At 56.3% G+C, this 69556-nt stretch overlaps 3 long non-coding RNA genes across 5 annotated transcripts; 2 read left to right on the top strand and 1 right to left on the bottom strand.

Annotated features, from left to right (window-relative positions):
* Window positions 1-27948: 27948 nt before the first annotated feature.
* On the top strand, window positions 27949-36353 carry LOC132021110 (uncharacterized). The gene is made up of 3 exons (XR_009405249.1): window positions 27949-28248; window positions 31595-31684; window positions 35116-36353. It is a non-coding gene; the product is annotated as an uncharacterized LOC132021110 (long non-coding RNA).
* A 3190-nt stretch (window positions 36354-39543) lies between these two features.
* Window positions 39544-49306, top strand: LOC132021109 (uncharacterized). Of its 3 annotated transcripts, none has more exons than XR_009405246.1 (3): window positions 39544-40627; window positions 45988-46087; window positions 48920-49306. It is a non-coding gene; the product is annotated as an uncharacterized LOC132021109 (long non-coding RNA). The 3 variants fall into 3 exon arrangements; XR_009405248.1 differs by lacking the exon at window positions 48920-49306 and adding an exon at window positions 46704-46838; XR_009405247.1 differs by lacking the exon at window positions 48920-49306 and adding an exon at window positions 46529-46656.
* Window positions 47670-48902, bottom strand: LOC132021108 (uncharacterized). The gene is made up of 3 exons (XR_009405245.1): window positions 48644-48902; window positions 48372-48541; window positions 47670-48171 (listed from the first exon to the last, which is right to left on the bottom strand). It is a non-coding gene; the product is annotated as an uncharacterized LOC132021108 (long non-coding RNA).
* Window positions 49307-69556: the final 20250 nt, after the last annotated feature.

Here is a 69556-nt window from a genome sequence, read left to right as displayed (position 1 = left end):
GCAGCGGAAGAAACGGAGCCACGGGGAGTTTGCCTAAGCACAGCCACAGTGTAAGGCAGGCGGAGTTGGAAAGTGGGTCCCCCTGACCTCGAGGTTCACACTCTTCTCACCTTGCAGCACACCCCTGCACAGCGTCTTGCCGCTGTCCCGCCGCTCAGCCTGGCGCGCAGCGCACGTTAGGGGCACCGCGAGCCCGCTGAGCCGTCAGCTGCAGTGGGGACCGGAGCCTGGCGGTTTCCAGGGGGCACAGGCGAGTCCTGCAGATGGACAACTCGTGTCAGGGCAGAGGAAACTTCATCGTAAAGGCAGGGCCCTGGTTCCACTTCTGAGCCCGGACAGTGCACAGGCGCAGGCACAGGGTGAAGCTGGGATTGCTCGCAGGGTGAGGGAAGCAAGTCCTCTCTCCTCCCATGCACAGAGTCCTGAAGGACCTCGCGGTGCCCGGGGCAAGCAGGCCCTACGGTACGATCAGCGGGGCTAGAGGTGTGCCCACATTACGGAGGGTGGGGATGGGGTTTTGGGGGCTCCGGAGGTGGAGTGCTGAAAAGAAAGAAAGGTTGTACCTGGGCCCAGGAATAAGGAAAGGCTTCATCCAAAAAAAGTCTTGAGCAATGAAACGGACTTAAAAAGAGGTGATTTTGACAGTTCGCAGAGATGCCGGGAGGCAGGAGCGGGAAGCGGCACGGAGCCGGGGACCGCGCGCGGGGGACTCCCGCACCCCGCTGGGAAGGTCACGGCGAGGAGGCCCCGGGCGGGGCTGCGCCGGGTGCGCGCGGTGGGCGGGGCCTCCAGGAGCTCCGCCCCGGGCCCGTCCCCGGGGGCAGCCGCCTTCGCCCTGGAGCGGTGGTTTTCCGGGCCGCGGCCGAAGCGAAGCGGTCCCTGCGCCCCGCTGGAGACGAGACGACCCGACGTTCTGACCCAGCGGGAAGTGCTGGCGCAGGTGGTCTCGAATGCGTGTTCCTCTTCGCCTCTGATGTCTGGGAGGGGAATTCAGCAGCCGGGACTCCCGTCTGGAGCTCTGACCCCAACTTCTCCATCCAGGCGCTAGAGAGGCGCCCGCAGCCGAGTCTCGGGTCCCGGGGGCCGCGCACCCTCTCTCCCTTTCCCTCTCTGCGCCCCAGCCCGCGCTCTGTGCCCGCGCATGTCCCTGTCCCGACCCGGGCGGGCCGTCTCCCTGCGCTGGGTCGGAGAATCACAAGCCTCCCTCCCCTCTGAGACCGCTTCTGTTTTAAGATTGCGCATCGCGAGGCGTCCAGTAAGTGTTACGGAATGAATGCGTGAGCCTGTGATGCCCCCGTGCCTCCCCGAGCCAGGCAGAGCGCCCCCTCCTCTCAACGCCCCCTCTCCTCATGACTAAGACCAGGTGGCCGCACCCCCTCAGTCCCGCTGGGGGCCGTTACTGCTTCTCTGCCCGTAGACCCTGGGTTCAAGGTGGCCACCTCTCCGGTGTGCCTCAGGGATCCTCAGGCATTCCTGTCCCCATGCTGGGTGAGACCTGGGTGGAGGAAGAATCTGGAACACTGCTGAGGAGAGGCTCTTCCTACAGATCTGGGCGGGGCTGGGGGTGGGGTGGGGGAGTTGGGGGCTTGCTCTGAGTCCCCAGCTTCTCTGTGTTCCTGGCCTGGGCGACCCGCTTCCTGCCCTCTGGATGGGAGTAGGTAGGCACTGCTGGAAACTGTGACTGGGAAAGTGCCTTGTCTCTCAGGCTCTGGAAAGCAGCTTCTTTGACTTCTTCTTCTTTGACTTTCTTGGAAAATGGCCCCAATTTTCTGGAAGAGGGAAGGAGGATCTGGTTCTCCGAACATTCCCGCTTCTTCTTCTCGCAGGTGCTCCTCGCTCAGTTGCACACGAAGGCTGGAGCATCTGTGACCCACACTGGCCGAGGCCCGGGCTTGAGTGGTCCCCCGACAGGCATCCCAGCCCTGGCTCAGCTCCCGGCAGCCATGCCACACGCACGGGACACTCAGCATGGCTGTCCCTTCCTCCGGCTGCTGCTCGCCGGCCCTGGGTTCTGGGTGGCCCTGGCTACTCTCTCATGCCTGTCCTCTGCCTCCTTGACCCCTGCCCCCACTCATAGGCAGGTCAGGAAGGCCTGTGAGGCCCCGGGGCTCCCTGAGGAGCTCTCTGAGGCTGTAAATGGAATCCCACATCCCGGGGCTGCTCTGTCCCAGGACCCAGCTCCCTTTGCCACCTCTCTTTTATCTCCCCTGTGCCTTTTCTCTGGGTGGCCTCTCTGGCCAAGCCCTGCTGAGCAGGGAAGGACCCATAGGTCAAGGGCAGGAGGAAGCTGGGGCCTTGCTACCTCTGGGCAGTGACTCTCCAGGCTCTGGGACCACGTGTGACTAAGAGGGATGAGTGCCAGTGGATTCATTCATGCTCAGAAAGTGCAGGTGCTCTGGTCCTTTTCTGGAGGTGGTGGGACCCTCTTTCCGTCTTTCCGTCCAGCAGTGCCCCTGGCCGTCGTGTACTTCGGGCTTCCCCCCAGGGTGTCCCCATTCTAGAGAGCCGTCTGGGGGTCTCACGGAACCCCGGTCGGCAGGTGTCTCGGGGACTGTGGTACTCTTCACCTGAGCCCTTTGTGCAAACACTGCCCCTGGCAGGCCATGCCCCCCGAGGAGCTGCCCCGGTACCCGGGCTCCGTCACGATTCCCCAGCAAGCCTCGGGCCCCCACTTCTGCAGCCGGCTGCACTCGGGCTGAGCTGGCCTTGTCACACGGTTGCATGACCCTCATGGGCTGCGTTCATGTTTTCTGACCTTGAATCTCGCACCGAGTGCCATGCCACACGCACGGGACACTCAGCATGGCTGTCCCTTCCTCCGGCTGCTGCTCGCCGGCCCTGTCACCAGCCTGGACTCTGGGCGGTGACAGGGCTCCCGTTAGTCCGCCCGCCAGCTTTAAGGCATCCTCGGTCGGCCCAGCTCGCTGCCTCTGCTTGGGGAGCTGAGTCCCCGGGTGTCTCTCACACTGTCCTATCACCTCCTCTCCTGCCCCCTCCTGCCTTTCCCATCACACAGGGCCGCCCCAGCTCCTCACATATACCCAGAACTGCTGCAGTTTCCAGAAGAATCCTGGGGCTCGAGGAACCCACCCAGCAGGCAGTCTCCCCCTCCCCACCGCTGGCCACTTTCTGGCCTCCCTGGGCCCTTCCCTCCACATGTACCACCCGCTCTCCGGAACCCCTGCTCTTCCCTGTCCAAGGGGAAGGCCTCACTCACCCCCACCTCGGTGACCCCGGGACAGCTCTGTTCCCCCTGCCTCAGCAGCTCTCCCCACCTCCGGTAGGGTCAGCAGATTTTCTCCTTTGCCTTTTGGGTCCGGCTCCGGGCCACATGATCCCAAGCTCCGTCACAGCTCCCCAACTCTTGGTTCGCCTGCAACCTGTGACCTTGTTCTCTAAGGCCTTAAGATTTTCTCATTTGCCCCAGAGTTACCTAAAGGGCTGAAGGGCAGTGGGCGGGCCCCCCACCCCCAAGGACCAGGGCACTATCTGGTCACCCAAGGTTCCTCAAGGGAGAGTCATGAAAAATTTCTGATTTTCACATGGTCACAGAACAAAAGGAACCCCAATTGCCTCACACCGTAGCCCACTAATGTAGCGGATGATTATAATGTATCTTAGGAAAAATATTGGACCTCCAGGGGTGAAGTTCGAGCATGCATTGGCGGGGGGGCATGCCGGGGGCCTGCTGTCACCGGGTGTGCCAAATCCCGTGCCTGCCCTTTCCCCCACCCACCCCAGTTCCCTCAATGCTGAGACTCATTGAAAGTTGCAACTGGTTTTTCTCTTGGAGTCTGTGGAGAAGGGGCAGAGTTTTGCCTTCTGAGCACAGAGGCTCGAGCCAGAGTAATCGCCCTCATTAAATAAGTACAATTCATTGAGCACCTGCTCTGTGCTGTGCACCCTGCTAGGTAGGTCTGAGGGGACCCAAGTGAACGGGGAAGACACACAGACCGCCCTTACCCTCTTTGACGTCCGTTCAAATCCCAGTTCTTGCATTTACTGTGCAAGCTCGGGCAGATCATTGAATCTTTCTGAGCTTCCGTTCTGTTAGCCATCCAGGGAGGCTGGGCATTCCTGCCTCGCTGCTCTTGCCTGCAGTATAGTACATGCTCAATAAATGGCTGCTGTTCCTCTTCCGGGCTACGGGATGTCTTCTTTCTTCTCACGTGGAAATTACCCAGGAAGCTCCTGAACTTTGGCTCTGGACTCAGCCGGCTGTCCTGAGTTTTTGAGTCATGAAGGATTCTGGGGGAATTGGCCAATGGGTTCCAGGTCTTTGCCAGGCTGTGCAGAGTGACCCAGGGCTGGAGCTGTCACTATGTCCTGTTCTAATTTCTGTTTCTCTGTGTGCTTTGTAATTGGGCCACTCTTTCAGTCAGCTAGAGTCGTTAATGACCTTGAGAAAGGATCCCAGCCCTGAATATAGAATGCTACTCTTTTGAAGTCACCCACTTTTCTTTGTGGGTCTCAACGTGTGTGTGTTTTCCCTCATGGGCATGCCTTCCCTTCCGCTTTGATGCCGCCTCTGTAACAACAGGGTTTGAAATTATTAATTCTCAGTGCACAGTGAGGTACAGTTTTATTGCACAGAAAGGGGGAAAATATAATTGCTGTCTCGAGTAATCATTTTTGGAAGGCTGCGAGCATAACCTTTCATTAACATTTCATCTGCAGCCAAGGTGGGTAACTGGTAGAATAAAAATGTTGTTGTCCCCTATGCATGGACAGATTTCGGACCAGTGTGTGCTTTACAGTTGTTTGCAATTATTTCTAAAATTAAAGATGTTTAACCCATTAGCCCATAAGAAAGTGGAGGAGAGGCTTATGGAGACAAGCTCTTTATGGAGTGGCTTAAAGGTGCAAATCCCAGGCACCCACCTCAGCCTTTCCACTGGGGGAGCCGCATCACCCACCTCTGCAATGGGATTTGGGCATGGGGTCTGGCTCCCTGGTCAAAGCCAAGCACCCAGGCCACGGGGACAGACGTTCACAGCTCACTGGGTTGAAGGACACGGTAGGACATGCTGTGGGCTTTGATGTTCTCTGGAGCGAAGGCACTTGCAGTGTTCAGAGTGTCTCTAGGGAGCGGGCCAAAGGCTGATTCCTGGGCTGGGAACCCGGACTGCTTTTGGGGCAGGAGGGCAGCCTCTGGGGAGGTGGGGGCAGGATCTTTGGTGACTAACAGCAATCCTTCCCAGGCCTGGAGAGTCTGGCTAGTTGGGGACCCAGGGCTGGCTCCTGGGAGTAGGGGTGACTACAGTCCCCACTTCACATGACCTCACATGATTTCACAGACATGAGCCCATCTGGCCACAAGAACAGCCCCCTGAGATCTGTGGGAAGGGGGTGACGTCAGCAGTTACCCCACTGGCCAGTTGACTTTTATCTCATGGAAGCCTCTGAAGCCAGGGCTTTCGGCTCAAGTTATTGATTCCCGAGGTCCCCTGGTCTTAGGTGAGCTGGGATTGGTCAGTGGCCTGGCCAGGTGGAGGCAACTGCATCCTGGCAGGGGTGTGGGCTGCTCAGCGTTGGGTGACCCGGCTCTTGCCCGCCAGGCCTCCCTTTCCTGTTTGTGTCTGCAGGGGTCCTGATTCCTAACCCAGGACGCGCCCACGGGAAGGGGATGCTCGCCAAACTGTATAACCATCACTGGGAGTTTTAAGAATAGCCCTGCTCAACCCCGGAGTTGCTGTGTTTCTGATTCTTGGGCTTATTGTGTTTTCTGGGAAAAATAAATAAAAAACATTGGCTAGTAGATTTATTGCCCTGTAGCATTAGTGACAAAGGGGGTTGGTTGTCTTAGTTATTAATCATCTGGAGATTTCTAGATGTGCTCCCATTTGTGCCCAAGGGGTGCGTCTTGGCAGAGGTTCTGTCTTCGGGAGAAAGGCCACAGGGTAGGTAAGCCCTGAGACTGGGCTGGGAGCCGTGGGGGAGGCTGGAGAGGCACGGGGACTTGAGGAGCAGCCGTGAGATTCGGTGTTTCCTTTTCTCACGACGTGGAGCAGGGAGGAGGAAGATGGCAGCACAGAGCTGATGGTGGCCGCCTGTGCCTGGTGCTCTCTGGTGGTCTCGTGGGACCGGCTGGCTGGGGGTCCCATTCGGCACGTGGGGAAATGGAAGTCCTCAGAGACAAAAACAGCACCCAGGGGCCGGGTGAGTGCACGGAGCAGGGTTTGAACCCAGGTCTTTCCTCGTCAGCACAGGGGGGAGCCGACCCAGTAGAACAAGGTGGGCTCCCGGCGGCTCCTTCTGCCGTCTTCCTCCATTCGTTCTCTGGTTCTGTGGCTCTGCTCCTGCCGGATCCACGCCCACTAAGAAAACCCCTTCTGAAGGCGCTTCAACATGGACTGCATTTCGTTTATTTTCCCCTTTACTGATGGCATTTCCAGAACAGTATAAAGTATTGCTTACACAAAGCTCGAGTTTTCTTCCCCAATCCCATGTGCCAGCAGTGACCACAGCTGATGACACGGTGTGCGGAGCACCAGACGTTGCTTCTAGGCGAGTAGGAACCTTTAAAGATACCGGTGGATAATATTCAAGATTTTCTATTAAGTCAGTGACTGTAAGGAGATCTACAGCATGAAAAGTGTTGCAGACACTCAGTGCAGCACGTAGCCTGAGTCCATCCATAATGGGTGGACCCAGTTCTGACATCATGTTGTGGGTAAATGTGCAAATAAACCAAAGAACCACAATATATCTTATACTTTTGTGAACTGTGTTTTGTGGATAACTTCAATTTTCCCAAAAGGCTGATATATTTCAATAATTGACTACATCAGTGTTAATTTTGAGTTGGCAGAGGTAGCCTAACCAACTACCATTATGTTTTGGTACTAAGGGATATACCTCTCAATAAAGTCATTGAAATGCAAAAAAAAAAAAAAAAAAAAAAAAAAAAAGATACCTGTGGATAGCGACATACAGAGAACTTTCTATTTCTACAGAACGAGTACATATGAGCAGACTTCTTAGAGCAACGCTTATAAAAGCCAAAGCCTGGCTCTGAAGTCCCCGAGTAGGGCTCAGTCGGATCTATGATACAGCCTTCAGCAGCATTATCGGGTGTTTGTTAGAAAAAGAGCCGTCCACGTACAGCCATGACAGGTGCTTACATGACATTAAATAAAGAAAAGTGAAGGACACATTGTGCACTGTGTGGACACACTTGATTTCCGTGGCGGCTTCACACGGATGCACGCCGGACTCGCGCCGCCCCTGGAGGTGCAGCCCCGAATTCCCTGTGCAGCTTCGACAGCAGCGTTGGTGGCTGATGTCTCAGGCCTAAGCTCCCTGTGACCTTGGGACGCCTCCGGAGAGCCACGGCCGCCCCGGAGGAAGTTGCGTGCGGCCCTGTGCAGGGGAAGTCCTATAGTAAGTGCTCCGGCACGGTGGGGGGAGGGGCTGCGGGCAGGGGAGACCGGGATGACCCCAAATTTGAACTGAAGACTTCCTGGGGGGGCAGCACCTCAGAACTGTTCAAATAATTGCACGGAGTCCCTTCATTTCTACAGGGGAGAAACCCAGGCCCAGAGAGGGAAAGCGATGTGTCCAAGGTCACACAGCAAGGTCATGGTGGGGCTCAGCAGGCTCCCCAGGACCCTCTGGGCGGGACTCCGGAGCCTGTGCTGGGTGGGAGTGGACCGGGGCTGCACCCGCCTTCCCGCGTGCCTGTTTTCTTCTCCTTAGGGTCATCTCCACTGCCCTTTTCCTCTCTCTTCCTCCTCCTACTGCCGGCAACCCCCTCAGTTTGGTCTACATACCCCCCGTCAGAGCAGAGGAACTTGGGGCAACTTGGTGAGCCCCCGGGTGAGGATCTGGTTTGGTGCGTTCCCCTTGGACACCTTGGACGTTCCCGTGTGTGCTGGGTGCATGTGTGCGGTGATGGTGCATGAGTGTGCACGTGTGTGTGAGCACACGCGCGCTGTGTGCTGGAGGAGACAGGGGTGACCCCCAGCCACAGGAGTGTTTGAACTGCCCCAGACGCAGGGAAAGCCCTAGGCTGCCGTGTCCCCATTCTGCTGGCTGCCAGCGGGAGACGTGTGTCCCCAGAGCCCGTCCCTCCCCGCCGAGCCTGGGACTCCGGGTTCAGAGCGGCAAGCTCTCAGAAATAGTAAACCACCGTTTTCTCGCCGGCTGTTCGCCCTTATTAATTCAGGTAGCAATTACCCATTCCGAATATTTGGCGACTAATTGGTTTTTCCTGTGGCGAAGGCAGAATGAGGAATGTTTCGCTCTGACCCGATCCACTTTCTCGGTTTCCCGAGGGAGGGGGCTCGGGGCACGGAAGCAGTGAAGAGGCAGAGGGGGAGAGAAACCTGCCTGCCGCCTGGGGTGCCCCTTTAGCTGTTAGATCTCTGCTGCGAGTCTGTACCATGATAAAAATAACGCGCCCGATTCTGGTTTTGTTCTTGCTTTCATGTCGCCTGGCCTGTTTCCCCTGTGGGTGCTGCGCCTGGCATTTTGCCTGATGGTGTAGGGCTGGTGTCAGAGCGAAAGTTCCAGGCGGCTTGCTGAGCTGGGGTCCCCCCCCCACCTTGGAAGCTGTGCCCTCTGAATGCACCAGGTGACCCTGGACCCTGAGTGCAGGGGCAGCGTGCTTGGTGATAGGACAGGCATAGGCTAGGGGGGTTGGGAGGCCAAGGGGTGCACAGTTCAGGGGGACAGGTTGGAAGAGACAGCCAGAGGTCCTCTCTGCCTGAGCTCAGCAGTGAGTTGACCTGGAGATGGTTCTTAGCCTTGAAGCTCCTTAGTCAACATCAGGCCTTGATTCACCTTTTTAAAAAAGCTCTCGAACCTTTTGTTCCTGGGGCACTAGCTGTCATGGCCGCTCCTGTTCAGAGAGGCACCTCTCAGAAAGGGTTCTGGGAGGCAGGACAAGGTTTGCAACTCAGGTCAGAGCTGCCTCTGGAATTGGAACGCCCGACGGGCATGAGTCTGTTCTGAGGAAGTGGTAAATAGGTAAGTTGAGCAAATATTTCTCTACCTTTTCTGGGGCCTGGTGAGTGTGTGTACTGGGGGGACTCGGGCTGTGGGGAGCTGGACCCAGATCAGGGCCCTGCAGCCCAGCTTACCAGAATGGGGCAGTGGTGGGGGCTTCCTCGGAGCTCTCTGTGTGCCTGCTGCCCGCAGGGACACACAGGGCTCCGTGAGACCCTGGCCGTCTGTCCAGCACTGTCGCGGTCTGTGTCCCTGCAGGGCTTTCTCTGCCTGTCTCTGGTTTCAAATGAACATTTCTGACCAGGGTTGGAAGGCCTCCGGGCCACCTTCTTCCTGTGTATGGGGGGAGGGGGCTGGTCTGGGCCTGGCCTGCCACCGGACTTCCTCGTCCTCTGTGGCCACCTGGGGCGGGCAGCAGCCCTTAGAGACGGGTGCCCTCTGGCCGACCACATCCCCCAGCCACCCAGCTGCAGAGGCCTCCTTCAGCCTCGCCAGGCCCCTGACCGCTATGCACGTGCCTGTCTGTCTGTCTGTCCGACACAGCTGGGCCAGCCTTGCTGATGCAGGAATTTGTCTCTGGTCCCTCGCGCAGTCCCATAACTTACTGTAGTTCAAGGCCACAGACCTTGTCTTCTGGTGTCTTCCGGGGTTTCCCCGGAGGGCCGCGGCTTGTGCTCTGTGCTAGAGGGTGGCCGCTGCCTGGGGACACATTCGGGCCAGTTTCTCAAGGTTCCTGTTCCCACTGGCCCAGGGAGGGTGCCAGGGCCTTGGAGTTGGGCCCAGCTCAGAGTCCTGGTTCTTCCAGTTAGGTGTGACCTGGGGCCACTTCCGTCCTCTGTTCCCGCATGACGCCCGTCTTTGCTGTAGGCTGTGTGCGCAGTTGGCACCTGAAGGAGCCAGACCCTTGGGGTTCCCTGGGGGTGGCCTCCCCAGCACAGCTCACGTGCAGCCTGGACAAGTGGCCTTGGGGTCTCCCTTTAATGCTGCAGGAACCTGTGGGGGAACAGAGCATTGCTGCTTCCTCCCTGGAACCAAGAACACCCCTGTCCTCCCCAGCTGGAATTTGGGTCAGGTCCCCCCCCCCTCCCGACCAAGACGGGTTCCCAGTGACCCGAGGGGCTGCGTATAAATCAGCTCCTGCTCTGGAATGACCAGGCTGGGGTGTGAGGTGGCATTGGGACCCAGTCCAGCCACCCCGATGGCTACACTCTGGTTTCCTCTAGGGTGTGAAGCTTCAGACACAATCCCTTCAGCTGTTTTGGGAAATGCAAAAACACCAGGTGCAGGCCTGTTGGTCGAGTTTCCACTGACTTTACCTGGGGCTTTTCTGCCCAGCCTCCCCCACCCACCCCCTGCAGCCGAGACTTCACTGTTCCCAGGTCACAGGCACCTGAGAAACGCGCTGGTCTGCGAGGCCGGGCGGCTCCCCATTGGGCGGATGCTGCCGCCGCAAAGACTGTTCACCCCCAAACGCAGGGCCACACGGCAGTTTTGGAGGCAAGGGTCCTTGGGTCCTCGGTCCAGATCCCTCTCGTTACATCGGTGGCCTTGGGAAATCCTCTGAGCGTGGAGACCATCATGCTGGTGGGATGACGAGGCGCGCCGAGGTACACGGCGCGCGGGACACAGGGCTGGAGAAGTGACAGCTGATAGTGAGAACACCAGCCCCCCATGGGTGGCTTAGTATGTCCCAGCTCTGTGGGGTGCTTGCAATTGTCACCCCCGTGGATGGCACAGCAGTCTTACAGCATAGAAAGTGTGATTCCCCATTTTCCTGATGGAGAAACTGAGGCAGGGAGGCGTGAAATAAGGTGCCCAAGGTCACCGAACTTGTAAGAGGCAGAAGGCCACATCTGTACCCAGGCAGCCGGACACCGGGGCCTGCGCTGTCCCCAGTCCTCGTCCCGTCCAGGATGTCCCCACCGTCGGAGGCTGCCGGCCAGCATCCCTCCCCAGGCTGTGCATGCCTTGGCCCAGGGCCCTCAACAGCTGTCTCTTGAGGTCCCCAGTGGGGTGTAGCCTGCTGGCATGACCGGCCCAGGCCCCCGTGCTGTGGTTGGCTAAAGCCCCTCTCTAGAGTTTTGCCTTTTCTAGAATGTCAGAGAGTTGGAATCATGTGGTATATGGTCATTCCAGATTGGATTAATTTACCTAGAAATACCCATGTAGGTACCCATGTAGGACTTGTAGCTCGTTTCTTTTCAGCGCTGAGTAATATTCTGTTGTCTGGGTGTTTTGCCGTTTAGCCACTTGCCCGCTGAAGGGCATGTTGGGAGCATCCGTTTTGGCAATTAGGAATAAAGCTGCCGTACACATCCATGTGCAGGTTTTCATGGGGAGGTAAGTTTTCAGCTCCTTGGGGGAAGCACCGAGGAGCACGACTGCTGGCTCGTATGGCAACAGTGCGTTTAGTTTTATACGAAATCACCAAACTGTCTTCCGAAGGGGCTGCCCCATTCTGCGTTGCCGCCAGTGACGTGGGACGTTCCTGCGGCTCCCCGTTCTCGCCAGCACTTGGTGTTGGCAGGGTTCTGCGTTTTGGCCATGCCGACTGGGGTGTCGTGGTATCTCCTTGTGGTTTTGGTGGGTGTTAGCTTTCCTTCTTAGCCTCACCCAGATCCCCCTGACGTTTCTTTCTATGCTTTGTTTATTCAACGAAAGTTTCTGGAGGAACTTGTCCTTGTAAGTGCGTGGGTTCACCACGTGCTCATTGCCTGTTAGAAGCCGCGCTGTGCCTCATGCGCACGTGTGCTCCGTGTGTGCTCCGTGTGTGCCATGTAATTCCGGGACGTGGGAGTGAAACGCTCTGAAGAAGGACTCTGGTGGAGCTACTGGGAAAGGCTGGGGACACTCATCACTGTGACATTTGGCTACTCCTTGAGGGTCTTGGCAGGGACCCCTCCTGCCTGTTCTTGGCTTGTTCTCAGCCTAGCAAATTGCCGAGCCAGGGTGGACCCGCAAGGTATGTTTGTGGAATGCATAAGAGGAAATCAAAGAAGGGTTCCTGGAGGAGGTGGCCGTCAAGCCGCGGGAGAGGAGGGGAAAGGCCGGCACCAGGCTCGGGGACATGGAAATGCACGCAGCTTGCAAACTGGAATCAAGCAAGAGATCTGGTTGGGTTTTGTTTTGTCACAAGCTGTGTGTTTGGGGCAAGTGCGTTCCTGGAGGAAAGTAGTAAAGACCGATCTGTTTGTTCAATAAACATTTACTTGCCATCTCACCCTGTATGAGGCTCAGTGAAGGCTAACACAAGGCTGTGGGCAGTGCTGGGGGGCTGGTCGGGGAGCCGGCGGGGACCCCATGATGTCCTGGGCCCTGGGGGGTACTCAGGCAGGGAGGCAAGCGTTAGGAGGAGGGCATTGGGACAGGGTCAGAACACAGGGCGCCCTGGGACTGTGGCTTCACAGGGGAGCGGGCATCAGAGAGGGAAGGGCAGGCAGAGCAAGGAAGCTGTTCCCGCTCTCAGCTGGGGGTGCAGGAGCCTTGACGTGGCGCCTGGTCAGGCCACGTGGAGACCGGAGGGTGTAGGATGTTTTTGGGGCAGCGGTGCCCGTGTCGCATGAACTAGGAGTCCCTGGTGGAAGTGCAGACCCTTGGCTTCATCCGTGGTGGAGAACACAGAGCTGTTGGCTCAGCGGGGCCCGGGACATGTTCATTCTGTGGCTGTGATTTTGTCACCCCAGGAAATCCCGCGGCGGCCGGCCCTCCCACACGGCAGACATGCCTCTCTCAGGGCCAGGAGCCTCGGAAGCCAGAAACCTCGCTCAAGTCGTTGCTGCTTCTGCGGGAGCCCAGGAGGCTCACGACCAACCGCCTGGTCTCGCGGGCCCTGGGGGACATGCTGGGGGGGTACGTGGGCAGGGGCGTCCCATCGGGGCCGAGTTCCCTCCTTGGTCAGGTGACGATCCGTCGGCTCGTCACTCATGTCATCTGTCCCACGTTGGCGTGTCTTCCCTGTCCCAGGAGCAGTTCTGGACGGCTCCGCCGCTTTCAAACACGAGACTCTGGCCTTGCAAGTGGGAGAAGACAAAGGAGGGAACGAGACGGAACGAAGAAGAGTGGTGCTCAGTTATCCGGACTGCCCCGTGCCTTCCGCCTGTTCTGATGGCTACTCTGCGGGCTGCGGAAGGATTGGGGTTTACGCTGCCGTGCTCCTTCCGCTGGGAAAAGCCTCACATCTCTACAGATGCTGAAGGTACCAAATCCGCGCTTGATTTGCTCAAGGAAATGTCGTGCTTCTCAGCGGGCGCGGCATTGAGCGAGCATCGTGTGGGTGCCGGGTCCGCACGGCCGAGGGCTGCCGGTGACTTTTGGTGCCCATGAACGCGGGTCCCGGGGCTGCTGGCTTTGGGGTCTGACCCCAGGGAGTGCTCAGGCCCCCGGGAAGCCAGACCTTGGGTCCCTGGAGGCAGCCACCACACCCTTGGAGGCCTTCCAGGAGCCAAAGTGTCCGTGAGCCCCCATCTTTGGGGTGTTGGGCAGAAGGGGAAGCCACTGGAATTACATCTGCTTCCTGTTCCTTCAGGGAGAAGAATCCCCTGGTGGAGGGTTCAAAGCCAGGGCCTGCCTCTGGCTTGGGGTCCGTGGTGCGGGTCTGTCCCCACAGTAGGAATCTGCTCGTGGGTGGGTGACCCTCCCGGCTGAGAGGAAAGCAAACTGAGTGAGGGCGACCCCAGCAGCAGACCCCCCCTCCTCTCCACGGAGGGCGGACCCACGCTGCCTTGCTCTCCACTGAAACAGGATTTCTGAGAGTTGGGGTCATTTTTGGGTTTTGGACTCAAGCCGTTGATTCTTCTCTCCAGTGATCTTCCTTTTCTCCCCAGCTTGAACTTCCCTGGGAACACGAGTCCGATGTAGCGTCTGCTGTGTGTGTGTGTGTGTGTGTGTGTGTGTGTGTGTATGAGGGCACGACTTTCTTTAAATAGTAATTATTCAGTAAAACCAAAGAGAAGTCTTCTGTAAGGGTATTTGCCACTTAAACGATCATGAATGAGGTTGTAAAGTGTTGTATTCCTAGGTCCTTACATCGCTCCCTGCACGCCTGGCTAGAGAGCTGGGCCTGGTCACCTAGTTGACGCCATCTTGTCCCCACGGGTGGCTTCTCTCCCAGACATAGCCGTCAGCCCCTCCCCTCTCCCCTCTCTCCCGGCGTGGCTTTCCCAGGCCCATTCATGTTGGTTCTGCTGCAGGGTCCAGAGCCCCCTGGCCCGTGGCGGATCTTGGCCAGTGAGGTCCTCTGGTTGGAGGGAGGAGTGAGCGTTTGGGGGAATAGCCGAGGGCTTACCCTCTCGGTGGTGCGTGAGTGTGGGAGCTGTGAGGCTCCCGAAGGCCAGTGGGGAAGATGAGGCAGGGTTGGGGCTGGGGTGCGAGTGCCCACGGGAGAGCCCCGGGTCACTGCGTGTGGCCTCAGGAAGGGTGCAGGGGCCACGTGGCCGTGGTGTACCCTCTGGCCAGCCCAGGGCTTTGGACGAACCGAGGCTGCTGGAGAACAAGGTGCTCGGGGGGTGAGCACCGGAGCTGGTTTCCAGGCCGGGACTCTGCCCGCTGTGCCAGTGGGAGAGGTGGGGGCCGGGTTGGGCTCACGCGGGTGGCAGAAGCCATGGTCACGACTGAGTCGGCGGCAGCGGCAGGGAAGGGCGGTGTGGGCTAGCTTCCCCATGGGTCGGGGCTGGCCTCAGAGCCTCAGATGGAAGGTGGGGGGCAGATCCGTGGGTGACCAGGGGGTGACCTGGGGGGAGTGGTCTAGGCCAGGCCACAGCTCCCTTCCTTCCTTTCTTCACGTCCTCATCACCTACTTCACTTGCGCCTCCTGTCGGGCCCTGGGGAGACCATGAATGTGGTGTGGCCCTGCCCTCAGGATGGCTCTGGTCCCTGACTTCTTGGGGCAGGAGGGTCTGTAAATAAACACAGGGGCGGGCCAGGCCCCAGAGTTTCCAGAAGCTCGTGTGCCTCAGGAGCCAGGGATTCAGGGTGTTTCTGTAGTACTTTCCAACAAAGAATGAGGCCCTGCAGTGGTAGAGGTGAAAATGAGAGGGGAAGGCATGGGTGCTTCCTGGCACCCCCTCATCTGGGTCCTGCCTTCGGCCCCAGAGAGGCGGCAGTTAGCACCAGCTCTGTGTGGCGCAGGGCCCAGGCTTGGGAGAAGAAGGACTCGCTCCCCGCCCACCCAGTGCGCTCCAGCCTCACCCAGCCCCAACCTGCTGCCAGTGTAGGAGGGATGGTGAGACAGAGAACGTTCTAGAGACTCTGGAAGAGAGAGGGCTCGGGACTAGGGAGGACTAGGGGCATCAATGGGATTTCATTCAACGTGGTCTAAAGGACGAGGCTCAAGTAGGTAATAGATCAACCACACAAAATTACCATTTCATAGGCCCAAGAGGACCACATAGGGTTTCGTGTGGTCTGACTAAGGTTTGGAGGGCATATAAAGAGGACTCATTGGTGGTCACCTCATTCTGACCGAGGCTGTCCCTCCAAGGAAACCTGATCCTCAGTATTTCTCAAAGTGTAATCTGAGAGTTTAGTGGGGTGGGGGGCGGGCAGGGGTTTAATGGTCACGCTTTGAAGGCACGGCCCCATGTTCCCCTGGGTTTGGAGACGTCCTGTGACTTGTTCATTCATCGGCCGTGAGTATATCCAGCCTCTGTTCCGTCTGTGTGTTATAGTTGAGTATCTTTTGGGGTAAGCCATGTTTATCATCTGCTACAAAATCAGGTCTCTTTTCGTCCCTGTATTAGCTAGGGATTTTTGGAGAAACAGAACCAATAAGGGGTGTGCGTGTGTATAATGTACATTACATATGAAGGAGTGGGGAAGCAAGTGAGACATTCTAAGGAATTGGCTCACATGATTAAGGAGACTTGCAAGGCCAATGTTGCATTTTGAGTCCAAAGGCCATCTTTGGCCAATGTCCCTCTTATTTGGGGGAAGTCAGTCCTCATTCTATTCAGCCCTTCAACTGATTGGAGGGGGCCCACCTACAATATGGAGGGCAATCTGCTCACTCAAAATCCAACAATTTAAATGTTAATTGCATCTATAGACGTCTTCATAGGAACTTCCAGAATAACGTTTGACCAACAATCTGGACCCAGCCAAACTGAAGCACAATAACGACTGCAGATCCTACAGTACATCTTTCCAATATCCAGAAGTTTCTTTGGTTTTAGAAGGCTGATGTAGTTAATATAAGCAAGAGAGGTTCCAGATCCCACGGAGTGACAGAAATGCATAAAATTTCATGAGCAAGGCTGAATTCTTTCTATCAATTAATTATTGGGCATGGAATAGCCATTACGTGCCATCTTGGATAGTGCAAGCCTTACATAATTTATAAAACACATCACACCTCGGAGTCTTCTTTGCTGCAAGTCAATCTCTTTTTTTTTTTAACCAAATCTTCCCTCCCTCTCTTCCTCCTCTTTCCTTCCTTCCTCCCTTTCTCCTTCCTCCCATACTTATTGGGTATCCAGCATATTCCAGGTCCTAGGCCAGACAATGGGGGATCAGGAAAGAAGACATCCTATGGTCATAGTACCTTGGAGCCTGAGAAGGGTCCCTGGTGTAGAGTCAGTCTCCTAAAGGTTAGAATTCAGCTTCAGAAGCTGGGTTCCCTTCCCGTTCTCTGAGGGTTCCTTAGCTGCATGGGGTCTGATATGCAGCCTGCAATAGTTCTGGGTTCTCCTGGGGGCAACACCCCATCTTTTCACAGTGCATCTTTTCTTCCAAACAGAGGGGTCTTGTCCGCATTCCCTTAAGGTGGGATCGAGGACTGGCAGCTGGGAAGAAAGGCGACTGTCAGCCTACCCAGTGACACCTGCATTTTAACAGGATCTTAGGAGACTTTGGTGTGTGAAAGCCTCCCAGGTGCTTCCCTTGTCCTTGTTTCTCTCAAAGACTCTAGAAAGTTCCATGTAAGGTCTGGAAGAATGGAGAGCCTAGCCAATGGACTAGCCTGCTTGGGCAGATTTTCAGCTGGTCTAAGAGGCTGGACTTTCTTTCAAAACCGGATGGAAGAGGGTCCTGGGTGGCCTCTCCTTGGGTCCAGAGAGGGGCAACCCGAGGCTCTCACCGAGGACGCAGGCCTGCATCTCTGCACCTGTACTGTGCTCTCGAGGGAGCTTGGGCCAGATCTTTGCTTCTCCAAGATGATTTTCTCTTCTATCAAATGGAGATGATAAAAAAAAAAAAATCCTCTTTTCTGAGTCATTGGGAAAATTCGCAGATTCGCGGGGTGTGGATGGTGTTTTGGGAGCCAGGTGTGGCTTGAGAAGCTCTGCAGGGTGGGGGAGGGGCGCCAAGCCCTGCTCCTTCGTAGCTGGGGGGTGGGGACGCCTGCTGCATAGGCTGGCCAGAGGATTAAGAGACTCGGCGTGTACAATGCCAAGGTGACAGCGGTTTTGTTCACGACTGGCTTGTGTTCCTGCCCTGCGTGCAAGGGCGGTACGCTCTGGCTTCAGGGTGGCACCGGCCCCTGGATCCTCCAAGGACGGGTGGGGTCAGGTCGAGGAAGAGGCCACTTGGGGCTGTGGCCGTGCCTTCTGGATTGTTCACAGAGGCAGGCCTCATCCCAGTGCACTCAGGCCTGGATTCCTGAGCGAATCCGTAAGAAGCATGCAAGTTAACATGACATGTTGCTAAGTAGATTTCTTTTAAAAGGTGTTCTCTCTCTGAGGTAATGACAGATGTGAGTGTTGCCATGGTGACAGGCCCTGTTTGGAAGCACACAGCACAATGGTTCAGGCGGCTCGCTGCCGATTTATGGTTGTGGGAGGTAAGCAAGGCCCCCTCCCTTGGGAAATGTTCGTGAGGGGTCTTCTCCTTCCGGGGGCTGGTTTCCAAAGCTGACTTCATTTTGTGCCTCAGAAGAACTGGTGAGATGGGGTAACAGGGCGTGTGTTTAGAGGGACAGCATCTATGCACAGCACACGGTTGGAAGTTCGAGAATTTTTCAAGAATTGAAGGTGATTAGGGAAAAAAAAAAATCCCACAATGAGCAGAATCTGTAGTGGGCCTTGAGGTCATTTCAACATGACAAGGGCTCCCGGGTGGCCTGCTGTGCCCTGAGGGTCCCTTGATTGGGGAGGATGGGTGCTGAGATGTGAATGTGAGTGAGCCGGAGCCCAGACCCTCAGGCGTCAGGACAGAGGGCTGGATGTGGGGCAGACTGGGCTCTAGGCTTCTAGCACCTTGGAGACAGCTGGAGTCGCAGGGCGAGGGGTTCGCCACGTCTCATTTGAATGTGTCTAGAGTCGTGGAACCTTGACTACCCCACGCTCTCCTACCCCATGTGGAAGCTTGACTACCCGACACTCTCCTAAGTCTGGAGCTTGTTGGGAGGTTCTAGAAGAGGAGCACAGGTACTCTTGTACCCTTGAACCCAGAAGGGTCCTCCTCTCTCGGGGAAGGTCACCCTCTCCCTCCAAGCAGCTTTGGGAGGGACACCTATGGAGTGGTAAGGGGAGGGGGAGACACCCACCTAGTCAGCCAGATCAGCCCGGTCAATGCTGGCGATCAGTGGGGTGACAGGTGTCGCCGTGAGAGCACCCTCATGTCCTGCTCTAGAGACTGTATTCCCGGGTCTCCTGGTCCCTTTGGACCTGGCCTGCCAATGCGTCACCTTGAGCAGATGCAAATCCCCATCTTGGCATTTCATGGCTTCTGCATCTATTTTTGATTTTTCTGTATTTTGTCTCTTTTGAATGAGAAAAAAAAAATGCCCCTGCTTATGAGAACAGGAGGAACCAAGTTTCAGGAAGTGGCGCTCATTACTTAATGGGGAATGGCATCTCACTGTTGTCCCGAGAGCTGTCCGTCGTGGTTTTTAACCAGGGCCCAGCCGTGAGCGGTCACTGACACTGCCTCTCGAACTTTCTTCTCAGGCGCCAGCTCGGGGCCCCTCCTCTGCAGTCATCCTCCAGCGGTTTCTCTTCTCCTTACTCAGCACAGCCCTGAAGGCAGCCACTCCCTCCAGAATCCAGAGCAGGTCCCCTTCTCTTTCTTTTTGTCCCTGACCACAGATGCAGAGATCATGGGTGGAGGATGGAGACCCTTTTGGAAGCCAGCCCTGCCCCAGGGATGTGATTTCCTGCCCAGTACTGAGGACTCCTTTCTTGGGAGTCAAGAAACACATGACACTGGCCTGGGGCTGCCTCGTGCCTTTCCTGAGACTGTTTCTAGTAGGGATGGGGAGGGAAAGAAGATTGCCATCTGGGGGTACCTATCCAGACACGGACCCTACCCTCATGCCAGCTGGCTTAGGTGATGGCCAGTCAACTGCACAGAATCCCACCGACACGGACCCAGTGGCACCCCCCTCGTCCCCACAGCTACGGCGTGTCACCGAGCACCCAGCTCAGCTTGGACAGAGTTAATTTGGATGACAGCTGTGTGGAAGGTCACCCAGCAGTCCGTGTGTAGACGGTGGGCAAACTCTCACAGTCCCCCATGAGGGGAGTGCTGGACTGGCTGTGTACCAAATTCCAGATCCCTCTCTCTGGGGCAGACTCAGATTAGCCATGCTCCCAGCACCAATGTCTACGCTGGATGTCGGCTTCTTAGTTTGCAGTGAGAACCCCATCTGTCCAAGGGTCCAGAGAGCTGCGTCTTCTGCTTCCCCCGTCTGTGTGGGGAAATCTACCTGGCCAACTCCTTAATCCGATGGTTGCCTGGTGACTGTGGGATCAGAGCCCTGGAGCAGGGGAGCAGATTTGAATGCTTAGTGACATTAGGCTTCTGTACATTTTTCTCCCCGATCTTTGTTGCGGGGGGTTTGGGGGTTGCCAGCCACGGGGACCAGAGAGTTAAAACCCATTCCTGAGACAGAACTACTTCTCTTCTGGCCCCCTGTTTTTCTGGGTTTCTGTGGCTAAAAGATTCTCTGCTCTAAAGCACAGTCTCCTTTAGTTATGGGACTCACTTCAGAGACTGTCTGGACTTTCTCCCTCTTTTGTTTGTGCTCGTGGCTGCTCTGATCTCCAGGCTAATGGCGTCTGGTATAAAACTTCCCAAGCTTCTCAGCACATGGTGGAAAAGGGCATCGGCCTGACGCTCCCCCTGCTTGCACCTCTCTCTCTCTCTCTCTCTCTCGGTCAAATAAATAAATAAAATCTTAAAAAAGAAAAAAAAGCATATATCGATAATACACATATCATGCATGGATTTACTCTGTAAGGGAAGGAACAATGAGGTATGACCTGGGACAAAAAGGACATAATTCTCCTCTAATTCTAATTGCTCACGCCGCCTTCTCCTGGAGCTAATGCCTACCGAGCACTCAGGGTGCCTCCCAGGCCTTTCTCTTACCAGACGAAGGTGCGCATCTCCCTCAGGATTTCCAAGCACGTGTCGTAACCCGCCGTGTGTCTGCCCACAGCCGACTTGGCCGATCTCTTACCGATGAGCACGTGGGTTAATTTCAGTTGGTCATTCTTGTAGACACTGTGGTCGCGCGAATGTCCTTTTGTGAACGTTTTCTGGCCCGTCTGGGCATCTGCGGATGTTTCTGTGCGGCAGGCGAGAGGAAATGGCGCGCCGGGTGAGAGAGCGAACCGTCTAACCTGTTGACAGACTCCGTAAGTCCTTCTTCAGGAAGAAGACCCCAATTTCCACTCTGGTGATGGCATAATGGCACTTCTTTCTCTATGTGCTCCTCCGTGTCCATTTTTGTCAACGTGATGTGAAAAATAACATCATTATTGTTTTTTTGGGATACTGTTTTAATATGACTATATGTGATTGTTAATGACTTTTTTTTTTTTTTTTTGACTTGGACTAACCCCGAAGTGAATGCATTCTCCCCAAATGGAAAGAGCCAGAAAATCCCACCGATCCCATGTTCAAACCTTGTATAGGTTCTAGTCGCTTCCCACCACCTATCCTGTTGCCACCTGGCCGGTGCCGCCATGTTCCGTGGTCGTGGTGACTGAAGCTGCGTCCTCATTGTTCTTCCTGCCCCTGGCTGTGGCTATTTCAGTGATGGCCTCCAGACCCTCCTCTTACAACTCCTGGGCTTGAGACTCTCCAGCGCCCCTGCCCTCCCATCTCACTCATCTGTGAGTGGAGGTGAAGCCCTGACAATGTCCTGGACGCCGTGTCACTCCCCCCCCATTCTCTCCCCATTGCTAATTCAGTCCAGGTCCACTGACCTCTCTGCTCTCCCTCTGGTCAGATAAACGTCCCCCACGGGCTTTGGCACAGGCCGTCCCTCCCTCTGGAAGGTTCTTCCCCCGATACTCACACAGACAACTTCCTCACCTCCTACACATCTTTGTTTAAATGTCATTTTCTCAGTAAAGCCTTCCCACATTTAAATCTGCAAACTCTTAATCTTTGTGGCTGTGTTTATAGATTTTTATGGTACTTTCAAACATATCATATAATTACTTACTATTCTGTTTATTGTTCGTTATCTGTCTCTCCCAACTATAGTGTCAGATTCTTGAGGCGAAGGCTCTGTTTTTTCCTCTTCTCAATTTATTTAAACAAGCAAATGAAATACCAAAACCAGGTCACCCAATTCTCCTACTCCCTACCCCCCACCTCTAGTAACCGCTCATTTGTTCTCTATGAGCTTGGTTATCTATACGTGCAGGTTTTTTTACATTAATTTTTTTCCAAGATTCCACCTGTAAGAGAGATCATTTCTCTTTCTCTGTCTGACTTGTTTCACTTAGCATAATGCCCTTGAGGTCGATTCGTGGGGAAGATGGCAAGATTTCATTCTTCTTTATGACTGGGTAACATCCCACTCTGTAGGTAGACAACATTTTCTTTCCCATTCATCCATTGGTGGACACCGGCTGGTTTCCGTGTCTCAGCAATTGTAAATAAGTGTTGCAGAGTATGGGGGTACAACTTTTTAAGCTGGTGATTTCATTTCCTTTGAATGAATTTTCAGAAAGGGGAATTGCTAGATCATAGGGGAGCTTGAATTTTAACTATTTGAGGGAACCCCATATTGTTCTCTGCAGTGGCCACACCTACTTATAATCCCACCCGCAGGGCTCAAGGTGCTCTTTTCACCATACTCTTGCCAACACTTGTTATTTCTAGTCTTTCTGATAATAGCCACTCAGACAGATGTGAGGTGATGCCTTACTGTGGCTTTGATTTGCATTTCCATTATGATGAGTGATGTTGAGCATCTCTCTGGTCCCTGCTGGCCATCTGTAGGTTTTCTTTGGAAAAATGTCTATGCAGATCTTCTGCCCATTTTTAACTGGATTTTTTCTTTTTTCTTTTCCTTTTGTTTTGTTACTCTGTTTTTTGCTATTGAGTTACATGAGTTCTTTATATATTTCAGGTATCAGCCCCTTATCAGATATATGACTTGTAGTATTTTCTCCCATTCAGTAGGAAAATAGCCTTAGGTGGTGTTGACAAAGATCTCTGCGAAAGAAATTCAGACGGGGTCTAAGGTTGCTGCAAGGTGAGGGTCAGCTAAGTTCTTCATGAGTGAAGCCTCGGGTAGGACAGGACTTTCTTGGGTAAGAGCACAGCTGAAGGGTCTCCTGGACAGGGAGTGAGGGGCTGTGTGGCTGCCCAGATCCCACGTTCACGTGCGTGCTTGTGCTTTAGTTCTAGGCATTATCCCCTGTTTCTCAGGTGCTTCCTACTTGAGTCACCTGGGCTGACTCCACTCCTCACTGAGCGACTGAGGTGAAGATGGCCAGCAGCCTGTCCTCTACCCTCGGCCAAATACTGTACCTCGGGGGAGGAGATCTGCCCCTGCTCTGCTCTGGGTCCCCACCTGGGGGAGAGCCCCTTACCGCTCCTACGTGAAGAGGCCCTCCCTGGGTTGGGTGGGCTGGGGCGCCGCCTTCCGGGCATGAAGCCTGCCTCCTGTGGTGGGAGCTTTCTCTCCGTTCCCCCCAGGTCACTCCTGCGTCACCCCCTCTGCTGGACCAGAGCTGTCCTGTGGACAGTCCCCAGGCCGCCTGTTCTGTGACATGTGCCCACGTCGGAGGGGGATGATGGCAGATAACCTGGATCACAGGGTCCTGGGCACCCTTGTGCCGCCATCTTCTCCTGGCCCTGTCAGGCTTCCAGACTGAAGGTTTCGGGGACTGGGGCCTGTGGCTGGGCCTTTCTCTCCTCACTCTTGTCACCCCTCATGGACGGGAAGAGGAGAGACACAGGAGGGCTGTCTGTTGTTGAACTCTTCTGGATTCCTGGACATGCTGTCACCTGAGGTGGGCCATGCTGCCTTGGGGTGGGTGGGGAAGCCAGCCAGGGGTGGCGGCTTTCCCACCAAGTGCGGGGCCCTGGGCTGCAGCTGACGTGCCTCCAGTGACCGTGACATCGTCAAGAGCTTGCTTGGTCCTCACAGTTACTATCCAGCAGGGGTTTTATTATTGCTCCATTACACAGATGAGGAGACTGAGGCATAGAGCCACTGGAAATTGTCCTGCCCACATGGCTAAGCAGCGACAGAGCGAGGATTCCAATGCCGAGAGCCTGGCACCAGGGTCCGTGGCCACACGTACCTCCCTTGCCATTCTCCCACACTTCAGACAGGAAAAAAACCACGAGTGTAGGAAACATTATATTGACTTCTAAAAATATCACTAAATGAAGGAGAATGAAATGATCAAAATGGTTTCAATTCCATGAAAAACTGTAACATTTCTTTTAAGATCACCATTGATCCATTGGCTATATTAACAGAAATGTTTGCGAACATTGTAAAAAACCTTTTTTTCCCACTAAGTACAATTGCCTCCAAGGTACAAATCAAGTTCCGCTCACATGGCCAGATGTCACCGGTCATTGGCAAGGGGCTGGGTTTCTCATCCAGGCTTTCCGCGCGGCGTGTTGCTTCTGGAAGGACGACTGACTGACATACTCGGTGATCCGGATCACAATCTGATTTTCAAGACATTTTCTTGAAAATAAATGAAGCGAGACTGTTTCTTCAAGAAAAATAACTGACACTATTTGTTGCCAGTTGTAAAATTGAAACTTCCAAGCGAAAATTAGAATTTTAGAAAACTGGTATCCACTCCTGTGAGCTTGATGGCTTCCTGAGTGAGGTCAGCGGTTATGTTAATGCTACGATTTCCGGAGGTTGTATCATGAAATGTGTCAACGTATCATTAGATCGGCACAGCCCAGTGAATCAATATTTTCCAAATGACCCATGTGTGTTGTTGCACTCATGAAGAGGTAAAAATACAATGTTCAAAGTGCATGATAGTGGGTTTCAATGCAACAGTGTTTGCAGAATTAATTAATATGGTTTCAGGTTCTATATCGCAGCCAACCTTTAAGAGAGAAAAATTTGTTGAGTTTTGGTGTAGTATAAAAGAGAACAGCCCCAGTGATCGGAAGAGCCTGTTACAAAGCCGTTCTCTCTTTTCCAACTACATATTTGAGGCTGAGTTTTCTTCATATACCGCAACTAAAACAGTAAGACGCACAGATTGAAAGCAGAAGCAGGATGGGGGAATTCAGCGGTCTCCCCTAATTCAGACCTTTAGGGAGCCTCGGAAAATACAAAGGGTTGCCGTTCTGCCCACTGATATTTTTGCTTTGAAAAAATAGTTATTTCTCTTAAAATGTGAAATTTACACCAATATGTAATGAATCTGTATTGTGGTTTTTGATACAAATTGAAAAGTGTTCAAAAAAATTGTCTCAGTTTAAATTTCTAGTATAGCAAATATCTTCGCAAATACAGCTCATGCGAACGCCAGCTCCTTAGGGATGCTCAGTAAGTTTTAGGAGTATGAAGTGGTCCTGAGACCAAAAAGTCTGACATAAGGCGCTTTTTGGAAAAGCCAGCCTTAGTCGAGAACAGTTAAGAGGCTCCTTTCAAGGCCCCCAGTTGACGAAGGCTGTGCTGGGAGCTGGGGTGGACTTCCACGCGCCTTACTGGTGAACTCGCAGCAGCTGGAACTTCTGCCTTCCATGCGAAGGGCCCGGACCCCGTCTGGCGTGGCTCGGAGAGCCCTGGGCAAGTCCCCCCTGCGGCAGGCTATTTCAAACAAAATGTAATGTGGGCACCAGCGTTTATTTCTGAACAACGTGCAAAAAGAGAACAGCAGAATGTGAAGTTCAAGAGAGAATGGGCAGTGAGCAATGTGGGTGTCGCGTGCCGCGGCCGGGCAGTGGGAAGCACTCCTGAGAGGACTCGGGGGCCACGCCGACTCAGGCTAGTTTCGTGTTGGCCTGTCCTGTCTGCACCTGCCTGTGTCACCCCAGACTGTTGGGAAACGGGGCCTCAGGCACCTAGCTTCCGTGGCTCGGCAGCTGCGCCGTGTCAAGTGGTGGTCTGCTGGGGACCTCTGGCTCCCCGTGCTTTCCTCCCTATCAGGATAGGGCGGAGTTTATGTTGTGAGATCTGCAACTGGAAAGGGGACTTTGTATTTCGGAGCACGAAGGATATAAAGAGAGTAAAGCGTCTTTGGTGGGGGGTTTTACAGGGAGTCCAATCAATGAAGGGTTTCACCTTCCTCCTTGTTCCTGACAATATTTACCGTGTCTCCGCCCTGCCCTGCATTCAGGGATGAAGGAGACGCGGCTCCACAAGGAAGCGTTCCGTGTAACTGGGAATGTTTGGGCAGCGGGAAGTGTGCAGGGCCGGGAGAAAGCCATTTCCTATGACATGGGGGTGGGGAGTAGCCAGTGTTCGTGCGGAAGGGTTCTGGGCTCAGGTGAGCCTGAAGGCTGAGTCCAGGCTGACCCAGAGGTAGGGATTCTGAGGACAGGGCTGTAGGTTTAGGGAGGAAAACTCAGACAACTTTCTTGGAGTAGTTTGCTTACTTTGACAAGTTCTTTTATTTAGCTGATCCCTCTGCACACATGGGGCTGCCTCCTGCCAAGTCCAGCTTTGGATGGCTGGAGTGGTCTTGGAGAGATTCGTTGAGAAGATGGAGCATGAACTTGAACTTGAAGGATGGCCAGGATGTGAGTGGGTGAGGAGGAGCAGGAAAAACATGCAAGGATTAGGAGGTGAGGTGAGTGGAGACATGGAAGCAGGACGATTCAAGGCACATGGACCCGCGTAACCCAAGCAAAGGAGTTGTGTGGGGAGCAGGTTGGGGCTGCAGAATTCGAGGTCTGGAACTCCAGAACTGAGTTTGGAGCCACAGAGGGTCTTCGAGTGGGGACGGGGACTGTATGCCTTGGGGCTCTAAGAAGGTGATGCTGATGGTGATGCTTGAAAGTGATTGAAGGAGAAACCCTAGCCCTGGAGCCACTGGGGTGTCTCTTCATTAGGAGATGAAGGAAGAAGCTCTAGGGGGACCAGTGGAAGTTATATGGCGAGGGGGGCAGGAGCCCAAGCTGCCGCCAGGTTTTTAGCCCAGCACCCGCGGAATACACTTGTGTTTCCTCACATAGCCAAGCGCGCCACTGATCTTTAAGAAGTGCTCATCTTCTTTGGCCCTTAGTTTCTGGGAGGAACAGGAGGAAGAATTCTCTCAGGCTGGGAATCAAGCTCACTTCGAGGCTCTTAGTCTTAGGAACACACAGGGTTTCTGGGGCAAGGAACCAAAGGACAGATAATGAGCTTATGCCCCACTTGTTCATGGGTGCCCGTCTGCTCTATTAGTCGGACACGGTGGGCAGCCCGGGAGGAGGCCCGCAGCCCCCGCTTCCGGGGTCCATGTCCTCATGCCACATGCTTCCCTGGGGTGTGGCCTGGACCCTGACGACTTGCCTCTCATGAACAGATAGCAGACATCAGCAGAAGTGATGGGACATCACTTCTGTAACTGGACTACAAGTCAACTGACCTCAGTCCTGTTGTCCCTCTCTTCTGTTCCCTTCCTCTGAGAGGAGTGGCTTTTGTGGAATGAGCCACCTGTGGGGACGCCCATGAGGCAAGGAAGTGAGGTCTCCAGCAACAGCTGGCTGAGACCTGAGGCCTGCCAGCAGCCACGAGAGAGATCCAGGAGCTCCATCTTCCCCCGGTGTCTCCCTGAGCTGTCGCAGGCTCCCATCATTTTTATTTCTTTTAAGATTTGTTTATTTGAGAGAGAGAGAGAGAGAGGGAGGCACAGAGGGAGAGAGAGAATCTGAAGCAGACTCGCTGTTCAGCGGGGAGCCCCATGGGGAGGGCTTGATCTCATGACCCCAAGATCGCGACCTGAGCCAAAAACCAAGAGTCAGACACTTAGCCCACTGAGTCATTCCGGTGCCCACCATGGCCTCTCATCTTGATTGCAGCTCCAGAGAGGCTGGCGGCCCAGGGACCCAGCTGTGCCACCCCCAGATTCCTGACCCGCAGGAGTGGCAAGGCAACAAACTGATCTGTCAGGCTGCTGAGTGTGGGGACGCTTGTTACACAGCCGTGGATAGCTCGTACACCTGAAACCTCTCGGTGGTGTCGAAGAGCGCCGTGGGAGGAGGCCAGGCTGTGTGGCTTCACGTCTGGGCTCAGCTGTTTACAAGCTGCCCAACCTTAAGCCAGTGACTTCTGTGTGTCTCAGTTTCATCGTCTCCACGATGTGAGTGAATGAACAGCTGCTGTGGGGCGACCGTGAGGGTTAGGAAACGGTCCCGATACGGTGATCAGAACGCTGTTAGGACTGAGTCAGTATCAGCTACTGCTGGGCTACTGTCCACCCTTTAAGGATGGACCCGAGGCTAATCGCTCCTGTGATCCCAGGGTGCTGCTCTACCCACACTAGCCTCTCCTGCTCCCAGTGTCTGTGGCTTCCTTGTTTTCCATTTGAAACCCTGTGACTTGTCTCAGCTATAGAAACTCTTCCCAACTCACAGGTGTCTCCAGGACTCCACAGAGTGCGTGGACAAGAGGGGGATGAGGGATTAAAGAGAGCAGGCAGAGGAGGAAGGAAAAGGCTCAGAGATGAGCCTCCTTGTGGCCAGGGACATGTGGAATTAATAGTTACTGTGTGATCAGGGCCAAGCGTTGTCCTAGCACAGAACAGGTGTGAAGCCATCCTTTTTTAAAAGATTTTATTTATTTGTTTTAGAGAGAGAGAGAGAGAGAGAGAGAGGGTGTGTGCACACAAGTGTGGGCGGGGGAGGGCAGATAAAGAGGGACAAGCCGACTCCGCGCTGGGCACAGAGCCTGACTCAGGACTTGATCCAAGGACCCTGAGATCATCACCTGAGCTGCTTCCCGGACTGCACCACCCAGGTACCCCGAAGCAATCCTGTTATACTGACCCAGTGAACGAGCACAGATGAGGTCCGAGCTGGGCCATACACACATGGGCGGTGGGAGACGTCGGCCAGGGGGGCCGTGGATGTCCTTGCTGGGGTGGTCGCGATGACACAGAGGGTGTGCCTGGCAGACGTCTGTTGCATGCACGGAGCACGAAGCCCGAGGTGAGTTCCGCCCACTCGGTGGAAGTTCACCAGATCTGGTTGAAGTGAGTGGGATTTGGATGGTGGGCAAAGAGGCTCATCCCACCAGAGGAAGCGCACAGCCGAGAGCCGGGGGAGGGCCGGGCAGCGGGAGTCCGGCACAGCGCCTGGACCTCAGGCGGTCCCCATGCCCCGCCGTGCCCGCTCTTCCTGGCGTGTGCACGGGAGCTCGGTTCTTCCCGGCAGTCCGCGGGCTGGGCAGGCCTGCGTGGACGTTCGGCAGCAGGGAGGGAGAAGGCAGAGATGGTGACGAGCAGAGGAAAGGTACCAGCAGCTTCTCCCGGCACGTGGTGAAGTGAGGTTGGACCTTGTCGTCCTGTGGCTCGAGCGCCACGGATGGTGAGATGACAAGCGGGGCTGACGGTGGGCCTGCGCCCGAGCTCTGGGCAGGCCACGAGGCGACCGTCTCCAGGCTCACTGTCGAGTCCCGCCAGAGGAGGCCGGGGGTCCGGTGCCCGCGCTGTGTGGAGGGGCCTTTCCTGCTGCCACAGGGGCTGGGAGTGCCACAGGCATGTGGTAGGTGGGACAGGCCCTCCCACGGCTCACAGACAGGGCCCCGGGGGGGACAGCGTTACCCTGATCCACCGCTGGGCCAAATGCTGGGCCCCTGGGCTTCGGGACGACCAGCCCAGTGGAGAGAGAAATGTTAACCACAGAAATAAGAGAATAATCCCAAACTTATTAACAGCTGCGAAGACACTGGTGCAGGGAGGTGGGGGGGGGATAATAGGAGACGCGGCCCGTGGGCGCCTGGGAGGGGCAGAGGCGGGCACGGGGAGGAAGGAAGGTCTTCCTGAGACAGCGGTGATTAGGATGGAATCGGAAGCGTGAATGGGGCATTGGGTGGACATCGGGGAGGAAGAGGGCTCTGGAAGGGAGGGCCCGGGCAGGGGGGCAGATGGGGAGGGAGAGGGGGGAATGAGGGAGCGAGAGGAGAGAGGGACGGGGTCGGGCGCGAGAGACCAGGGCTGAGGCTGTCACGCCTGCAGGCCCTAGGAGGCCACGTTGGGGTGTTGGGGTTCTGCTGTGCACCCGAGGGTGTTCTGTGGGAGTGAGGGTGACCTGGCCGCATCTGAGATGTGGACGGCTCTGCAGCCCTGGAGGCTGCTGGGTGGAGGCGGAGGGACCCCTCGGTGGCCGTGGCCCTGCTCCGTCCCAGAGATGGGGCTGGCTCCGCGGGGGGCTGGGGTGAGGAGGGAAGGCAGTGCAGGTGGCTTTGCCAGCCGCCGGGAGGGAAGCCCCTTAGGGTAGGTCCGTCTGGGGCAGGAGGGAGGGCGGTGACCGAGCCGCCGGCCGTGGGCATTCGGGAAGTTGCAGACTCGGGAGCAGAGCTGGTCTGGGAGGGCTCAGGAGCTCCGTTTGGGATGAGTTGAACCCGAGGCCCGTCTGCGACAGTGAGGGGGTTGCGTGTGGGGTGGACTTGCCGCTGTGGGTGCAGGGGAAGCCCCGCCAGGGTGTCTGGGAGAGGTGGGTGGACCCAGGGCAGCCGAGGCAGTGGGAGTGGGCGAGCTTGCCTAGAGAGAGGGTGAAGGGGAGACGTGGCCCCGTCGAGGCCGGCGGTGCCCCGATGTTGGGAGAGAGAGACGATCCGGGCCAAGAGGCGGAGGAAAGCATCGGGAGGGGGGAGGGGCAGCTGGAGCTGGAGCTGTCCCAGGAGCCAAGGGACACGCACGTCCTTGAAGCTGAGGGGTCAGGCCAGCAGGTCCTCGTGGTGCTGGAAAATTGAGTAAGAGGATGATTGAGAAATGTGTCTTGGACTCGGAAAGCGGGGCCACTGGTGACGTTGGCAGGAGCTGACGCGGTGGCTTGAAGGGGCAGCGGTGGCCACGTGGGCTGAAGGACAGGAAGCGGCGGCGGCCCGCGGCTCTTTGATGAAGCGCTGGAGGGAAGAGAGACAGCGGCGTCGGGGGGGGGGGATGTGGGGTTCAGGGCGGTGCGTGCAGATTCGACTTGGGGCACAGGGTTCTGGCAGGCCCCTTCCAGCCCCGAGCCGGCCAGGAGAGCCACGGGCTTCACCTCAGTCCCGCCGCCTCTGGTACCAGCTCGCTGCGCCGAGAGCATCACCACAGAACGACGGCCCTTCTGACGAGGCTGCTACCGCGGCCGCCCTCCTTAAGGCCCGGCTGCTTGTGTGAGTGGCCCGCGGCCACGCGGCCGGGAACCAGGGGGGCTCTCGCCGGACAGTTAACCACAGAGGCCCCTGACGCGCCGGCGCGTCTTCAGGTCTCGCGGGGGCGCCGCTCTGGTCCTCGCCGGGTGCGCTGGACGGAGCAGCTCCCTGGCTCCACAGCCGGGACCGCACAGGCCCTGGGGGGAGCACGGATGTCACCAGAGTTGGCACCAATCAGAGCTACTTTTCAGTTTCCGGCAGAGCTCCCCGTTCACTCCTGAGGGACCCCAAGGCGAGCTCTGCAGAAACCCTCCATCTCAGGCGACACTCCGGGTCGGACGAGCAACCCGAGGGCCTCCCGGCTCCCTTGGAGGGTCCCCACCTGCTCTGCCCATGGAAGGTCTTCCTCCCTCGGAGCCACCTGGGCGCTCTAGGGGGATGGCAGGAGTGGGTCCCAAGGCCACCTTCCCCGCGTGGCATGCAGCCTGGGGCCCTTTTCCTTTGGTTCCCTGTCCCCTCCACTCCGAGAGCTCATGGCGCCAGCCCACGGGTTGGGATGTTAGACCCAGACATTCAGAGCTGCCACTTCGACTCGCCAGAATGCAGCGTGGTTTAAATAAGGACACGAAAAAGGGGAGAAAGGCCACAGGCTCCCTCAGGTCTCAGGGAGCTGCTGGCTGCGAGCTCCTCTGGAGACGGCGGCCCTGGGCACGGAGACCCTCCGCCGCCCCGCGGGGTGCTGCTCTGTTCGCGCCGTTGTGGGGAGAAGTAAGGCGAGGGGAAGAAAGGGGCGGCCCCGGGCCCACGGAGAGTGAGTGGCAGGGCTGAGATTTGCTCCAGGGCCGACCCGGGAGGCCCCCGGCTCACTTCTGCCTTCTGCTCGCATCCTGCCAGCTGCGTGGGTCTCAGGCTCAAGGTCCTCTCTGAGGCCCTGGGTCACATGGGCTCAGGACGGTCACGGGGCTCGAGGGGGGCTGCGTACACCACCTGCCTAACACGAGGCCAGGCAGACGGCGGGTGCCAAGGCTTCCCTTTTCTGCCCTCCGGGCTGGAGGAACCGGAGCCTGTGTCCCAACCTGCAGCGGCCGCGCCCACCCCCACGTGACGGACTGGCCCGTACATTTCCCCATTCAGCTGATGGTGAGCGCTGGGCTATTTTAAGCCCACATGGAAGTATTTTTTTTTTTTTTTTGTAAGGACCATCTGCTACCGGCCCCAGCCCAGATGATACAGTTAGAACCTACCCACAGCATCCTCTCCCGCCTTCAGACGGTTCCAGGAACAAGGGTGAGTCAGTCGCCCAGCTGAACTCCTGTCTTGCTACCCTGAGAGGTGGCCCCCGGTGCCAGCAGAGGGGGCCGCTCCTGCCAGAGGGGCCGGTGCGCCTAGCTGCTCCTCAGAGACTGGAAGTGAGCCCCCCTCTCCTGCCGTAGCAGCGGTGCTGCCTGCAGGGGGAGAGTCTGAGGAAGGCCTCAGGAGGGCTCAAGGCAGCTCTTCTCCGCCGAGCCGCTCCCCCTGAGGCTGCTTCTCAGGAAGCCCCGCACAGAGAAGCAAGGGGCTAGTGGGTCACCACCCTGAACTGGAGGTCCTGGGAAGAACCCCTGGGTCTGTTTTGGGGTGCCAAGGGGTTGGGCCCTGTCTCACCAGGCTGCTTGGGCCAGTGTCCGGCCTGGGCCCTGGAGGGGTGTTCCCAAGGCTGACCACAGGCGCTCAGCTTGAAGCTCCGCTCCCCTACTGTCTTTGCCTCGCTTCCACACCTCGGGGCTCCCTGTGGATACAGGATATCGAGCCTGGCGTGGGTTGCAGACGCTGCATCAGGTCGTGAGTCTGGGCGCTGCCCCCTACAGACATCTCGGCCCAGGGCCCAGTGTACTTAACTCCCGGAGCCTCAGTTTGCTCATCTGTAAAGTGGGGGACAGTCTGACCTACTTCCTAGGAGGTCGGTGCACATTAAACAGGGTCATGCATGGAAGGAGCTGACAGTGCCTGGCGAGGATGTTCTTTCGCTATGAACGTCACAGGCTCTGTCCTTTAAGTTGCCTAAAAAGCTGGGGGCGTAACTGAAAACCGCAGGTCCGTAGCCTGGACAGGCAGTGACTCCCGCCGCGTATTCTCCATGGGGCCTGGGCCTCTCCTCCTGGTATCTGGCTGTTGGGGCTGCAGGGACCCTGTTCCGGAGGGCGTGGGGGCAGCAGCTGACTTGATCCCTGGTGCACAGCCCAGGCCTGACGATCAGAAACCACCCCCACCCTTGCTGATGACAGAAGCCTCTGGAACTCCCGAGCCTGGGGCTTTCTTGGTGTCTTTCTTCCTCTGACCACTGCTTCCCCCCCACAAGGTGGGGTGCTGGGGGCCCATGCGCGGCTGGCGGGCCGCGTTCTGCACTTGCTGACCCCCGATCCAGCTGCAGCCGAAGCATCATCGGGGTGCACAGCCCCCAGTGGCCCCGGGAGTGCCCCGCCAGTGGGTGTGGGGCTGCGGCCTGACAGCGCCGCTTCCTGTCCCAGAGTCTAGCTGCCGCTGCTCTGTGCAGTCCTACGGTTTATCTGTGGTCAGTGCTCTTACCCATTTCCTGCAGCTGCTAACTGGTTTTTCAGTCAGTGCCGAGAGCTACAGTCACTGGGAAAGGACGCGGGCTTCGTGATTCACCCGCCGGGCCAGTGGGGTGCTGGTCTGATGTGCAGGGGACTTGTCCCCACCCCTGTCCCCCGGGGCCTTCCCCGGGCCCCAGCAACAGAGACACAGAAAAGACCCACGCATTCATTGTGAACCGAAAGCTGGTTTGTGTGTGTGTGCGTGCGTACACGCGCGTGTGTGGTAGGAGGGAATTTTTTTTTTTTTTTTTGTATGTGCCAAAGCCAAAATAAATGGTCTTGTGTTTTAGTTAAGAGTGTTACCCTAGGCTGAGCGTCGCCCCTTTCCCGGGGAGCCCCAGGTCCTCCTGGAGCTCTGACTGTGGTGAGCTTGCTGTGCCCCACATGCGGCTGTGGTAGTCACACTGAAAACTATATTTCCTGGCATTTCTAAAAGTGCAGAGGAAAACCCCCCACTATAACGAATGACTCCTTCAGATAGAAAACTTCGAATGGGTCCATTCATTGTTTTTGTGCTGTGGGCCAGGGGTTTGAAGAGGCCCCAAATGTTCACTAGCGTTTAGTTAAGTGTCCTGATTGTCTGGAAGGCTTCTGCTCGGGGGTGGGCTCAGGAGCAGGGAATGGGCATTGGTGGGTGGCAGGGTGAGGCCAGGACAGCAGCAGGGACACCTGGGAGCTTGGGTGAAATGCAAAACCTCCAACCCCACCCCGGGCAGTCTGGGCTCCCACCTGGCTCCGCAGGTGGTCCTGTCTCGCATTCAAGCATGGCATTATCAGTAAATTTTACTAATTTCTTCATTGATGTGGGTTGCAAAGAAGGAAAACTGTACCAGCCCCACCCCGCCCCCGCCAGTGCAGAATGAGGTTGCTTCTCCCATGCACATTTGCCGCGCCTCTCATGGGTACCAGACTCTGAGCGGGACACAGCAAGGGGACACCAGGTGCCCAGAGCCCATCCCATGCTCCACAGCAAGGAGGCCGCCTCCTCTGGAGAAGCTCCCTGATCTGACCTGGGCTGGCAGGCCGGGGGAGGCTGGGGAAGGCCGGGGAGGAGTGGGGAGTGGCTCAGTGGAGTAGCGAGTGAGGTGGGGACTATTTCATCCAGGATGGGAATTGGATGAAGGGGAGGGAGAAAGATGAGAGGTTACACTGGTGGTGGGGGACGGCTGGGCATGGCCTTGTGGGACCTGGGGTTCATCCCCGTTCTAACAACATACAGGGTGATAAGCTCAGACACGTCTGTGTGCTAAGCCTCTGTTTTCTCATCTGTATCATGGGTTTAATGATATTTTCTTTTACAACTTTTTTTTTTTAAAGATTTTTATTTATTTGTCTGTCAGAGAAAGAGAGAGAGCACACACAAACAGGCAGAGGCAGCGAGAGAAGCAGGCTGCCTGCTGAGCAAAGAGCCCGATGCGGGACTCGATCCCAGAACCCTGGAATCATGACCTGAGCTGAAGGCAGTGGCTTAACCAACTGAGCCACCCAAGTGCCCCTTTCCAACTGTTTTGAGACCGAAGTGAGGTAATGCGTGCCGAGCGCTGAGCGTGGCCCTCTCTGCACACTATGCAGACAGCGATAATTTTTGCAGTGGGGGCACTTCAGAGGGTTTTCAGCTGGTGAGTGATGGGAGCAGAAAGTTGTAGCTGCCCAGAAATGCCTGGTACATGCAGGCCCAGCCGTAGAAGCTCTTTGTCGAGCAGAAGATCCACAAGCCACTAATATTTCGGGCTATAATCATGTTTAAAAGGTGTCTGAGAAAATATCTTAAATCCTAAAATGCATCCCTCCCTTTTCTCCATGGCCATATTTTTGGACTCTAACATCAGCAAATGCAGAATCTGACCACTTTCCAAAGCAACGTGCCTTTGGACTGAGAACAGAATTGCCAAGCGATGCTTTAGCTTTTCCCTTCCAAAGAGTCACAGGGCCCAGAAAACAAGAAAACCCTGGCTTTCGAAACCCCTGCTTCTTGGGGTGGCTGACCAGCCCCACTGTGCATGGGCAGGGGCCAGCTCTGGGAGTCCCCGCTCTGGTGGCCTGCCCTCCATAATTGCTGGCTGGAGCAGCTCTGGACCTTGCTGAGGGATGACAATGAGCTGACCAGGATTTGTTCTTCCACAGATCTGTGAGCCACAGAGAGGTGAGCCCTCGGGAAGCACCACCGACCTCGGAATGATCTGGTCAAAGCCGCGTGTCCATCCCCTTTCCATTTCAAGCAGCCTCAGTCCAGACGGGTCTATCCCGCAAAAGAAAGCCGTTCACCTTCCGCGTGCCCATCCTCGTGCGCTTTGTGTGCTGGGGGAGATGCTGTTCATTCTACAGATCATGGCACAAAGGTGTGGAAGAGGATAGACCCAGAATGAACTCGGAGAGTAAGGGCCTCGGTGCCCCAGCAGCACAGAGCCAGCATCCGCTCTCGTCGGATAGGTCTCCTTTCTGGCTCTAGGTTTTGCACAACTGTCTGCCGGCTTCTGAAGGTGGGGAGGCGGGGGGCGGCTTTTCAGGTGCGGCACCTCGCAGCACCTAGGTGCCCACATTTGGAGGTGACACGGGCGACCCAGGTGCATTTGCTGGAAAATGCATGCCGCTGCTGTACCCACATCAAAAGCGTGTGGTCCGAGTGTGGGAGTCCAGGGCGACGGGAGCGCTATTCCTGGCACAGGCACAGACTGCCTGACTCGCAGCCTCCCCTTATCTCGGTTTCCCTGTCTCTCAAGCAGGGCAAGAGCTAACTTTCCTGGTTCCACAAAACCTTGGGGACAAACCACTTCGCTGGTAGGACCCAGGGTGCCAGGAACCAGCCCTTCCAGCGTGCCCCCTGAGATTTTCTGAGAATTCCCCGGACAAAGTCTCTACTGTGTTTCTTAGAGGAAGCGAGGTCATTGGAAGACGTGGTCCGGGGTTTCGAGGTTAAGCTTCACCTCCCGAGGGCTCTTCCCAACCCACAGTCAGATTCTGCCTCTCTCCTGCTTCACTCCCACTAAGCGCTTACCGGGAAAGACACTCAGGGCGGGCCCACTGTCCTCCACCTTCTGAAGGGGACCTGTTCACAGCCCAGAGCTGTTTCCAGTTTCCCAGCAAGATAGGCCCCTTTTCATCTCCCAGGGCCTCTGCGAATGCTGTTCTCTCTCTGCACATTCTTTCCTTCTGATCAGGTCAACAAACTCCTCTTCATTCTTCAGAACCCAGCTCCTTTCAGCCCCTCTGGGAAGTCTTCCCTGGGCGCCTGCATTCCCTCTGTCCTCAGGCTCAGCATCAGGGAGCCTGAGAGGCCCTGAGGCCTGCTCCCTGCCCCTATGCCCAGGCCAGGCTGCCTGGGGTGCTTATGGGAAGCAGGAGCCAACCTGTCTCCTCCCATTTCTCCTCCAGACTCCTCCCCCTACAGGAGGTCTGGAATTCCCATTCCAGGAGCACCCCCCCCCCCCCCCGGGCCAGGCAGGCCAGAGGCAGGGCTGGATGGCTGGAGACAGGTGGAGGGAGAAGGTGGTCTGCGGAAAGCTGATGGGAGCTGGGTGAGGAGGACAGCCGGGACTGTGACTGGGGCTCCCGGTTGTATGCGATCGCGTCCCACTGGTGTGTGGGTGGCCCGGGGACCATGCTCAGGAGGGACCCGTCTGTCATTTTAGCGCACACCCCCACGGGTGCTTCGGTTCAGAGCAAGCCTGGGGAAGGGCCGAGGGCGCCGAGTGCCAAGGATCCTTCTGCCTGAGCTGAGCGGCTGCCCTCGGGAGGAAGAGCTGGCCGTGAGCAGGGCAGGCGCAAGTGCACAGGAGATAAAGCCTGGGAGCGCGGCATTGTCTTCCTGCCCCAGGCCGACAGCCTGCGACTCAGAGAGCTCCCTAGGTCTGGTTTTTCCTGTTCCTGGAATTGCTGTGCATGGTAATTTCTCTGGGCTAGGTCAGAAGTGGCTGTTGGGGAGCGTCCTGTGCGTGTGTGTGCATGTGCACGTGTGTGTGTGTGTGTGTGTGTGTGTGTGTATGTGTGTGTGTGTGATCTCAGTTTATAGAAACAGGAAATTTGGGATTCGTATCGGCACCATGTCCCATGCCATCTTATTTCCTAGAAAGGTTGGGCTGAGAGCTGGGGCTGGACTCCTACAGGAAGGGGCTTCTGGGTCTGACCCGGCTTTGACCAGTCTTTTCTTCTGCTGGACGAAGGCCCAAAGCACTTGGCCGCCAGCCTGGGAGGAGCTGGGATGGGTGGCCGGCTCATCTCATTCTTGCTGGGTCTCTAAGTTCTGGTGGCCTCTGTCCTGGGCCCCAAGTGAGGAGAGGAATGACTCTGGAGGGTGGGGGGGGGGGGCCAGGGCGGGGGGGGGGCCTGGGACAGCTATGGGGTCTGGTGACTGGGAGGCTCTTGGGATCTCTGAGAATGAAGCCTCAGGTCCCAGAGGGCTAGTGGGGCAGCTAGCGTCCTTCACAGTTGAGGAAACGGAGACCACAGACTTTGAGTGACTGGCCCTGGTCCCACAACTCTCTGCTGCTTGACACCACCGGCCCCCACTTGGCGGTCTGGGATGTCCAGATTCTAAATTCCAAGACGGGGCATGTGAATGATCCTTGACCCTCCCCCCTGGCCCAGGGGACCTCCCCTTCATGCAGGCGCCCCCAGCCACTCCACCAGGGCATCTGGGCCGGAAGCCACGGTCACAAGCACATGGAGGGCCTGGCTTCTCCAGTCCCAAGGTGGGAGCCAAGCCCCCGGACCTCAGAGTCGCTTGGTCTGGCATTCGGAGCTCAGCCCCACAGGTGGTGGAGCACGGACTCTTCTGGTGGGTTTCTGTCTCTACCTGCTGGTCTTACTCAGCTCGAGAGAGCTATTATTGGGGAGTCCAAATAGGAGGCACCCTTGTGGGGAGGGAAAGGGGGGGCCTGGAACAGCCAGGGCGGCTCCTGGACGCACACCACTGCCTGGACTTCCTGGGACCACAGAGACCAGGCTTCGCCCTGGAACACAGACCTCAGGTGTTCCCACAGTCCTTGCCTCGGGAGGCACACCCTTCTGAGCCTTGACCTCGGGGCCTCCTGCTCCCGAGGTTGAGGGAGCGCCCCTGGGAGGGGAACCTGGGGCAGAGCCCATGGCAGCCTGGAGGCCAGAACAGCTCGCGAGGCAGTCTCCCTGCACCAATTTCCCCCTTAGCTTGTTCCACTTTTAAAAATAGCTAATGAGGAAATTAATTTTGTCACCCAGATGTATTCAGTAAAAACATGTCAGGGAGAGACAATTAACCTCTGCACTGATGAATCCTCCCCAAATTAATGAGGCTAATATTTGTAGATGTTGAGACATTCTTTGGGGGAGAGGGTCCGTGAAAGTAGGGCTCCCCCAGGCACGGAAGGAGAAACAGAGAAAAGGGGGGGGGGGAGGGGGGGGAGGGGGGGGGGGGGGGGGGGGAGGGAGCAGGATGCGGGGGGTGAGGAGACCGAGAAGGAGAAGGAGCCGCAGAGCAAGGAAGGGAGAAGGAAGGGGGCCCGAGTGATTCCAGAGGTCGGCACTCCTGCCAACTTCCACGGCGAGCTCTGTCCGCCTCCCCCCTGCCTCCTGCCCCCAGACCACTGCCCCCAGAGGTTAGTGAAGACTGGAAACTCTCCGGAGAATGTTAACCTTCCCAGGCATTCCCCCGATGCAGTTTGTGGGCAGGAGGAGACTTGACACAGTGAGGCACAGAATGAGGGGCTGGGAGCTGCCGAAGATGAGGCCTGTCCCAGCCCACGCTGACGAGGTCTGCTCCCTGCTTAAGGACTCTGGGTTCTTCTCACCCAAGGCTGTGGGGAGCCCAGGCCCTGGGGAGGGGCTCACCTGCAGGAGGGGCCAGGCCTGCTGGCTGATGGTTCCGGGACGCGTTCCATCCTGTGTCTCCCCGGACAGTCCCGGAATCCCACCCGGTGTGGACACCTCCCCCGCCCCCACCCTTCACATCCGGCCCAGGACTCGGGCGCCAGCAGACAACCCCTCAGACAGGCCGGTCTCTGCCCAAGTAAGAGATCTTTGCGCCCCAGGCAGGCACTGGGGAGGAAGGACAGGTGAGCTCAGGCCGCGGGGAGGTGCAGGCAGGGGTGTGGGCTGCGGGGCACCACGTGGGCAGCATGGCCATGAGAAGAATGGGCCGCACCTCCCTACCTGTGTGCCCTGTCATCCGGGGTGTCACCATGGAACATGGCGCTCCTGGACTTTGAGACTGAAGCGGAAACTCCTCGGGGGACTTTGGACTTTGGAGACGTCAGCTGGGATGGCCGAGGGGCCGTGTGAGCTCTCGGGGTTCGGCCCCCCGACACTGGAGTCAGGACTGCTACTGGGGTGCCGACAGGAGGGAGGCACCCGGGGACCCCGGCCGGCGTGTTTCCCCCCGGGGTGAGAGCGGACTGTCGGACCCAAGCCGTAGAGGCTGCTCTCTTCCATCAGTGAAAAGACCATTTCTTTCTTCATTTCTCTGACTGTGTGAAATGCAAACAGGACGTAGCATCCCCGGTCAAACCCTGTTGAATGACCAGTTCTGGGAAGAGGAGGTCGGGACCAGGGTGAAGGGTGGGGGCCTGTATTGCTGTCGAGGCAAAGACCTGCGAGAGACCCATGGGGCTGTGAGCCTTTCCAGAACACCCAGAGGCAGCGGCAAGGACCAGCCCATGGGAGGGCCCCGAGGGCTTGGGCCGCCATGCTGGAAGACTGGAAGGCCCTTGGGCAGGAGCTAATGGTGAAGAGGCTGAGTGGGGTGACCTGGCAAAGCAGGGACCTGCCTGCCTTGTTTCTACACTTGAAAAATTGCCCATGACCCTGGCCTCACAGGCACTGTGGTCATAGACAAAGGAGAACCCGTTATTAGGTATCTTGAGTTGGATTTTCTGAGGACCGGGGTTCTCCCTAATCTAATCTTTGCAGGCCTCGTGACAAGCTTGCCGATTGCAGGGACGTGATAGATGTCGCCTATCTTGAGTTCAGTTAAGCCGTTGCTCTGCTACAACCAACCAGCCAGCGAGCCGGAGGGATGTTGGTCCTGATCTCTAGGTCCCACGCTGGGTAGACCAGACTCCTCAAGGGCCCACCCACCACAGACAGGGTCTCAGAGGACTTCCTGGGGCCCAGGCATGCTGGATGGGGGGCGTGATCCTGGGACGGAGAGCTGGAGACCTGCCAGGTTTCGCAGAGCACCAGCCGTCGGCCGGGCAGGGAGGTTCTGGTTGCAGATGGACAGTGGGGAACTGTGACATGGAGGGAAATAGAGCAGAGGGAGTGGGGCCCAGGGCAGAACAGGGCTGGGCAACGCCGAGCCCCGGCCCGTGCCCAGCGTGCCGTGCCCAGCGTGCCATGCCCAGCACCGAGCAGGGCTCTGCACCGTCTCATCGCATCACAACGGGGAGCGCGGGAGCCCGAGGACGCCTGCCAACTTCCACGGCGAGCTCTGTCCGCCCCCCACCTGCCTCCCACCCCCAGACCACTGCCCCCAGAGATTAGTAAAGACTGGAAAATTAGAAGCAGGAGGGAAGTTTGGGGGAAGCTGAGCCTGCAGGATGACTGTGACGTGTGCAGGAACACGAGGGTTTTTACAGAAGGGGTGTTGAGTGGGTGGTTCTCTCTCTTCTGCTCTGGACAGAACACAGGAAGCGGCTCGGGCTGCAGCTGAAGGGCTGGGTTAGAGGTGAGGAGGGGCGTTTGCCAGTGCGGGTGAGCCCCGGGAGCCCCGCCGTGGGAGGCTCCCCGCGGAGGCGGGTGGGTGCGGCCTTGCGCAGGTGACCCGTCCCGAGACTGATTTCCGGGACGGGAACAGGGCACCTCCGGGGAACCCCCTGCTCTGAATTCCAGCCCAGTGACCATGAGCCAGCCCCAACCTCAGTTTCCCCATCTGTGTGTTAGCACAACGGTTTTGACCTTGTGAGATCCCCGCGAGGATCGGGGGGCGGGGATAACATATGTAAAAAAGTTGTATTTTTGGTTCGGAAATACTACATGAACGCCAGCACACCAACTAGTGCTCTGGGTTGGGACCAATCGCTGCATATTTTGGGGAGCGCTCTGCTCTTCCGCGCTCACCCACGTCCCCCTGCACCTTCCCAAGGCACCGCACACGCCACCCCCCGGTCACTAAGCAGTTTGTCAGAGTCCAGGCCCTAGGTGAGGGCCAGCCGGGAGCCCCTCGGTTATCCTGCCCTTGCCCCCCGTCTCTGTCAGGGAGTGGCTGGGAGGTCCGGGAACGAGAGCAGCCGACAGCGCGACATCGCAGTCTGAGGTTACTCCTGCCTGGACCCCGGTGGCACACCCGGGCCCCACGGTGGGGGGACAGGTCATTTATCCCTGGTGGCTCCAGGCCTGGGTGGCCCCTCATTACCCCAGATCCCTCAGCGGGGCGCGCCTCCCTCAGGGCCAGCCTGGCCTTTGGAGGGCAGAGTCCTCTTCCAGCTCTGGCCTCTGCAGATCCCTGAGGCCGAGGCGGCCTCTGCTGCGGTCAGGGGTTGATCAGCGGGTGGAGCGGGAGGGCGGGCACAGGAGGGGGAAAGAGTGGGGAAGTGGCAGAAGCTGAAGAAATCTCACAGGGCTCTGTAGTGGGGGAACTAGTTCCTGATTGCCCTTGGCCTCGGCTTCCCTTCCACCCTGCGGAGAGCAGGGTGCCCCTGACTCAGCTCCTTCTTCAGGGGGTGACCGTGGCTAGGGGTCAAGTGCATTTCTAAGCTGCTCTGGCCTGAGGCGGCCTAGAGAAAGGAGCACAAGAGAAAAATGACACCCTGAGGTTCACAGGGTCGGTGGTGCAGGGGCAACCCACCGCGGCCTACAGGCTGGTGCCCGGCCGGGCTCTCCTCAGGGGCCTCCCCGGCCGTGGAACCTTGGCAGAGTTCTCTGTGCTCCTCCCATTTCCTCAGCTGTGACACAGGTGTCATCACAGCTCCTTGCTCCGGCTGCCGTGACAACGCGTCACAACCAAAGGGCTCGGCCACCAGGGATCTGCGCGTTCCTGCTCCTGGAGGCTGAACGTCCGCTGTCAAGGGGTCTGCAGGCCCCGTTTCTCCCGAGGCAGCCAGAGAGATGCTCTCCCCTCACTTCTGGGGGTTGGCTGAGCTCCTGTGTGCCAGGCTCTGTTCCAAGGGCTTTCCGTCACCCCGCAGCCCCTGGCCACCCTGTGCCCGCCTCCCTGGGTTGGCTGGTGGCTCTTTCCTGCCCTTCCCTGCCGGAGGCCGACTCTCAGCCCCCAGGATGGGGCCCTGCGGCTCCTTGCGTCCCCTCCCTGTTCCCGTCCATCTGGACCAGGATTCCGAATGGAAAGCCTTCCTCTGGCTGAGTCTAACAGGCCTGGCAGCCTTAGGAACCAGACAGGGACTGACCTGGACTTGTTCTTATCTGTCTTGTTTGAATTTTAAAAACCGCACGTGAGGGGCCAGTCCTGGAGCCTCTTGGGACTTGTCCCTCTGCCCCCAGCTGCTCATCTTCCTGCTGTCTTGAGTTGTAATTAGGGCCCTGGAAGGACGGGGGTGGATGGCCAGGGCGGGGGTGTCTCCAGTGGGGGATTCGGCATCTGAGACATCCAGCGGACTTCCCAGGAGACGGTGGCTTTCGGGGAAGGGGCATTACAGAGCGAGTCAAGCAGCCAGTTCACCGAGGAGCTGGTCTGAGCCTCGGCCGCGCTGATCCTCTTCCTCTTCCACACGGCTGCTGCCCCCGCCCTGCCGGTTCCGGGCCGGGGGCTTCAGCGCGCTTTTGTCTTTTTGTTGTCTTGGCGAGAAGTAGAGCGCTTTTCTCTTAGCTGTGAGGCTCGACCTGCCGACCTCTCCCTTGGCAAAGGGGAAGGCAGTTTTCCTTGGAGAAAAAGGTGGGCACCGGCAGGACGCCCCTCCCTGGCTTCTCCCATCCCCCCTCTCCTCTCTCTGACCCTCCGTCCCCCTTTCCTCTCTATACTGTCCGTCTGTGCCTTTTTTATGCTTAGCTCGTTCTCCCAACCTCTTGGTCTGTGTTTCCCGGGGTCCCTCAGTCTCTCTCACCCGTGTCTTTCTGTCTGTCCGTGGGTCTTCTGTGCTCCTGAGCCACACCCCTGGCATGCTCCCTGCCAGGTGCGGGGATCTGTGCGGACCTCGGTGGGTGCCGCCCACCACGAGGGAGGGGACCCCGCTGAGGCCGAGCTCTCCTTCCCACAGAGGGAGGACAGCAGGAGCTCTGCAGAGACCTCTTCCCCTTACAGGCCCCTCCGCCAGGACTCAGCCCCGCACATGAGAGTGGCCAGCGGCCCGGGAGCACTGGACTCTGGCCCTCTACTGCCCGGTCCTCGCTCTTCTGCCTAGAAGCCTTTGACAGGTGGAAGGGAAATATCCTCCTTCCTTTTCATTTGGAGGCAACTTGGATTTTGTTCTTGTGTTGAGCAAATTAGTCTGAAAAATTATTACGGTTTCTGTTTCAGCTCTGCTTGCCATGTAAATATTTTAATCCAATATTGGAAGAAGAATTCCATGTGTGTCAGCGGGGCTCTGGAGGGACAGCTCCCTTCCGTCCCCGGCGGTGGCGGGCGCCTGCGTCTTCCAGGCCGCCTTCCAAAGCTGCACTTCCCTCCCTCTGCCTCTGACTTTCTTTCCCTTCCCCCACGTCACCTGCCCCGATCTAGGGCTCTATAACACATAGCCCTGACTTTTTTTTGGACCAAAGGCAGCCAACATTCATCAAAATCTTAACACATGTCAGACTCTGTACCAGGAATTCCTCCCCATCCTTCCATGGAGCGCTCCTCATTCCCCAGGGAGATAGATAAGATTTGATTGTTCCCATTTCACAGATGGGCAAACAGAGCCTTGAGGAGTGTACAGTGACTTGTGGGCCACGCAGTCAGGACTGCCGGGGCCCACGCACAATTGTTGGAGGTCAGAGCAAGCAGCAGCAGGCAGAACGGCTGAAGGGGATGCACGCGTGTGCATGCATGTGTGAATGTGTGTGCGTGCATGTGTGTGCGCATGCATGTGTGCATGTGTGAATGTGTGCACGCACGTGTGTGCGTACGTGTATGTGTGCGTGTGCATTTGTGTGCATGTGCATGCACACGTGTGTATCTGTGCGCGCGTGCGTGCACATGTGTGTACGTGCGTGCATGTGCACACACATGCATGGGAGTGCGTGCGCACCTCTGACTAGCGTATGTGTGCATGCGTGCTCGTGCATGTGGTGGGTGCGCTGGGGGAGAGGAAGTTACACTGTGGTTGGAGATTTTGCAGGAACAAGCACTGGGCCCAAGGACGGGGCACCGAGGACACAGCGCAGAGTCTGCGCATCATCCTGCAGGGCCTGTGGAGACACAGGGACAATTTAAGCAGGGAAGTGTGTGGTCAGGAGCGTGTTTTGGGAAGCTCACCCTGAGAGCACTGTGGAGGGTGGATGTGGGAGTGGCAGTGAGAGGGGAAGTTAGGAGCCATCGCAAAATGCCAGGAGGAAGCCAGTGACGGTTAGTGGGGGCAAGCGGCCATAGGGGCGGACACGGGTGCCCCAGATGAAGGAGGCAGAATCTCCAGGACCAGGGAACAGGCTAGATGTGAGCACTGAAAGCAAGGGGGCGTGCACATGGGGCTCGGGTTCCAGCTAGCATGCCTGTGTGGGCACTGAGTCCCTTCTCCTGGATAGACGGGACAGTACAGAGAACAAGAGGTGGGCTTGGGGCCAAGGGGCTTTGAGTGGAAGACTTTGAGAACCAAAGTCCGTAATTCTCTCCATTCTACTGTCCCAAAGCTAAAGAAGTGGGAGTGAGTACCCCATCCCTGGGAGTATTCAAACCTAATCAGATGACCTCTTAGCAGGGATTGTTTCGAGGGTTTTTCTGTCCTGGGAGGGCAGGTGGAGGGTGTCTTCGTCAGCCTGGGCCATCCTCCAGAGCACAAATTGCTGAAGATTTGCTGTGATTTGAGAATTGCCGAGATTCTCACAGTCCTAGTGGCCGGAGGTCTAGATTGAGGTCTGGCAGGGTCAGGTTCCAGTGAGAAGGTGACCTAGAGAGAGTGCTGGTCTCTTCTTGTAAGGCCACAATCCAACTGCTTCCTAGGAAAGAGCCAGCAAGGGGAGGCAGGGCCTGACCTTGGTCACGGACCTCATGGCCGAGGGGGTGCGTGGGGAACGGAAGACACACCTGTGCATGGGCTGGTCCCCGTCTCTGCTGCTCGGCATCTCGTCACCCCGCGGAAGTCACCTTGGTGCCAGCAAGAGGCTCCGGGCGCCCCGCGGCTGCTGCCGGTGCATCTAATTAGTCCTGCCCTCCAGCTGACAGCTCTCACCCTCTGACTAAACGGCAGTTTCCCCCCAAGTGCTTCCCTCTGGCAAGGCTAAATATCAGTTATCTCCCTTTATTTCATGATTATTCACGGGCGCCCGTGTCACCCCATCCCAGAGACGTTGGCGCCGGGAGATGTGAAGAGTGGTTCATTGTAGGGAGCTGCCTAGCCGTCCTGGAGCCCACCAGACTGTCCTTACCTGGGGAGCCCAGTCTGTCTGTCCCCGGGTCACGGCGGAGCTGTGCCTGATGCCTGGGTCGACGTCCCAGGGGGAGTTTCAGGGTCCAAGGGAAGAGACGTAGTTTGCCCTGCCGGAAGCGTGGAGGAAAGGCTCTCCCCCAGAACCTGAGCCGGAGACTGTTCTCACCTGGACGACTCCTGCACTGTTCCCCTGCTGCCAGGTGAACAGAAACCCCTAGGGCACCCAGGGCGCTGCGGGCGACGTGCAGGCATTGGGGACGGAGGCAGAGCCAGAAGATACGGCCTGCTGTGTGTGCGGGGTTAGGTCTAAACCCAGACACGTGGCAGGAGCCGACTCTGGACCTCTGGGGGTTAGGTGGGGTAGGTTGTGAGTCTGTGTGCCCTGGCGTGTGTATGGGAGGGGGCATTTTGCACATGGGGGTGTCAGTAAGGGGAACGAAAGGGCCTTTCTCCACCTGATGCACCCTCTTGGCATATGGGGTTCACCTGATACCCGCTCTTCGTTCATCGATTGAAACACAACCGAGGGTGTGCTGCTCGTCCCTTAACTCTGGGCTGCTGTCCCTCCCAGGGCTGCCGGTGCCGAGGATGCCAGCAGACGGCCCGAGTTCCCAGCGTGGCCAGTGGACAATGCATCCAAGCATTCCCATCACTTCCAAGTAACAGAGCAGGTCTGTCACTAGAATACGAGGTTACCTTGATTAGAATGACATCAAATAATGGCTAGTTATGCACTGTCCCTTTTAAAATTTTATTTATTTATTGTCACTGTCCCATCTTTTAGAGACTCATTATCAGTTCAGATGGAAAACCTTTCAGATTCTCCTTGGGGAACTTTGAAATTCTCAATGAGGGTGCGGGGGTGCCTGGGTGGCTCAGTCGGTGGAGCAACCGACTCTTGCTTTCAGCTCGGGTCACGATCTTGGGGTCCTGAGATCGAGTCCCCTGTTGGACTCCATGCTTAGCCAGGAGTCTGCTGGAGATTCTTTCCCTCTCTCTCTGACCCCCCAAACATTCTCTCAAATAAATAAGTCTAAAATAAAATAAAATAAAATAAAATAAAAATTCTCAATTGGTGCTCTTCCCTTTCTCTATGCCCCTCGTCCTGGCAGGTGACAGGGTTGACCGGCCACGGGCCTCTGGTGGGTGCTCGGGCCCATGTGCCCACCCGCCTTGACCCATCTGCCACACAGAGGGAGAGGCAGGTAAAGGGGCCCTAGGGGGAGACAGGAGGGATTTGGAGTGGGCCACCCCCGCCCGTTTGCTCATGGGGGTCCCCTTCTTCAGGAGACAGTGTCACAGAGGACGGAAGACCACAGGAGGGTCCAGGACACCTGGCCGTCTACCCCGGCCAGCCTTCCTCACCAGGCCCACCTGTGAACGCCCCTTGTCTCTCGGACCCTTGGCTTCTTCATCTGTGAAATGGAGCCGGTTTGTGAACGGAGGTCAAAGAGGGAGAGGGGATAGAACAATAGTTCTTAAGCAAAGTTTCTAGAAATCTCTTCGTTTTTCAAGACGGATGGGTAGAGTTTTGCTGCTAAAACCCGATAATAATGTTTGCCCCCAGGTTGTAGATGTAGTGAGACCGTGCCCTGCGGCATCGCCCGAGCCCCGTCTGTGTGCTGGGGGTGGGGGGGCGCAGCTCCTCCCAGGCGTCGCTGGGAGCTCTGGGGACTGAGCAACTTCCCACCCCGCTCTCTCACCCCTGCTCACCTCTGGCCAGGTGGCCACGAGGGGCCTTCCCACGGGTGGCCTCTGACCAGCAGGTCACAGTGTCTGTTGGTCTGCCCCGCTCCAACAGTGACACAGTCCCCTCAGAGTCCCCCAAAGCCGCCGTGTTCACCGGGCTTCACCCACCCCCGGGGCTGCTCTCACCTCCTCCAAACCAGCTGTCTTCTCCCCTCTCCCCTCCTGCCCCTGCCGTGGAGCCGGGCAAACCGAGCCTCCACATGTCACTCTGAAGAATCTGCTTTTGGGAGTATTTCACGGCTAGGGCACCCCCCAAACAGCGGGGGACACGCGCCTCCACCTGCAGGAGTGAGCGGCCCGTCGGGGGGCGGGTCTCTGCAGAGGCCGGAGTTCTTTCTGAATGTCCAGGTGCTGCAGCGACCGAAACGGACAGACAGAAAACCAGGGTCCCCTGCTTTGTGTCCACACAGGACAGGACCTCCCGTGGTAGGCTTCTCTTCCAGAAATGTTTTAAATTATGGCAAAATAACCAAAACATCAAAATTTGCCATCTTAGCCATTTTTTAAAAGACTTTATTTATTTATTTATTTGAGAGAGAGATGGAGTGAGAGAGAGTGTAAGAGGGGAGAAGGTAGAGAGAGAATCCGACTCTCCGCCAGGCACTGGGAGCCCGAGGCCGGACTCCGTCCCGGGACCCTGGGATCATGACCTGAGCCAAAGGCAGCCGCCTAACCAACTGAGTCACCCAGGTGCCTTGGCATCTTAGCCATTTTTAAGCATGCAGATCAGAGTTTCACTTCTATGATTTTTTAATATCTGTTCCCAGCTGGCAGTGCTACCTCCTTCCATGAGGCCAAACAAAATCACATTCGCAGTCGAATGTCCCCACGCTTCCACAGATGCGCCCTTGTCCTCGGGTAGTGTCGTCTCGGGGACGCGGCTGCAGCCCTCTCCAGCTGAAGCTCTGGATTCTATGGGCCCCAGAATCCTGCTCCTGGAGCTCCGTGACTTTGGACAAGTGTCTTTGGCTTTCTTGTCCATGAACTCTAAATAGCGAGGCTTCCCCTGGGGAGAGAGGATAGAGTAGGATAATGATGCCCAGACAGCAGCCGTCTCCCCCTGCCCCCAGGAAAGGCCCATGCCCCCGAGGCCCCCCACAAGGGGGTCACGGACTGCTCCTCGCCAAGCAGGAAGCGCCAAACAGGCCGGATCCTGTTAGAGCAGGTCAAAAAAAAAAAAAAAAAAGAAAGAAAAAGAAAAAGTACCTCCAGCAGGAAGAGACCGGGTGAGAACTAGCCCGACCCGAAGCCGATCACTGACCTCCTGCTTCGTGAAGTCGATACGGACTCTCTGTTTCCTCTTTGTGCCTTCACCTAATAGGAAAGTCCCTGCAGGTGTGAGCTGGGCTTACAAAGGACGCCGGGAGATAGCGACCCTGGAAAAGTAATTCCACCTACAAACACCTGTGTTAACAAGTGCTGTATTTGTACAGCTATTTTCTTTTTCAAATACTGTTTACACACACCTATTCTCTTACCCCGCTCAGGTGTGGGTTGCATGGCATCTGGGGACCCGCTGGCTGGGGGCCAGCCTGCCCGGCAATGGGCAGCTCGGAGGCCGAGCCTTCCTGGGGCCTGTTTGGCAGCGGTGCTCCCCGGGGCGACTGCCTGGAGCCCAGCCAAGTCCTGATGAGCCTGAGGACCGAGACCTGCATGGGGCAGGAGGGACCTCCGGGGGGTGGGAGAGGAGCTCTTAGGGGACGGTGACCCCCAGCTGGCTGAAAGAGGACACCTGCTCTGTTCCTCCCGGCCAGGTCGCTTTGCATTTTCACACCGAAAGGAAATTTGAACCCGCAACCACCTGACCACAGCTCCCAGGACGCAGGCGTGGGAGATGCCAAAGGCCAGCGATGAGCAGAGGGCAGGAGAGGACACGCGCTCCCCGAAGCTCTGGTCTAGAAGAAAGAGCTCTAGAACTTGGTTAGAATCCCAGCAAACTCCAGGGAAGCCCTGGGGTGTCACCCCTGTGAGAGGCCTCTGCTGCCTTGCAGGGGACACTGACTGTCCCTGGATCCCTGATTCGCAGGAGCTGGCGAGGCCCCGGAAACTCTCCGAATAGGTGTCACGTGCGGGCAGTTAAGAAGAACGGCCCTGGTCGGGGAGACAAACATCTCTGCACATTTACTTACTATAAACCTTTGACGGAGAAGAGCTGTGCGTTTGCAGAATACCTCCTCCCCCCCCCCCCCCCCCCGCCCTGCCGGCCACTGGCCAAGCTACCGTGCGTTTTCTCATCCGGGCACCAGCATCCGCCCATCACCGTGAGCGGAACCCCACAGGTTCTCAGGATTCCACTAATGGTTCCTGGGTCCTTCTCCCGCCCCAGGATCTTCCCCAGGATCCCTCATCCCATTTGGTTTCCGGGGGCCTCCCCAGGTCTGGGACAGTTTCTCAGACCCTCCTTGTTCTGGGTGACCTTGAGGATTTTGAGGTCAGGTGTTTTGCCAAATCCCCTCCTCACGTTGAGCCTGTCTGGTGTTTTTCTCACGGATGGGCTGGGGTTACTGGTTTGGAGAGGAGATGACAGAGGTGAAGTGTCCTTTCCGTACTCCGTGTGATGGGAACGTCCCATCGGATGCTTGATACCGTTGCTGTGGCCTTGAGCAGCGGCAGGCTGGGCTGGAGCCCTCCAGCATGGTCGCCCCACGCCCTTCCATACCGTCCTCTCGGGGGGCGCGTCCAGGCAGCCTGCAGCCCGCTGGGAGGCTGCTCCCTCCACCTCTTGGCGGGGCAGTGCTGACATGCACGGTGTAGCGTTTGCCTGCAAGGGCGTCCCCGCCGGGGGTTATTTGCGCCATCATTTCTTGGCGTGCGTGTGGTGGATATTTGTTTTCAGCTCTGGGCCGCGCCCTTCTCTTGCCTCTCACCGCCATCCGGCTGTGTCCACCGCCCCAGCCTCGGCCCCCAGCCCTTCAGGTTGGCTCCTGGGTCCGGGACGTGCTCCCATCCATTTGGTTTTTGGGCACTTCCTTACTTAAGAAGAAAAGTACTGCTTCACTTGACCCCCGCTGGCTTCTGTTTTAGTCGCTTTATTTGCATTTTCACTGTTTAGTAATAGCCCACTCATTTTGTTCCCTAACACACTCTCTCTTCCTGTCCGACACGCCGTTTTCGCTCCTGTCCTAAGCGTGGCGTCACGGGGTAGTGAAAGGAGCGGGGCAGGGAGGCAGGTGGCCGAGCGCGTCTCCAAGTTCCGCTCCTCTCCAGCTGCGTGACTCGAGTACCAGCCTCCAGCCTCCGGTCTGTGAGCTCAAGGCCACGAGCGCCCGAGACCGTCGTCGCACACAGGAACCTGGCACCCAGGAGGACGCAGAGATGGCAGCTTTGCTATTTCTGTCCCTGGCTCTGTCCCTAAGTGACTACGTGATATTTTTGATTCTTTGAAACTCAGTTTCCTGGTCCGTAAGATCAAGACTGGGCCAGATGGCCTCAAAGATTCCCTTCCTGACGTTGTACGTGGGCTCAGGTACAGCTGGGCGTCGGGGATGCATGGTCGGGGGGACGGGGCAGGAGAGGGGCCCGCAGCTGTGCCACCCGGAGCTCCATGGCCTGGCCCAGCCCCAGAACAGAGTGAGTTTTGCAGTCTGCCAAGCAGAGAAAATGGTTTTTTGCGCTAAATGTGATACTGAAAATGTAATGGGTGCGTCGGGGCTGAGCCCCCATGTGACTCAGCACAGAGCCCACCTCGGTCACCTGGGTCCCCGCTGGAGATCAGAAGCCGGTCCTCTCTGACAGAACGCGCGTGTGTCTGCTCTCCCTGGGGAGCACGAATGGTTCATGTGCTCTTAGCTGATGGTGTCTCGGCTCGGGGTGTCCTTCTCTACCCACAGTGCTATTTGTCAGCTCCCGTCGAAGGGTGGGATTTGGGTTGGGGTATGAGGTTGGGTTTCTGGTGTGACTTTCCGAGGTTACAGGTGCTGAAACCAGGGCCAGGCCTGGCCGTAGGTGGGGTGCGGCTGCTCACTGAGCTTCCTGTGGGAGCCGGGCCCCGTCAGTGATGTGGGCCAGTTCACTAGAGCAGAAAGGGGGCAGGTTGGGAGGGCGGGCTCTGGAAATGGTGCCGGGGCATGGCTGGGGGAGCGGACCAGGTGCCCACAGCTTGTCTGGGTTAGCGCCGGGGAGAGTGGCTGGTGGCGGTGGGGCGGGGGGGGGGGGGGGCGGGCACTGCAGGGAAGGCTGCTTAGAGCAAGCCTGGGTTCAGTCCCAGAGGAAGAAGGCTACAGGCACTCACCTTCACTGGGTCACAGGCTGGCAGGAGTGCAGGGCTTCGGGCAAGAAGGTGGATGTTCCAGGGGTCGGGGCTGTCGGGTAGGAGTGAAGGAGAAGGGGAGTCTGAGTGCGAGCCTCGGTGATGATGGGCCCAGCACGGCAAGGGACGGCTCCGAATAGCCCGTCAAGGCAGCAGGTGGCCGCAAGGATGGGGTCCACGGGGACGAGCCGGCGGGCCTCCCTTTTGTACAGATGGCTGCAGGAATCCCTGTAGAGATGGCTTCTCACGTGCGTATAAGGATGTTGGAGGAGGCAGTGTTTGCAGTGGAATCAAGCTGAGACAATGAAGACGTCCGTTAGCAGGGGATCGGGCTTGTCTGGGTCTATACGATGGGGTACTCCGGGCATACTGAAAAGGATAAAATAGGTCTGTAGGAATTGGTACGGAAAACACCGCAAGCACACATTGCAGAGTAAGAAAAACCAAGTGCAGAGCACTGAGTAATTAGGTATCATTTGAATAAAAGTGAGCCTACAAACGGTGCTGGGATATTGTGTCATTTAGGACAGGTTTTCCTGCAAGGAACAGGAAACCCAACTAATACTGGTTAAAAAAAAAAAAAAACCAAGGGTTTATTTTTTTCACATAACTGCATACTTGGAGGGAAGCAGTTGCTTCTTACCAAGATTTTCAGGAATCTGGGTTTTTTCTTGTGCCAACTCCATGGCACATGTTGGCTTTTAGGCCCCTACCCTTGCTTCCTCTTGGTCCCAAAGTGGCTGCTATAGTTGGAAACATCATATCCAAGAACAAGGAATGAGGAAGGAGAATGGCCTATGTCAGACGCAACTGTCTTTTTTATACTATTATTATTATTATTTAGAAATCGAGAGCTTTTCAGAGGCCACCTGGCCCCTACTTCTCCTGCCAAGGGCCAGTTCACCCCCACATCTTGTTGCCCAGGACAGGGCCGTTGGCCATCGACAGGGCTCCTGCGGCTGAGGCCTGGGTGAACAGGATGCTGATGCTGAGAGCTGAGAGGCAGAACCCCGTGGGGGGCACCTGTGGGGGCAGAGGACAAAGGCTGTTCTCAGCCAGGTCAGCAGCAGCACCAGGGAGAGAAGGGAGGCAGAGGCCGGGAGAGCCAGCTCCCTCGGCTTCTGAGCATGGACTTGGCGGGGACTCATGACTTTCTTGCTGCCTCCTCTTCCAGCAGGCAGCATCTGAAACTAACTTTTTGTTTTTTTTTTTAAGATTTATTCATTTATTAGAGCGAGCATGTGCGTATGAGTGGGGGAAGAGACAGAGGCAGAGGGAGAGAGAGAGAGGCTAACTCCCTGTTGAACATAGACACCCCTACCCCCAGTGTGGGGCTCGATCTCATGACCCCAGTATCATGACCTCAGCTGAAACCAAGTCACACGCTTACCCAACTGAACCACCCCGGCGCTCCTCGACACTAACTACTGAGGAAAATCCATCCCTGCCCTGCCATAGGGACTGACGTGTGTTTCTAATTCTGCTCACCAGCTGGACACATGTCACTGATGACACACCATGAAGCAGAAATGGGAAGATGAGCCGAATCAGTCCTCGAACCAGATGACTGGGATGGCCCTGGAAGAGAGCACAGGACCATGCGGTTTTGCTTTTCCTGTGGGCGATCTCACTTCCGGCGGGCAGGGGGCACTTGTGCTGTGGCACACGTGGGTGAGATCCCGACAGAAGTGGAGGCCAATGGCCCCGGTTAGTGCTAACTGCGTCTTCTCCTGCCCGAGAGTGATCTGTGATGGCCCTGCGAGAGACGTATCCTGGAGACTCAGGACAGGACCTCCGTGTGGACCAGGGAATGGAAAATGCTGACCTTGACCTGCTTTTAAAATCGAGTACCCAGCTGTCCCTCATTTTTCTAGCAGAGGTTCTCCCCATCGAAGTCTAAGTTGAGATATACTGAATGTGAGCCCTTAGGATTTCCTTTTAGCAAAGGATCAATCAACGCATGCATGTGAGTTGCATGCGTGTGCAAGAAAAGCTCAGCATCGTGTGAATCTGGAGACTCATGAGGAGAAGGGTGCCCTGGTGCCCACCCCCACCCAGCGATATATCGGGATTGACAGTAGAGTCCAGGAAGGATTACATAGAGAGTCAAAGGTTTTTCTGGTAGCCATTCCTTAAACTACAAAGTCTACCTACTGCCCAGATCTGAGAACCCGGGGACAAGCGTATCAGTCAGAGCTCACTGCAGGACACAGGAGCCCCTCCAGATCTGTTACGTGGAAAAGGGCCTTCATTTAGGGGTTTGGTCTGTAGAAAGGGCTGGAAGAGCAGGTTCCAGACTGCACTACTGGAATGACACCTGGAAGGATACAGAACTGGCCATCAGGAGAGCAGCTGCAGGAGGCCTGGGAACTGCCTTCTAAGTCTTGCCTGGGACAGAAGGAAAGGTCCAGAGTCCAGTTCACAGGGCAATGCCAACAGGTGATGGACTGGGCAATACTGATTCTTCGGGAAAGTCTGACTCAGAAACATCTGTGCTTTGGGTGACTAAATGATGAAAAGCAACATTTTCTCCCAGGTTCCCACATGTGATTCTAGACACTTCTGCTCTCAGCTCTACCATATTTCCTATGTGGCCTCAAACAAACCTCAGCCGCCCCAGTAGTCGAATGAAGGTGTGTGACCAACTCGCAGGTGGCTGTGGGCTTCGGCGCGATTCCTCACGGTGTCTCTATGCTTACGCTTTGGGTGTGGAGTGGAGCTAGTCTTCTAAACACTTCTGTGGAGAGCAACTCTGTGGTCCTGGGTTTTCCAGACTTTAAGGCACTTCACTGGGTGGGTGGTGGAGAGATGCTTTCTGAGAGCTCATGGAGATCAAAGCAAATTAGGAGGAAGAGAACTTGTGGAAAGCTGTAAAGCCTGAGCAGAAGGGGACTGTTGCCCGAGCAACCGCATCTGCTGAGAGATGCTAGGCTTCCTGGCCTCCCAGGCTCTGTCTCTGTCTGCTGCTTCCAGGGGTGACCTCCTTTTGCAGATGAGGACCGGTGGCTTGGCCAGCTCTGGGATGTAGGGGTGAAGCTACCGAGACCACATGATAGTGGAGAGAACAGTCCTGTGAGAGGGACCCTCTCCCAGCCAGAGGGAGGGGCCTGTCTCCTGGGACGTTCCTCCCCGAGCTGGGCTCCTCCACATCCAAAAGAGGAAGGGGAGGGAATCAAAGCTTTAGGACGGGGTCCCTCCTGTCTGCCAGCTGCAGTGGCGTGCTGGCCAATGAAACATTCACCGTGTTAAACAACTGATCACCATTTTTGGGGCGCGAATCCCCTCACCAAGCTGCCAGTGAGACGTCACCGCACGCTTATCTGGGAAGCAGTGGCCACACTTGGCGGAGCCACCCGGGGAGGGCTGGCTTTAGCAAGCCACCGATATAAGTGGGCCCCTCACGCGTATTGGCGAAAGCCCCCATTATGCTTGGAGGAGTAAGGAGGGACCAGCCTGAGGATGGTGGAGACACACCTAAGGGGTCTTGCCCTGAGGGGGCACTGATGTCACCCTGAGGTGGAAGATGGTCTAAAGTCACGTGTGGAGACTGTTCTCCAGAGGAACGGTTTCAGCCGTTCCCCCCTAACGCCTTCCCGTCCAGCGCCCATGACCTCAAGGACTGCTCCAAGTTCACAGAGTACGTTACTGCCCAGGCACAACTCTTGTCTCAGCTCTGTAAGCTCATTTATTGGGCACCTGAGAGGGACTGAGGCTCTTTCCCCTGGTAGGCCAGAGGGGGAAGACGGGGTGCTGACCTGAGGCCCGGAGAGGACCCCCGGGCTCTCGGCCGACATGGAGTCATCGCCTCACGCCTCCAGCCCTCCCGGGGCCCTTACGGGAAGCTCACGCTCCCTCACGTGGGGCTGTTCCTCCTCCTTCCCTTCTTCCAGACCTAGGAAGGGGCTGGTATCCTGGGACGTGCAGGGGACATTCAAGGGTTGTTCCTCGGTTGTTGGAGAAGCTCCGCTGAGTCCTTCCAGCAGTGTGGCTGAGCCAGGCCAGCACGGCGACACAGGGGTGAGCCGGGAGGAAGAGGGCAGATGACCCCGGCCTGGTGCCTCCATGGCTCGCTCAGAAGGACCCCAACAGGAAGTGGGTCCAGGGCCCCTCCCCCATCTCTAATCCTGAGCCTTGGGCACTATCACGTCCTTGAGAATGTTGCCTCTAGGAGCACCCCTGCCCCCCCCCCCCCCACTGCAGGTGCATCCCGGGGGGAGATGCTGACGATACAAGAACTCAGATGGGGCCCCGCTCAGCTGGACTTGGAATTCCCTTCTGGCACTTCTGAGCCCTGTGACATCAGGCCCGTTACGTAACCTCTCTGAGCCTTGGTCTCCTATCCGTTGCTGTGAAGCAAACTCCTGCCATTTTTACTGAAATTGTGAGAAGGAAGAAGGCCCATGTGTAAACATTAAGTGAAAACACAGAAACGTAGCAGGTCCGGGGTGGGCACGTGGTTTCTCGAATCCTAGTGCTTTAGGGCACTGTCATTCCAGCCTCATAGAACCCTGTGGGGAGTCACAGCTCTTAGTAACCCATCCTCCAGATGGTCCGACTGGGGCTGGGGGCCGCAGAGCCAGGCCGGAGCTGAGGGGGTATTCCCGTGGCTCTCAGCTCCAAGGCCACCCAGGAGGCCCTGCCATCTCTTACCTTGGCTTCCCTCTCTTTTTGCCATGTTTGAGGAACTTGGCTCAAGAACCGACAGCCCCTGTCCTGAATGGGGCCTTGCTTCCAGGAGGACAGCTGGATGATAGCAGGTATACAGTAACTTCTGTTTGCTTTCTGAGTTTTTCCTCTGATAGCATTCAGGGAGAACTGTGCTGCTGGGTGTTTACTGCCCACCCTGAGGACTGGCAGTGCCTTGGCTAGAGAGGAGGAGAATGGCCAGGTGGAGGAGGGGGAGGAGGGGCGCGAGGAGGAGGGGGAGGAGGGGCGCGAGGAGGAGGAGCCAGGAGCCTGAGCACACTGTTCCTGAAGGTGCTTAGAAAGTGGCGCTTTTTCCCCACTGAGCTTCCTTTGGGCTGAGGAGTTCCTGAGACATTTTCAGTGCAAAGGGCGGCCATCCTCCATGACGCAGGGGACCAGATACCATCGGAACAAGAGTATATTTAGAAGACAGGAAATAAGCCCTCCAGCCTGCCCTGACTTTACCGCAGGCGTTTTCGCCTTGTGAGCGCCCCGGAGTTGACAGAGAGGTTGCAGGGCTTGGTGAGAGGAAATGGCTTAGGGCCTTCGGGCGGACGCATCCTTTCTTTCCCTTTCCCCTCCTTCTCTCTCTGTTTCTATGCTCGCATGCTCTGCTGGGGTTGTCCCAGTGTGACGGGGAGAAATTGCTAGGAACTGAGTCACGTTGCTGGATTTTTTCAGCTGGGTCCCTGATTAGTAAGCCTGGGTCAAGAAGGGAAAATGCACGGCCCTATTCTTAAATGCGGTCAGCCCCAATGTTCCTAATTCCTAGAACAGACACCAATTGCTTCTCTCCCCTCGAGTGTAGACAAACACTTGGCAGCTGCATGACCTTCGGCAAATTAAACTCACAGAGGACTGGTGTGGTCATCTGTAAAGTGTGGCTAATGTCACCTCCCTCAGAGGACGTGATGACCCTGTGCCTGTCCTTCCTGCTCTCTCCCCCACCCCCACCCCCGCCCCCAGGGCAGGGCCTCTGGTCACCACAGGGGTCGGACTGACTGTTCCAGGACCCGTGTGGGGCCCGGCCGAGCTCCCCAGGGGTCAGTCTACCACTCCCTGCGACCCAGAGTGAAACTCAGGCGTCACCAGCCAGGGGAAACTTGGCAACTTCATTCAGTAAATAAGCATTTGACGCCCCTGGGGAGGCCGCTGGAGAGAAGCACCACGGCCGTGGCCAGGGACTCTGTCTGGGGCAGAGGCGGACACAGGACTGTAGCAAAGATGAATTTCGGGAGGCACGTGGGGTGGGGAGGGGCGCCGGACTCAGCCTGGGGACTTTGGCACAGCTCCTCCACAGACCTTGCTGTCCCTTCGTGAGAGTCCGAGGATATACCGGGATGCAGTGGCGTGAGAAAGGGTGGGGACAGCGGGTCAGGGAGTGTCTATAGGGCTGCTCGGGGGAGACACCGTCTCTCAGAATAAGCTGTGTGAGATACGCAATGTTTATAGAGAAACACAGGCACGTGTCTGGTGTAAGTAGCACCTGTCATCAGGTTTGGGGGCACGGAGTGCCAGACACTGTGCCCGGAGCTCGGTGTGGCAGCTCGGAGGGGTCCGGCCTTCGTGGTCCCCAGTTTGCAGACGGGCTCAGATGCGTGCTCCGGGGCTTACAGTGGGGAGAGGGCAGCACCGGAGTGTGACCAGAGGTGGCATCAGCCTCTGTGTGATCGGCCCGTGGGAGGCTCACCTGTGCAGCGTGCGGGGAGACAGTGGGCTTAGCTCCGCACGCTTCAAAAAAATCTCCGTTAAAGAACTTCAGCAGATCGATCCCCCATGATCTAACTCAATGGGTCACGCGACGCCTATTTATACCATGTGTGAAACAGAACATACAATTAGCTGTTTTATATATTGCATAATGGCTGTCTTAGCTAATTCCCAGCCCAACGGCTTTCTTGCCAGAGGGTCGGAGCTGGACTCAGACTTGTCAGTGTAGCTACGGGTTAACATTTTCCCAAAGTTCAGAGAGTGGGGAATGAGGCGGTGACGGCTGGAAGGATCGTAGCCGGGTCCTGACCCTGGGAAACTGGCATTTGGATCATTCTCGAATGACCTGGGAAGTCCAGGTGTGATGGTCTGAATGCGACAGAAGTACAGCATCCCGGGCTTGGGAAGCTGCAGTGCCGGCAGGGACGCCCCCCAGCCAGGGGTGGTGGCTGTCAGCCAGGAGCGAGCATCTTGCACGCGCAGGATGCGGGGACCGCCCGCAGCAGCGGGGCTGAGGAATCGGGAGGGTTCATGGAAGTTCTCATGTGTGCAGAGGCCCAGTGGCTTTACTTCCCCTGAGGGTCCTCTGTGCCCCCGATGCCCCCCGGCCTCTGCCCAGCCTCTGTCTTCTCAGGGGGCCCCTTGCTGGCTCTGGCCTTGCGTTCAGCTTCCTACCGTGCTCTCTGGCCGAGTGTGGATCCTGGAACACGTGTGCTCAGAGCCCCTCAGGGACCAGTCAAGACCCTGAAGCCTGTCCTTATGTTTTGCTGTTTGTCTGGAATCCACTGGGTATCCCACATTTGGTGGTGGGTGATGCAGAGGCAGTGAAACGTGGAGCGTGTCCCCCAAGTTCTAGCTGTGTGGGTCCAGACAAGCCATTTTCCCTCTTTGAGCCTCCATCCAGGGGGTCTAATACGATTAATGCCTCTCAGTGCAGGGAGAGGGGATCTGTGTGAGATATTTACGGAATGTGCCCAGCACAGTGCCTGGCATACGGAAAGTATTTGATAAACAGGAACTATTATTAATAAACACAGCAGTTTGGGATAGTGAATTTGGTTTCCTTAAGAGAGCTGTCTTGGAGAGATTTTTCCGTCCTACTGTACTGCTAAGGAGACAACTAAATTCCTGTTTACATACAAACCTAAACCCTCTTATTCTAACCATGCCATCACCTTAAAAGACATATTTATGCTTTCAGTTTTAACTGTTCATACGTTTAAAAGCGGCGTGCACTTCCAGAGTGATTATGTGGATGCACATACGGAGTCTAACAATGGCACTGGCTGCACTAACCATCTATTTGGACTACATTGTGCAAATAAGATGTTATCTTAAATAAAGCTCCTAATATAACTCAGTAATCACTATAATGCTTTTTGGTGAAATTGTGGTGTTATTACTGAATTTAGCCATGAGTCTCAAATACCGAACCTTGGAGCAAACACCGGCAGTGCCCAGTTGCTGCATTCCTGTCCCCCCCACTCTCATCCCCCCGAGGAGCTGGATGTGACTGCCCTTGTGGGCTGGGGAGGGCAGGGCCGGGCTGGTGTCGTGCGTGGTCCTGGGACCCAACACCTACAGCCGTAGGTAATCCAGTGTGATGGGTCGCACCTGCTAGAAGCGGAGCCACCTTTCTCAGAAGCTTCATCAAAGAGAGGGAAAGGAACTGTAAATACAGCCCAGTGTGCCCATTCCCGTGACAGCAGGGATGGCAGTGGGAGCTCGACCAGGAGGGACTGTAGCCAGCTCCGAGCCCCCTCTGCCAGGCAGGCTGCACCTGCATTGCCTCCTAATGCTCGTGAGGAGGGCGAGGTGAGGCCGTGGGAACTCTGGGGACAGGTGGATTTCGTTCACCAGCTCCAGACTGAAAGCAGTCAATTCTTGAAGGTGAAACTATCCGTTTATCCTCACATCTCATTAAAGCAACAGGGAAATAGAGCCCCGAGGTAAAAATGGAGGGTTTAAAAATATAATGACCTTCCTATCTTTTTAAAATGTTAATAGTTGGAAGCATTTGGCTTAAAAGAAGGAAATGAGAGGCATGCCGGGAAAATGCAAGGAATCACATCAAACTTCCAGGAGAACTTGGGAAGCCTTGGTTAGCTAAGGAGTCTGAAGGCCAACATGGTCTCCACGTTCGATGCCTTGCCGGGACCTTCGGTGACACTCGTGTGCAGCGCAGGTCCCTGGACTTCCCGCGGGGGCGGAGGACAAGGTCTGTTTGTTTGCCGCGGAAGGAATGCTGATCTGGAGTGAGCAGACCTAGGTGCGGGCCTGCTACGGAAGGTCACTTCACCTCTCCGGGTCTGCGTGTTCAGCGAGGCGACGTGCTATCCAAGGGAGTTCACTCCCTGTTAAATGAGGGGCACCACGAAGCACTTTCTAAACTGCAACGTGTTTGGCACATTTCAGGGGCTATTAGAATATCTGCGGAGGCCGGAGCCGGGAGGACCTTGCACAGGTCACCGGCTCTCCAGGGGGTTTGGGACGAAGCCAGCGTAGGGTTCCGAGCCGCACCCCGATCTGCATAGCGTTCATTTGCAGAAGGACCTGTTACAGACGGCTGCACAGTCGTGTGCCTGAGGACCTTCACGGACACGTGGAGACAGTCACACTTACGGAGCACCTGCCCCTGGCCCCCAGCTAAGGTGCCAAGGGCTTGTATGTTGGGTCTCTCTGTCTATATTTTCTTTCACGAACTCATAGAAATTCTAAGAGGCTGGTGGGTTTGGTCTGCAGGTGGTCTTAGGCAGAGGACTTGAATATTTCAATGTCTTAGAATCATCTGTGATTTAACTTACAGGATTGCTGTAAAATGAAAACGTCCAAGGCATGTGTAAGGTGTGTCCTCAGGTGCTTCCGTGTTGTGGGAGCCACTTTATAATATCTTCCCTAGTTTGGGCCCATCACCCCTCTTTATCCTCGCCCCGACGTGCTCACCGATGCTGACGTCTTGCCTTGGGGATTTAGTATGAACTTCCCCATTTACAGATGAGGCTACCGAGGCTTAGCGAGCTTTAAATGACTTTCCACAGACTGGAGCTGGTCCCTGACCTATGAGTCTTTTGTCTTCCAATCTGATGTTCTTCCACGAACGAGTGAGTGGGAACTTTATTGGGGCTGGAATTCAATTACAGGGCTCCGGAGAGCAGAGAGCATGTCTTAAAAGGTGGTGGGAGGGACAGAGGCTGAAGGCTCAGGGCGAGCACTTGACTCTGGCCTAAAATAACAGTTTAGATGATACTACGGTCTGATTTGTGTACCCCAAATTCATGCACTGAAGTCCTAACTCCCACTAACTCAGAATAGGACTGTGTTTGGAGAGTGAATTTTAAAAGAGGTGATTGAGGTAACATGAGGTCATACAAACGGGCCCTAACCCAGCAGGACCGGTGACCTCACAAGAAGGGGAGATCGGGACACAGACATGCACAGACGGCTGGCCATGCGAGGACCCAGGGAGCAAATGGCCATCCAGAAGCCAAGGAGAGAGGCCTTGAGAGAACCAAGCCTGCTGACCCCTCAATCTTGGACCCCCAGTCTCCAGAACTGTGTGAGAGTGGATTTCTGTTGTTGAAATGACCCTGTCTGTGGTGCGAAGCTGGGGCCCCTCTGGTCAGCCCACACAGACCAGCCGACTCTGTACGTACAGATGCGAACAGCAGCGCCGAGAGCCGTTCCTTGCAGCTGGCTGCCGGGGACCCTGCAACGGTCCGTGTTTGTGCCCAGCGGGGTGGTGAACTAATGAGATTGGGTCCCCAGGGGTTCCTGGAGCCCGAGGTCTTGGAGTTGGCCATTGTGGGTTCAGGAGGTCCTGTCGGTGGGGCTGGAGCCCAAGCAGGCCGCATCCATCCAGGCCGAGCATCTCACAGGTGGGACACTCGGGCCTGGGGCGGAGTGTGGTCTGCCCGAGGTGGGGCTGGCGCCGGACACCCACTCCTTAGAGACCACTCGTGCACACACACTGCGCTCATGTGGGAGACAGAAAAGGAAAGAAAAAGAATTCTCTTCAGACTCAGAAGCGCCTAACACAGAGAAAACAATGCACTTAAACCCCCCAAGTCTTCTCTGGATGTAATCACTCGTTTGCCAGGTTCGTTCTTGGCTGTCTGTGGGTGTTATTAGAAACAGTTAAACCTTATCATCCGCCCATTGTGTGAGAAGGACAGCAAAGGTTGGAGAAAAACACGCTTCTCTTGCCTCATCTGAAAATTACCCTCATCACCGGCATTATTTGTGGACCAGATGAGCCGGGGCCAAGCTCACGGGGCTTTTGTCAGGTGCACGGGACTGAGGCCAGGCTGGATGCACTCTGCTGCCTTCCATGGAAGGTGCTGGATGGTTCTGTGGCTACAGAACCCCTCCGAGGCCAGGACGTCTCAGCCTGGCCTTTCTGTAAAATGGGCTTAGTGACTTGAGTCGGGGGAAAAGGAGACCCGCCGACCGTGTACCTGGGGCCCGCCTGTGCGTGTTTACCTGAGTGGTCTACCCAGCTCTGCGGGGCTGCTCATCTCTTAGAGAGGAAACGGAGGGGCACAGGGGCTCGGGGACTCACGTGGCTGAGGGAGGCGCTGAGCTGCGATCCACCTGTTGCAAAGTTGGGCCTCTTCATTCAACCACCTTGTCCCCACTGGGGTATTTGCCAAGTGCCGCTGACCTGGGGGGCCTGGTCCCTGACCTGGGGCGCTCACAGTGGGGCACCGGGGTGCTTCCCCAGAGCCAGGGGTGTGGGGCTGATGGGCTGGTGGGAGGTAGAACAGGGAGGGCAGGGCTTCAAACAATGAGGTATGTGTCTAACTAAAGAAATAATACTCATTGCTACAAATTGAAATTATGTGTATTTCTACGATCAGAAGTTCGCTACTGTTACCCTTTGGTACATTCTGTTCTGGTCTGAATTCTCCTACACATGAATTTTCTTACCTGGTCGCAATTGTCCCTTGGTTACAGGCCTCCGTAGGTAGGATCAAAATTTTTCTCATCTTCCGTTTTATTCCTCTGAAGGGACAGTACTGAACGAGTGGTTTTAAGTAAAGTTGTAGAACAAAAATACATATCCAGTCGTATAGCCTCTTGTTCTCATTTAAAATTAAATGTGTTTTCTTACATTGTTACCTTCTTTTTCTAACTAGTGTCTCTAAAATAAATGCATATAAAAGCATAATTTAATGTACCGCTCCATTTCCATACCCTTAGACATTTAGGTGTTTTCCAGTTTTTCAGAACACAGTGTATTCTTAATAAATAATGAGACAATGAACATCTTTGTACATAAAGCTTTATTTCCATATTCTGGGATATCTCATTTGGATGGATTCCTGGAAGGTCCTTAATGGGTCAAAACATATGAAGGTATTCACTTCAAATCCTTCGGTGCAGATGGCTACAAACAATTTTTCCGAACACTGTGTCGGCGTGTACTCCCACCGCTGGGGCAAGGGGCTCAGGCAGACAGAGTGGGAGGTCTGGGGTTTATGCAGCTCAGCTCACCCCATAGGAAAGGAGATGGAGGGACCTAGGAGCATGAGTCTGGCTCTGTTCCTTGCAGGGGACTGTGGTAGATTGATTAAACTCTCTGGGCCTCCGTTTCCTCATTTGTAACACAGACATGATAGTGCTAGCTCAAGGGATTGTGGTGAGGACCAAGGGAGCAAAGTTTGTGACTGTGCTCAAGGGTCCATGAGACTCCGAAACAAGAGTAGCCTGGCAGAGGGCCCTGTGGTCAGTAGGCACCAAGCTTGCAGCACCACAGGACTGATTGCAGCACCTCAGGACTGAAGGATCTAGCATCTGGGACTCAAAACACAGCACCCTGGGTTCAGACGTGCAGTACCTGGGGCTCAGGTGTGCAGTACCCAGGACCAGGTGTGCAGGACTCAGGGCTCAGGTATATAGTACCTGGGGCTCAAGTGTATAGTATCCAGGGTTCAGGTATGCAGCCATCAGGGCTCAGGTGTGCAGTAACCAGAGCTAGGTGTGCAGTGCCCAGGGCTCGGGAGTTAGTCCTAAGAATGCTAAGTTGTGTGCTCCTGTCCACCTCCTCAATGCGGTTGAAATCTGAGCTCCAGCTTCCATGTGTCCCAGTCCTCTGACTCAGTTTGTGGTTTGCTCCCTGGCCCGAGTACACAGCCTCCCTGTTCTGTTACTCATGGCTTCCAGGGTACTGTTTGCTAAAGGATCATGTCAAGAAGCAGCTGGAAGTGAGCAGTAACTTCTTTTTCTGGTTGGGTTATAGCAACATCAAAACTATCCTAAAAAATCTATTCCCAAAGCTGTAGAGGCCAAGGAAGAAAGAGAGAAGACACGTGCTGAATTGCAGCCCATGGTTGCGGGGGGATCGGTCCCAGGGAGGGGCGAAGTCAACAGAGGGTCCCGGCACAAAGGGAATCTACACCTAGGGAACGAGTTCAGTTCCCCACCCTCCATCCCTCCTTATCGTCCCTTCTGTCCTGTGTGCTCCTCTATGCAACGTGCGCTTGTGATGGGAGCACGGGGCCTCGGAGACGCCGGGCTCTTAGGGCCTCTGGGTCTAGAGGACATGCCTGCGAGGGAAGGTGTGATGGGAATACAATTGGGCGTGGGCTTTGACGGCATGCGGGGGGTGCTCACGGATGGCCCCAAGTCCTCCCAGAGGCACGTGTGGTCATGTCAGGTCTGCGTTTAAGGGACATGCTGCTGTGTGAAGGACACCAGCATGGGGGACCATCTGTGGAGAGAGGACTAGTCCCGGAGGGAGGAGAGGCCTGGCACCCAAGGCTACCACTTGGCAGGCAGGTGGACTCTCAGGGGTCAGGGTGGGGAGCTCGGTGGAGGAAGACACTGCTGGTCCAAGGGCAAGTGCCACTGCACCAGGTTCGACTCTTATAGGAGTCCCTGGGCTCCAGAAAACCTCTCTCCCAGCTCCAAAGGGGATTGCAGAAATTCTTCTGCGGCTGTGCTGAGAAGGTGAGGCACTCCCAATACCCAGAAGGAAGCGGTTTGTTTGCTGCTCGAATATAGCCTCTTCCCACATCATCAGACTCAGATCTCAGGGCAGAGTTTTCCCAATTCTGCATGCTCTGACTGTGGACCCCTCCATCGGGAAACCAGAGCTTCCCCGTGGGGGTCTGTGCTATCATGCATGGGGAACCAACTGCCATTTCTTTCTCCTGGGCTTTTGGCACCACGCTTGGCATTCTGTAAAAACGTGCTGGTATTCTAGATTGCTCCAGTGTTAAATAAGAAGATCCATAACTCCAGGGATGGAGTCCTTACCATGTGTCAGGCGCCAGCGTGCACGCTGAAATTTAGCTTTCTGGAGAAGCCTGTGAGTTAGGGATGCTATCTCACCATTTCATAGATGAGGATCTGAAACTCGAAAATGTTAAGTGACTTGCTTCAGATGACACAGCTCGTAAAAGGCGGAACAGGAATCTGCTTCCCGCCCGAGGTGCTGGGACACACCCCCCCCACCACGCCTCCATGCACCTGCTGGTGGAAGGACAGGCATGACAGCGAGTACGGGACACGTGGCTTTCGGGAAGTTCTACTTTAAGGAGCTGGAGGTGTCAGGCCCACGTTTGCAAGTCCCCCACGATTCATCAAAGCTCCTGTGGAAACGACTTCATCGGGGCCAGGCCCTGGAAAGAGGTTGGGGTCAGAGGCAAAGGCTGACTACTTCTGAACATCCGAAGGAAGATCAATACAAAACAAAACAAAACAAAACAAAACAAAACAAAACAAAAAAAGGATTAAAACTGTTAAAAGTGGACTAAGATGTGGAATAGGTCCGAGGGTGGAAAATAGACCACAGAGAAATTTGGCTTAATCCAATTAAGGGGCCCTATTAATAATGAGATAAAAAATGCATGTAGAGTAAAGCAAAGAGAAACATGCTCGGGGCTTCTTGAATTCTGGCTGCACCGCATATCAGGGTGAGCCCGGGCTTGCCCTAATTCTCCAGAGCCTCCCTTTCTCTTCAGTGGAGATGGCAACGTACGGATAATTCACAAGGTGCTTGTCTAGATTAAAGAGAAAATATACTTGGAGGCACCCGGACTCACTGGTGTATGCTAGGAGCTCAGCAAATACTATTTCCTCCCCAAGACTGAGAACTAAGAATGGAATAACCTGGGGGGGGAATGTGGGAGATCACGAAGGAATAGAAGCACGACTTAGATAGCCTCGTGGTGGGATAACGTGTGAGAAGGACATTATGACGCGGGACCTCCCCAGTGCGATGTGGCTGAGGCCAGCGCACGGGAGCATCTTTGCCCGAGTTCTTCTGGACCGCCCGGCCTGACTTGGGCAGCAGCGGGACTTCTACACTGAGAAGCAGCAGCTCTCTTGCTCGTGGGCCTCCTGCCTGATGAGCATATTTGCTGTGTCGAGGACGAGGCACAAGGAACAGAGAGATGGTGGCGCAGCGGCTGGAAGGGGGGATGGTTGCTGTGGTTAGGATCTCGGTCAGAGGAGGGGCGGTCATGGGGAGCCCTGGACCTGACCTCCCATCACTGCTGGTAGCAAAGCAGGAGAACCGGGTCCTGCCCTGAGGCCACACCCCTGCCCTGGAGCTGGAGGGGAAGATCTACTTACATCCAGAAGTCAGTGACAACAGGGGACTATTTATGATGGGGACGGGAAGTGAGAAGTCCGAAATGGGCAGGATTGCTTTGCGTTAGGGTATTTGGGAAACAGATGGGCTCAGGGGCCTGGAATTGCTGGTGGGATCTGGAACCTAGAAAGCCGTGGGACCAGAGGTCCTTGCAGAGCAGTTGGTGGGTGGAGGGAAGACAAGCAGAGACCTGGAGACAATGCAGACATTTTGGGGCTGGGGCTGGGGGGCTCTTGGAGGGAGCAGACAGGAATGCGGCCGGCGACATCTGTGGTTGGCACACAGGAGCCCAAGACGGCCCGCTGACAGGTTGGGAATGCCGGAGCCTTGGACTGATCATGACCACTGGAAGGGTCAACCCTCCAGCTGATGGTGGCTTCCTGAGCACCAGCCGTGTGGCAAGTGCTGTGCTCGGGGCTTGGCCTGCATGCTCTGTTTGCCAATCAGCTTCTTGGGAAGGCAGGTCAGTCCCCACCACTCCAAGGAAGTGGACACAAAATGATGATTTTGTGTGCCGGGGGCCAGCGAGGAGCTCTGGGCTAGAACCTGAACCACCCTGTTCTCCAGCCCACCCCTAGCTGGTGTGTGATGGACCCTTCCTCATGTCAGTGGGGAATGGGGAGCGATTTCCCCATGTGTGCCGGCCGTTCCCTCTGTGGCTCAGCATCTGCCCTTCCCCCGGGGGGTGCCATTGGCCAGAGCCACTCCCTGAAGAGGGGACACCTGGGGGCTGCTTCTGTGCCCAGTGGGTTCCTTGTAGAAAGCTGGGCAGTGGGTGCAGAGGGAGGGACTTCTCCGGCAATCCTTCAGGCCATTTGGGAATCTCAGAGGATTCACAGGGCCCAGGGCTGGCCATCTGCTTGTAGGGTCCTCGCTCCTAGATTCGGTTAAGACGGCCCGTTGCTGTCCAGCCGAAGGTTCTAATTCGTAAGCACAGACATTGGCCAAGTGAGACTGTTCCCGATTCTTGAGGTCTTCCCACCTCGAGAACATCCTCTCTCCATCTTGGTCTAGGGATCAAGGAAGCGTTCATGTCAGCTGATGTATTAGGTTACGTATGTGGGAGGTCCCTCAACTTTATTAAACATTTATGCAGCTACTAGGCAGGGGCCATGGGGGAAAGTAAAAACTTGAAAGAGCCTGCAGGAAACTCAGAGAAATAAAATGATGTATTATTGTGACACAAGGTAGAAAGCAGTAAAGGTCTTTAAGAGGAATAAAGCTTGGGGACGCGGACTGTGGTTTCTTCGTGATCGAGGCCATATGAGGAAGCTGTTGGGATGCTGTGAGAGGGCAGCTTTTGAAAGCGCTGTGAGAATGGGGAAGGGCTCCCCCGGAGGAAGGAACAGCATGAGCAGAGTGCAGAGGGTTTGGGATTTGGGAGGGTGGGGGGGGGGGGCTTGGGCTGGTTCTCAGGACAGTGTCAGGACCTCAGTCCACAGAGGTGCCCACTCATGGGAGTCTCGGAAGCAAGAATGGGTTGTGGACTTCATTGTCTGAGCAAGGAACAGCCCCTGGAAGGTTTTGGTGGCTGTGAAGGGTGACACTGTGTGTCCCCAAAAGATATGCTGAGGTTCTAACTCCCAGCACCTCGGAAAGTGACCCATATTTGGAAATACGATCTTTGTAGGTGTAACTAGTTGTAGATGTAACTCACTGAGCAGGGTAGACCCCTGACCCCCTATGACTGGTGTCCTTGGAAGAAGACAAGCGACACAGACACGAGGGGAGCTCACCCGCGACCCTGGAGAAGAGGACTCAAGCGTTACAGCCTCTGGCCAAGGACGGCCGAGTGAGTGCCTTGCCACACTTGGGCTGCTCTAATGAATGCCGTCAGCTGGGTGGCTTGTCCACCACAGAAGTTGGTTTCTTCCAGTTCTGGAGCTGGAAGTCCAAGATCAGGGTGCCAGCAGGGTCTGGGGCCCCAACTCCACATCTCATCACAATGGGATCGAGGTTTCAATGTATGAATTTTAAAGGGTCATAAACATTCAGGCCACAGCACTGCGGATTGCGGGCAAACCACCAGAAAGCAGGAAGAGGCAAGGAGTTTTCTCTCCTGCAGGTTCCAGAGGGATCACGGCCCCACAGACACTTTTATTTTGGACTCCTTCCCTTCAGAACTGTGGAAAAGTAAGTTTGTGTGGTTTTAAGCCACCAGGGGGAGAGAGCTGACATGGTTGCCCCAGTAAATGGATACCGTGGGGTCCATCGGTGGCACTGAAGATGCGCTCTGGTCTTGCTGTCTTCGCTTTGGGCTCCGTGGCATGGGGTGCTTCTCAGCTCACTGCCTACCTCCAGGGTGCGGGGGCCGGGTGCTGCTCACTGTTCCTGTCTACCCCTGGCTGGGCCACCCCGTTCTGATAGCATCACGGGTTGGCTTATCCAAAGCTTGACTATTTTTGCTGTTGTTTCCAGGAAAAGATCCAGGTGCCAGGAAGAAATGGTATTACACGAAGAAGGAGATCTTTTAGGTAGAGAGTACTAAAGTCCCTGTGGGGGGACAGGTGCCTAGGCTGGAGAGCAGGGGGAGGCGGGAGGGAAGGGGGCGGCGGCGATTCGGCTGGCTGCTGTGTCCCTCAAGGGTCAGGGATGAAAGATGCTAGGGCTGGTGTGGGTCCGGCTGAGGAGAAACGCCATGTGCTTTTGGCCTTATGTGGTTAAACTAAGGTCTGTGTCACCGTTTCTACACATTAGGAAAAGCAAACAGGGCAGTGGGGGTGGTTTCAGCGGATGGCTGCAACCTGTTTGAACCTGGCTTGGCCAGCTCTGCGTGAGGCCAAGGTAGAAGCTGTGTCTATTGAAAGGGAGCTGTGACCGGCTTCCGCGTCCCGCACTGTATCCCACAAGCTCATCTCACCGCCAGCCCCCGTCCCCCAACCCCGCCCAGCTCCTTCATCAGCCTGTTTTTCCAGAAAAGGCGAAAGAAACATTCGCCCTGGCTGGATACGGATCGACGGGCCGCCTGTGTCCTGCACACTGAGGACATTGTTCAAGACAGTGCCACCTCTATGAAAATATTGGTTCTGTAGCATTGCCAAGATTTCTGAGTTAGCTATCAACCAGCTCTCCTTGTGAAAGCTCAATCTGCCTTCTGACAGGTTTAATCGGCGTGCAATCCTTTCCAGGAAAAGTTCATGGTATTTGTGT

Source organism: Mustela nigripes, chromosome 7 (genome assembly GCF_022355385.1).
Source record: "Mustela nigripes isolate SB6536 chromosome 7, MUSNIG.SB6536, whole genome shotgun sequence".
Lineage (NCBI taxonomy): Eukaryota > Metazoa > Chordata > Mammalia > Carnivora > Mustelidae > Mustela > Mustela nigripes.
This window is presented reverse-complemented; position numbering and strand designations above follow the sequence as displayed.